The sequence below is a fragment of the Eumetopias jubatus genome, unplaced genomic scaffold (assembly GCF_037043125.1).
Source record: "Eumetopias jubatus isolate StellerSeaLion01/CBP00866 unplaced genomic scaffold, mEumJub1_p1.0 scaffold_2, whole genome shotgun sequence".
Classification (NCBI taxonomy): Eukaryota; Metazoa; Chordata; class Mammalia; order Carnivora; family Otariidae; genus Eumetopias; species Eumetopias jubatus.
This window is the reverse complement of record NW_028274808.1, coordinates 71,855,754-71,927,321: the sequence shown is the minus strand read 5'-3', so window position 1 is coordinate 71,927,321 and position 71,568 is coordinate 71,855,754. Positions and strand designations below refer to the sequence as shown.

General features: G+C 38.1%; 2 protein-coding genes across 3 annotated transcripts; one reads left to right on the top strand and one right to left on the bottom strand.

Annotated features, from left to right (window-relative positions):
* Window positions 1–11,303: 11,303 nt before the first annotated feature.
* Window positions 11,304–28,630, top strand: TDO2 (tryptophan 2,3-dioxygenase). The gene is made up of 12 exons (XM_028104378.2): window positions 11,304–11,338; window positions 11,561–11,666; window positions 12,970–13,060; window positions 15,267–15,337; window positions 16,467–16,594; window positions 17,859–18,045; window positions 19,333–19,440; window positions 22,741–22,852; window positions 24,216–24,273; window positions 25,891–25,970; window positions 26,705–26,795; window positions 28,477–28,630. Exons 1-12 carry the CDS (start codon window positions 11,304–11,306, stop codon window positions 28,628–28,630), a joined length of 1,221 nt encoding a protein of 406 aa, XP_027960179.2.
* A 3,041-nt stretch (window positions 28,631–31,671) lies between these two features.
* CTSO (cathepsin O) lies at window positions 31,672–61,925 on the bottom strand. 2 transcript variants are annotated; one of them, XM_028104439.2, is made up of 8 exons: window positions 61,755–61,925; window positions 45,932–46,040; window positions 45,232–45,371; window positions 43,154–43,321; window positions 41,816–41,937; window positions 36,585–36,748; window positions 35,917–36,009; window positions 31,672–33,501 (listed from the first exon to the last, which is right to left on the bottom strand). In XM_028104439.2, exons 1-8 carry the CDS (start codon window positions 61,887–61,889, stop codon window positions 33,467–33,469), a joined length of 966 nt encoding a protein of 321 aa, XP_027960240.1. In that variant the 5' UTR covers window positions 61,890–61,925; the 3' UTR covers window positions 31,672–33,466. The 2 variants fall into 2 exon arrangements, with proteins under 2 accessions (XP_027960240.1, XP_027960241.1); XM_028104440.2 differs by having other exon boundaries at window positions 43,229–43,321; window positions 61,755–61,910.
* Window positions 61,926–71,568: the final 9,643 nt, after the last annotated feature.

The following is a 71,568-nucleotide window of genomic DNA, read 5'->3' as shown; positions in this document are numbered from 1 at the left end:
TCCTCCTTTTCTGCTTAAAAGCAAGAAATAAATTCTCATTTTACTGGAAATAGCAGCCTGGAGAAGGCACCAGAGTAATCTGCAAACAAATTGTTAAACTGTGTTTTTACTTATTTCACCATAGCCTTTTGTCCAAACCCTTTTGTCTCGTCAATTCTTTCTTTCTCTCTTTTTTTCTTTTTCTCTTTCTCTTTCTTTTCTTTTCTTTTTTCTTTTCTTTTCTTTTCTTTTCTTTCCTTTCCTTTCCCTTTCTTTCTTTCTTCTTTCTTTCTTTCTTTCTTTCTTTCTTTCTTTCTTTCTTTCTTTCTTTCTTTCTTTCTTTCTTTCTTTCTTTCTTTTTCTTTCTTTCTTTCTTTCTTTCTTTCTTTCTTTTCTTTCTTTCTTTTCTTTCTCCTGTCTCCTTTCTTTCCTTTCTTTCTTTCTTTTATTTATTTATTTCTATTTATTTATTTGTCTAAAAGGTATAAAAGCCTCCTGCTCTGGTCAGTTTGGGTCTTCATTCTCTTATGAAGGCTCCCGTTTACATGTACAAGTTCAATAAAATTTGTGCCCTTTCCTCTCATTAATCTGCCTGTCAGTTTAATTTTCAGACACAGCCAGGGACCCTAAGAGGGTCGAGGAAAATTTTTCCTCCCTTACTATGACAATTCTTTTTTTTTTAATATTTATTTATTCATGAGACACAGAGAGAGAGGCGGAGGCAGAGGGAGAAGCAGGCTCCTGGCTGAGCAGGGAGCCCAATGCGGGACTCGATCCCAGGACCCTGGGATCATGACCTGAGCCGAAGGCAGACGCCTAACCATCTGAGCCACCCAGGCGCCCCTTACTATGACAATTCTAAATATTCACTGTATACAAAGCAAACACCAACCTTCCCCAGGACAACGTGATTCCTCAGACTAAAGACCAAGGCAGGTAGCTAAAAGAGAGTTGGAATCTACTGGCACAAGTGTATTTACAGAGTTGCTGAGAAATTGCTATTGATGTGTGAAATGGATTTAACAATCAGTGAAATAGCCCGCATGCCCCCCGCCCAAAAAAACAATCAATAAGAGAGCAATGGTTCTTTTTCTTCTGTAAAATAACATCTACCCCCGGGTGCCTGGATGGCTCCATCGGTTAAGCATCTGACTTTTGTTTTGCCTCAGGTCATGATCTCAGGGTTGGGAGATCAAGCCCAGCATTGAGCCCCACATCGGGCTCCACACTCAGCATGGAGTCTGTTTAAAATTCTCTCTCCCCCCACCCCCTCCATGCTCTCTCTTTCTCAAATAAATAAATAAATATTTAAAAAAATAACATTTAGGGTGCCTGGGTGGCTCAGTCGGTTAAGCGACTGCCTTCAGCTCAGGTCATGATCCTGGAGTCTCGGGATCGAGTCCCTCATTGGGCTCCCTGCTCGGCAGGGAGTCTGTTTCTCCTTCTGACCGTCCCCCCTCTCATGCGCTCTCTCTCTGTCTGTCATTCTCTCTCTCAAATAAATAAATAAAATCTTTTAAAAAAATAACATTTACCCTTGGTTGGTGACAGCAGCTGTGGTTTTCAGAGCCCATAGCTCTTCTACAATAGACTTTTTAGACTGAGGTGACCAAAAACTTTTGCTTGAAATAAGCCACAATTCTTTCAAGTCAGAATGATAATTGGACATAAAAAAAAAAAGTTTAGAGTAGTGCCATTATTTTTCTGTTTGTTTTTTTAGAATTCCTTCTTCTTAACATTTTGTGATTTTCCTACTTGCTTTTATTATAGTTAATTAGGCTGGTTACCCTTTATCAACAAGTTTGGATAAATATCAAGATAACAAATTCATTTAGGTGACAAAGTTACTTTATTACTGGAAGGCAGCATAACAGAATAGAAAGAGCATAGTGTCTGGAATTGAATTGCATCTCCCCTAAATTCATATGTTGAAATCCTAACCTGCAAAGTGATGATATTAGGACTTGCACCTTTAGGTCAAAGGGCACAGCCGCCGGAATGGGATGAGTACTCTATTAAGGAAATCCGCAAAGCTCCCTAGTCTCTTCTGCCATGTGTGGATCAATGAGGAAGCAGGCTTTCACCAGACACTGAATCCACCAACTCAAGAAATAAATGTTTATTGTTTATAAGCTTCCCAGTTTATAGTGTTTTTGTTATAGTAGCCCAAATGGACTGAGACAGTATTTGGGAAATCAGACTTGAGATTTGAATGCAGACTCTACCATTTGCTGACTGCGTAACCATGAGAGGTCACTCAAATTTTCTAAGGTAACTTTTCTGTGTCTGCATAATCAGTACTGTGGCATCTCATAAAGTTGTCACAAGAATTAAATGAGATAATGTGTCTGCTATGTGGTAAACTCAACACATGTTAGTGATTATTTTTATGGATTAGCCCCATATTGTCAATTAAGAATGACTTGTACAATTTTTTTTGGTTAAAAGATTGACAATAATTATAATTACAAGCATATTCCTTTTACATAGAAAAATTTCATACTTATTTTAGTCCTCAAAGTCTTTTGCAGTCTATAGTTTTTTATTTGTCTTTTAGTATCATTAAAAAAACCTTCTATATAATCAAATCAATCATGTAATATCATTAAATCAAATGCACAAAACTTCATAATGTCTGCCATGAGTAAGAAAAGTTATTGTGCTCTCTGGAAGATATAAAGCCTGCTCTTTTTTTTTTTTTTTAGATTTTATTTATTCATTTGAGAGAGAGAGAGAAAGAATGCATGAGAAGGGGGGAGGAGCAGAGGCAGAGGGACAAGAAGACTCCCTGCTGAGCAAGGAGGGGCTGGGGGGCAGGCAGGGTCTCCATCCCAGGATCCGGAGATCACCACCTGAGCCAAAGTCAGATGCTCAACCAACTGAACCACCCAGGTGCCCCATAACGCCTGCTCCTTGGATGCAGAGACAAAGCAAACACTTGTCACATGAGTTTTATAAATAATAGACTTTCTGAAATCATAGGAATTCCATTTCACTATGGGAAGATGGTGTTATGAGAAGACATCAGACTAAAGGAAGGATTTCAACCAAATCTGCAAGAATTACAGAAAGCCTTGGGAGATTATCCATTTTATTTTGCACCCCAAGAAAACATCTTATGAAGTTGTGTTTATTACTTGCTGCAGCAAAGGAGACTGCACACAATGAACTCCATTTCCCTCTTGCTCTAACATGAGGGACTCGTACTTCTCCAGTGAAAACTCCAGCTCCACTTTTTACTCCTGCCTCCTGGATAAAACTTAGCACACCCAGTCACCAATCCCTTGTAAAATCACAGTGCTTCTCCTGGTATTTCATTTATTTGGCCATGTTTGATACAAGACAAGGTAAATTCACTAGTTAACATGTCAAGATTTGGTAAGAGTAATAAAATATTTAGGATTTGCAGAATACGAGGTCTTTGATACATTTCTAGGGATTTTTAAAGCAGAATCACCTAAATTTGTGATTTACCATGCACTTTGGCAATTTTAAAGTTTTTTTTTAATTTTAAAGGTTTTAAGAAGACTTGCAGGGCATACACCCGCTTATGCAAGGCAGCATTTGATGACAGAAACCTTTATTTTTATTATTCCTATGAAATCAATGAGAGAAGTTGATGAGTTAAACCTGCAGTGTGCTACTAAACCTTCTTAGCCATTCAGTCACATCATAATCCTCAATAAAATATCTATTGATTGAGATTAGTGACATCCATCCAAAACTTTCATTCATATTGTAGGTAATCTCCTTATAATAGAATAAACGAAATTTCTTTTTGTTTCATTACTAGGACTGTTTATGGATTTCCTGAATAATAGATTTATCTTTATTTTAATAAGACTGTAAGTCAAGTACTTATATAACTTCCTTCTTCCTATTGGCTGCTAGAAAACGTAGAACCAAATTTTGGCTTTATAATAATCTCATTTCTGTCTTAATCGTATCTTCTTACCTTCATTTCCTTTTGACATGTTCTCTTTATCTGTCGAGTTCTGACTGCGTTTCCCCCCCCCCATGCTCATTGAATGTATATTATAAATTGCCTTGAAGTTTTGTTTTCCTTTTGGAACAAGAAGGTTAGGAACAAATACATAACTGTATTTTACCAACTACCAACTTTTGTTTTCATTTGTTGTTCATTTGTTCAGTGGCAGCAGGGAAGAACACACTTCGATTTCATCAATTCTTTTTAAAAACAGATTCATATGCTAATTTACCTCCAATATCTGAAGTGGAATGGGTCATTTGAACAAAACTTCAACAAAGGGCATCTTCACTATTGTTTTATCTTTTAAATTCTCCTGAAAATAGCATATCAAAAGGTTGAGGATTTATATATTGAAAATAAGTTATTCACTCCCATTAAACAGAATAGTTTTGCATTATTTAGTTTCAGAATTTTAGCTGACACTCTTGCACATACTCATGGCAAGAATGTTCAAGAGCAATAGGTCAGGGCTAATGAGAAGTCTGTCTTCACCCTCCCAGCCTTGAGGATGCTTTCTATGTAGGCAGGGAAAAAACTCTTGTTATAGTTCACCTATGAGAGGACGAACTGTGCATTTATTTTTGTATTCAAGTCATCACCCATTACCCAGTGTGTTTGTAACTGTCCGAAGCAAATAAGATAAGAACACAGGTGAGCTTAATAGGTATCTAACTTTTTCACACTAAGCAAAACTCAGATGTTATCACTGTGTTCTGTTGGAACAGATATTTCACAATTGTATGAATAGAAAAAAGTGCTGGCAGAATTAAGTGTCACATGTCCCTGTCATTGTAGGTAAGCAGAACTCAGAAAGACCTGCATCAAAACAAGTGTAAACAGTCACACTATGGCCAACTCTTGGTTTTGGCTCAGGTCATGATCTCAGGGTCCTGGGATCAAACGCTGTGCCAGGCTCCATGCTCAGTGGGGAGTCTGCTTGAGGATTCTCTCCCTTTCCCTCTGCCCCTCCCCAAGTTCACACTCTCTCTCTCTTTAAAATAAATAAATAAATCTTTAAAAAAATAAAATAAAATACCTAGGACATTATGAAATAAAAAATACTATGTAGAAAATACTAAGCACTTGTTTCTATATCAGAGATGTGAGTCTTTGGGTATGTTATTGATATTTTATTTTATTAACTTCGGATTTGTTTCTTCCAATTTTGGCTGTTTAAATAAACCCAAGCCTTGAAGCTATTTTGGAACTAGTGATACTTATTCTTTCACAAATGCCTTACTTCCTGGAGGAACTAGTAAACTTGTCACACAGGTCAGATTCTGAATATTGCAATTTTGTTACATCATGAAACAAAAGTCTAAAATCAAAGTCAAATGAACAAATCATTACCATAAAAAATGATTTCCTTATTGCATAAGATAATTAAAAGTATTTCTAGATTCTATAGCAGTGCAAAACCTGGGAGTTGATCCTGGATAAAAAGGAGAATGAGTAAAGTATATAAAAAGGAAAAACTCAGTTTTCTAGGAGTTGTGTATCCTTTACTTTTACACAGAACACTTGACTTTTGGTCACCAAATGTATGGAGGTTTTTTTCCCCCTCCAAGCAATTCTCTCTCTCTCTCTTTCTCTCTCTCTCTCTCTGCCCCTAATTATTACAACCAGTGGAGACTTCAAAATCCCACTTAGAGGGGCGCCTGGGTGGCTCAATCGCTTAAGCGACTGCCTTCGGCTCAGGTCATGTTCCCAGGGTCCTGGGATCGAGCCCCGCATAGGGCTCCTTGCTCAGCGAGAAGCCTGCTTCTCCCTCTCCCTCTGCCTGCCGCTCCCCCTGCGTGTGCTCTCTCTCACTTGCTCTCTCTCTTTCTCTGACAAATAAATTAATAAAACCTTAAAAAAAAAACCCTACTTGGACACCAAGTGAGAGCAGGACAAAAGGTGGGCAGCAAATTAAACTGCAGATTAAGCAGACCAGAGGGTGGGGAGCCTGTGGCCACCTCTGTCTCCACCAGACAATGGTACAGGAAAGAGAAGAAGTGGCCCTCACAGGCAGGTTCTCTGCCCCAGACGAACAGGGTACAGAGGCCACCATGAGCTCCCAGCTAAAAACACGGGAGAGCCAAGTACAGAAAGCATTTAAAAGGAAGGAAAAAGAAAGCTGAACACCAGCTGGATCTCCTACAGTGTGACCCAATTCAACACTTTCTAGCTGGAGATGGTGTCAGATCCAATAGGTTAGGGGCTCAGTCCCACAAAACTGCCTTCACCCCACTTCAGGTGCCAATCACAAGTGGTAGGTCCCCAGGTTACCCACAACTTCTGTCCAATTTGGCTCCAAATAAGAGGTTCTCATGATCCCCTCCTCAGGTTCAATTAATTTACTAGAGTGGCTCAAAGAAATCAGGGAATTATTTACTAAGGTTGACTAGTTTATTAAAGGACATGATAAAGGGTACAGATGAGCAGGCAGATGAAAAGGTATATAGGGCAAGATATTTGGGGAAGAGTGCAGAGCTTCTATGCCCTCTCTGAGTGTGTCACTCTCCCCACACCACCACCAGTTCACCAACCTGGAACCTCTCTTAACCTCATACTACTAGAATTTTTATGGAGACTTTATCACACAGGTATGATCGATCATTAACTCCGTTTTCAGCCCTTTTCCCTTCTCAAGAGAATGGGGGGTGGGGTAAAAAATTCCAGGCTTCTAATCATAGCTTGTTCTTTCTGGTGACCATACCTTATCCAGGAACCACTGAGAAGCTCACCCGGAGTGGCCCCGATAGTACAAAAGACTCTCCTCTCACCCAGGAAATTACAAAGATTTCAAGACTTGTATCAGAAACTAGGGTCAAAGACCAAATATTAGAACCAAAATGTTCCTAGTGCTCTTATCACTTAGGAAATGACAAGGGTTTCAGGAACTCTGTGACAGGTACTGGGGGCAGAGACGAATATATATTTTCTATCATGTCACAGTATGTTATTGAAGTCTGACAGTTGGGAATTACAAGACAACGTATGTGGGAGAAAGAGCAAATACTTCAGAGTGAGAGTCCTCTGTTTATATTCTGGCTTTGTCCATTACCAGCATCTGTGGTCTCAATTCTCAGAGGACTGAATCCATGAATCTATGGAAAAACCCTAGCATAATGCCTGGCATATAGTAGATGTTACAAAAACACAGTTATTTTCTCTTTCTCTTTACTGAATTTTCTCCATCCATTTGTGCAAATCATTTCACAAATATTGGCCAATTATTTGAGCATGATCAATTTAATCTCAGACTCATGAGAATTCAAAATGCACAGAAGATCATTAACTGCACCTGAACAACTTTTACTGAGAAGGTGCTTTAGCAAATTGTTGACTTACTGACCTGCCTTTGTACACAGATTAACTATAAAATGCACAGTACCTGAAGCTTCACAATCTTAAAACAAAGCTCATTGACTGCCTTCATTGGCTATCCATGTTTTTCCTTCTCATGTTTCTCAATATTCTCAATAAGCTACTTCTCTGCTTGATACCTGAACTTTTAAATTCATCTTTGACTCTGCTGAAGAGTCACCTGGTTCCCTCCTCCTTTCTGATACTTTTGCTGTGTGAGATACACAGTTTCCTTACCTACACAATGGCTTAAAGCCACCTTACATAAACACATCCCCCAATGTATTTTTCCCCCCTTGGAAACTAGTCACCTTAAATCCACACAGGGTAAAGAAATAATCTCCTAATTGATCCATAATTAGCATCATGAGAATCTCTTCCCTTGAAGTCAATGTCCCAATAGTTTCTTCTCTGCCTTGTCTTGGGTCTGTCATAGTAATAACTAAGCAAATATTACATATGGATGGCCGTACCCAAGTTTATCAGATTGACTCTGAAAAGCTTCTATTGTATAACTAAATTTAAATCCCAGCGAAGGGATTTAATTCTCTTCAGACTGCCATCTTTGAGAATCAAACAAAACATTAACAACAACAACAAAACAACAACAAATAACTACTTTACACAACAAATGGTAATTCACTATATCAACCAAATGAATGGCTTCTTGAATGGCCTCTATGTTCACAGAACCTTCTTTGCTGAGAAATGAAAAATATTTTGAAAAACAAAAAAGTAACTATTCAGTTCCTAAATGTATTAGATCTCATAATGAATAAGAGATGTATATATTAGTTTGGCTTTCTCCAAAGCAGAGCCTGAGACAAGGACTTGAGCAGAGGGAACTTACCAGGGAGACATTCCTGGGAATAATAGTAATAATAGTGAGAGAGCCCGGAGTGTGAGACAGGAGGAGAAAGCCAAAGGATTCATTAGTGAGGTCAATGCTGTGAATAACTGGGATTCCTCCAGGATATTTGGAGAAGGGTACAGAGTGCCTTCAAAACTATCTTCTGAAAAATAAGTTGCTGGAACATTTATCCATGAGACTCCTTGGCTTAGCATTTCTGTGTCTGCCACAACATTTAACTGTTGACTAAGAGAAATGTGAAGAGTTGGGTAGAGGGGGAAGTTGCAGGAATTCTAACCTTTGAGGGTTATGGGAAAGAAGAAAATGTAACATTCTATAACTGGTTACATGTAGCCTTTTTTTTTTGGAAGCCAGTACTGTGATGGTTGAAGGAATAAAGAAAATTCTTATTCACTTTCCGTATTTAGCCCGACACCTGATTCTGCTAATTCTTGTCTTTGTTTCATCTTCCAGGCTCACTTCTCTATATCCTAATCTTAAAAATCACAAGAAAGAACCAGAGAGGTGGGTTTTGGTTTTAGTAGTCTTAATTTATTTTTTATATTCTTTTATGACATATATTAAAAAAGTCTTTTCTTTTTTTTTTTTTAAGAGAGGGAGAGAGAGGTGCAGGGGAGGGTGGGAGGGGAAGAGAGAATCTTAAGCAGGCTATATGCAGCCCGATGCAGGGCTCAATCCCACAACCCTGAGATCACAACCTGAGCCCAAATTAAGAGTCGGACACTTAACCCACTGAGTCACTCAGGGTGCCCCTCAGGTTTTTGTTATTTTTACTTCTAAAACAGATTAGATGGTTCCTAGGCTCAGAACTGGTCATGATGTGTGTCTTCCAAGAAGGCTTATCAGTCAATTTTACCTTTAGCATATTCCTTCTGTAATCAATGTGTATACAGAATTAAATGCATATGGATATACAAGAAGTTTAGAACTTACCACAAATCGTTGCCTTGTACCCATATGTTCTCCTCTATTTACCTGCTATAATGCCTGAGGCTCTTATCCTTATACTTGATTCTTTGAGTGAAAGTGTATTTCTAGGAGGTTTGTGTAAAATATCTATACATAAAATATCTTGGGGGCAGCAAACACTAAATTGGTTACATAGGTTTTTCATCTGATCATGAAGGAATAATTTCTCCATCTGTGGTAAACATCACATTGAGAAATTAGTTTCCAAGTGGCAAGATTTAAGTGTTGGCAAGATGTCGACCATATATTTATATATTTATAACCAGTCATAAATCTTATAATACTTTCAATTGCAAAAATTAAGGAAATATATGTATTTGAGGCATTGCCATTATAGTTACTGTCCTGGTTGAAGGCAACAAGCTTTTCTTAAATTAATTTATAATTTCTCTAATGCACAAATTTAAATCTGAATAATTGGTTCCCGTGTTGCTAAGGTTAACCACTGAATTGACACCACTTAGAAAATCCAAATGGAATCCTATTTCAGAAGAAGAAGAGGAAGAAGGAGGAGGAGGGAAGAATAGAAAACCATGTTCCTTTGAAAATATCTAATTTTTCTAATTTGTAGTGAAAAGAACATTTCCTCATTTCTTTCACTAGTATGCTCACCAATAAGGGAAGAACACTTCTCAGCCCAAAAGGCTTAAAGACTGTAGAATAAATTATTTAGCTGTATTCTTTGTAAACACATACTTAGTTGAACAAGCTGTGGGGAAAGAGGAGCTATTAATCATTTTCTGCTCCCAGACACCATGGGCCAGGACGCTAAGGACAGTGACTCCACCTCTCCAGCACAACCCCCTACCCACTGTGTGAGCCGGGCCAGAGTTACCTGTAAAAACCCCAAGGGAATATGAGGGGTCCAGGGTATGGTTTTGATGATTTCCCAGTCCTCTTACAACACGGCAATTTCATGGAGTCTAACTTTCTGTAAAACTGCAGGAAACGTGGTCATGTATTGAGAATTTCATAAAGGGGCGCCTGGGTGGCTCAGTCGTTAGCCGTCTGCCTTCGGCTCAGGTCATGGTCCCAGGGTCCTGGGATCGAGCTCCGCATCGGGCTCCCTGCTCCGCGGGAAGCCTGCCTCTCCCTCTCCCACTCCCCCTGCTTGTGTTCCCTCTCTCGCTGTCTCTCTGTGTCAAGTTAATAGTTAAATAAATCTTAAAAAAAAAAAGAATTTCATAAAATTAGGATTTTAGGGTGGATCAGGATCTTCAAAATTATGATCAGTTTTGAACACCTTCATTTCTTTTGGTGAGGTAGTTGATGCTTAGAGACGTTAAATCACTTTTCCACATAGCGCATGATTTGTCCGTGGCAGAGCCAAGACTAGAACTTCAGTTTAGAACTGAGACCAATAAATATGTGTTCTAGGAAAAAAATACTTTATCACTGACATTGTTCAGAATTGTGGGCCCTTTATCATTGTTCTTACATTACCTACAAAGTACCCCAGTATGGATGACTCCCATGGTCCTGTAATTGCTATGCTACAGGTAAACGGTAAATGAATAATGTCCATGTAAGTTCCAGTACAATACAGTAGCCCAACTGCTGCTAAGTAGATGAGATTTAGGCCAGAAGAAGAGTAAAAATGAGATGGAAAATGGGATTTGTGCACGTACCCTGCCTCTGTCACACTCCAGGTCAGCTTTTGGCTTAGCAGTTACAAGAATATCCAACTCTGAGACTGAGAGAATAAATATTTGGTTTTTTACAAGCTCATTATGTTATATATCCTAACACTATGCCAAATGTGTCCTCGGAATAGAATAATTAAAGGTCACTTTTTTAATTTGACCTCTATTGATTTATTTAATGTTTGTTATTTTGAATGTAAAAGCAGAATTTAGCTAATCAAATGATTTGGTCTGGCAGAATACTCATGGTTTTTTGTTTTGTTTTGTTTTGTTTTGTTTTATCAAATGGTTCCCAACACAGATCCTCTCCAAAGTTTACATAGTTCAGCTTCTGTACTAATTGAAACGAGAGCCTACCTAAGAGCACACAGAGAGGGCTGATTGGCTGGTGAAGAGAGAGCAGGATATATAAAAGGCAGCTGTAGAACATCTGGGAAGGTCAATGATATCATCCGTCCAGAGTCAAACCTCAGTGCTTATCAGACAGTGCGTTTTCACCATGAGTGGGTGCCCATTTTTAGGAAACAACTTTGGGTGAGTATTTACCTCTCTTTGAAGGATGGTCAGGCTCTTAGAAATGCCAACGAAGAACGCTTCAATTTCTGAATTTCAAAAGAATTCAAAATTGCCATCCTTGTTTTCTTGTTAAAAATCTCCTTTAAAATCCATTAGCGAGAGGATTTTGATCACTCATATTATTAGTTATTATGCTTTCTCAAGATCTTCTGTTTTACTTCTCCCTTATTGAATCTGTAGATGTGCTTTTAAAAAATTATCCATAGACGGCAATGAAGACGACAAATCACAAACCGGTGTGAACAGAGCCAGCAAAGGAGGACTTATCTATGGAAACTACCTGCATGTAAGTCATGGAGTGCTTAGCTTCCATGGTTAGGTGCTAAATTCTGTGAAGTGACATTTTCATGTTTTGGGTTTTTTTTTGTTTTTGTTTTTGTTTGTTTTTGTTTTTGTTTTTGTTCTTGCTTTATTCTCAGTCACCAAAAAGTTTTCTGGACGTAAAGACGCAAATGTATGCTTTTTCAACTTTTGTTAGCACAATTCAGGAGACTCCTCTATGAAAATTCACGTCTCTGACAGAGGTACGGTAGAAGCAGAGTGCAGAATCTTGAGCAGAAGAGCGTAAAAGATAAGATAAAGTGTAGATAACTGGCAGGCAATTGCACAACTTGTGTAAATAGGACATGGGCTCTAATATCCCAGCCTAGATAATTGTAAATGTATTCAGAAAAATGTACTTTTTAAATCCCTTATTGTAAAGTAGAAAAGTTGAAGACACATGTTTCCTTGAAATCATTAGTAAATGAAAGAGGGATACTACAAATGCAGTATTTGGAGATAATAAATATGGCCTGTTTGTCTTCTCTATTTTTTTAAGAAGTGAAATGTTTAGGGCCCTTGATGCTTTCATTGATGGGTGTCTAAGGATGAGCTTATAAAGAATGTTAAGATCTTCTGAGAATAGGCTCTTTGGGGAATAAAAGAGTAGAAGATAAACAGTGAGCCAAGTAAGTTACCAAGCTTTTATCATACCCATTTCAAGAGGTAGAAAGGATGCGATTTCTCACTGAGTGCAATAGTACTTGTTATGATAGAATCCTACCCAATGTAAGTTCTTCTGAAGAGAATAAAAATCATAAATTTAACTCATTCTTTATGATTAAGACTCATAATTGTTTAAAAGACATTAGTTGCTTCTGAAGAATTTGGGAATTTGGGGATTTTTTTTCGATAGTATATTCTACCTCATATTAAAATTGATAAAAAACAAGTTTTATAACTTCAAAATTAATCTTCCTTTTTTAAAATCTTTTTTTAGCTTTATTGAGATATGATTGATGTATAACATTGTGTAAATTTAAGGTATATAACATGGTAATTTGACATACTTATGTATTGCAAAATGATTACCACCATAATATTAGATAACATATGCATTGTATCACATAATTACCATTTCTTTTTTGTGGTGAGGATATTTAACACGTATTCTCTTAGCAACTTTTAAGAATATAATAGTTTATTCGCTATAATCACTATGCTATACATTAGATCCCCATAACTTATCCATCTTATAACTGTAAGTTTATACAAAATTAGTCTTTCTTTTCTTTTCTTTCTTTTCTTTCTTTTTTTTTTGTTTAAAGTTGGAAAAGGTTTTGAATGCACAGGAACTTCAAAGTGAAATAAAAGGAAATAAAATCCATGATGAACATCTATTTATCATAACTCATCAAGGTAAGGTGCACAAAAGGTTGGATAGTAACTATTCCACAGGCATGTGGAATACAGGCACAATAATGAGGAAAGCTACAATACTTTTAATTATAACATGGTGAAAGATCAAGGAATCACCTACCTTAGAAATTCTTGAGAAGATTTTGCTGCCAGATAAATTTCCATAAGGCATCCCTCTAGAATTTGTAACAGTCTTCTTTATGTTACTTCACTGCTAAGTGGATCAGGTAGGACTTTAGCTCTTTCTTAAATCCAAGGGGCCTTTCTATCTCTTGGAATTCACAAAGAATTTACAGGATAAAATGTTACTATTTTTCAACTTGGAACTTTAAAAAACTATTTTCAAGGGATACGTGGGTGGCTCAGTTGGTTGAGCGACTGACTCTTGATTTCAGCTTAGGTCATGATCTCAGGGTTGTGGGATGGAGCCCCACATCAGGCTACTTGCTGAATGGGGAGTCTGCTGGAGATTCTCTCTCTCTCTCCCTTTCTCTGCCCACTCCTGTAAAATAAATAAATAAATAAATAAATAAATGTTTTAAAAAATAAATAAAATAAAAAACTATTTTCAAGAAATAAACACTCAAATTTATTGTGACTTTACCTAATCGTATATAGATCTGCTACTAAACAGAAAAGTAAAATTTGTCTAAAGTGTGCATTTATTCTCTCCAGACTTCTTACCTCTGAGCAGTGGTTTTTAACGTAGGAATTCATGACTTCAAGAGTTTAGAAAGCCCCTGAACTCACTGAAATTGTATGCAAAATTTCACGACTATGTGTCTTAAAGAGGTCCGTGACCCCAGAATATTAATATTTACTCTAAGATTGTTGGTGCCGTAATAGTGTCCTCTGTCTGACCAGGTCCAGTGATTCATACTAGTCAGTGCCCCACTTCTAGACAGGTTTTCTTTCCCTACCAGTTCCTTGTGTCTTTTCCTCAAATGGTTGTTTGCTCCACTGACTGGTTAAAATGATCAACCCCTTAGAGTAAAAAAATAACGATGGAAAATAATTGAGTTGATGTGTTCCTCTCCTGTTTTCATGTTTACATTTTTATTGGTGATTTGGGCCAAGACAAAAATCAATAGAAAAGGAATCATGGCAGGGGAGCACAGATTTGGAATGAGAAAATGGTTTAGAATCCCATCTCCACCACTGTAAATTGTGTGACCTTGGTCAGGTTTCTTGATCAATAATTCTCTCTATTTCTCCATCTGTAAAATGGAGACAATTATTTTATCTTCTCATTCATGGAGTTCTTGTGAAGATGAGATGAGCTAATGTGCATTGAGCACTTAGCCCAAGTATAGCACAAGATAAGTATACAACAAATGGGAGCTATCATGATTTGATAGGGAGACTGTCCTTCCATCCTTCAGTTATGGCATGTGGCCAGCGGGTCATGGAAATAGCCACACAAAGTTAAACCTGAATTAAAAGATACAGAAACTTATTAGTAAACATTTGATTTGCTCTTGGTCCAAATATGAAAATTAGATCCCTAGAAGTCTCCTTAAATATAATTTCAAATTATAACTTGATTCTCTATGTAGTACAGAAACATAGACTTTACCCATACAATAGCTCCAAATAGAATGCACCAGATAGCTCCAAGGTTTTGATGACTACACTGGCTATTTCATTCATTTAGTCATAAAATAATCACCCAATGTTTATCTTATGCCAAGCACTGTGCTAGGTACTGAGGGAAGTAGATGAATATAATGAAGTTTTGGACTATTCACAAGCTTGTCCTCCCCATAATATTCCAAGCCTCCAGAAAACAAAATTTTCTCATATTCATCAGATTAGTGACTATTAATGTCTCAGTTTATAGATGGAGATGAGTATCACTTCTGCTTTCCCATACACCTCCAGCTTCCACACAGGAAGTTAGAATTAGATTATGTGCTATATCTTAAAAGACCTAGATAATTTACTTGTTGAAAGAAATCAAAATAATAATAATGAATATGAAGCATATAGATAACATGGCTGTCAGAGTAAAACATTCAATAAAAGAAGGCTATTATAACATTATCACTAATATTTGTTTATAGCATAAATATAAGGCTATATTGGTATTTATTATTTTAAAATTACATTTTATTTCTTTTTCAATGTGTTAACCATGTCTTTCATGTAATTATGGTCAAAAAGACTCCCATACCTTTTGAATTGACAATGATTTTTCTCATTGCAGCTTATGAACTCTGGTTTAAGCAAATCCTCTGGGAATTAGATTCTGTTCGAGAGATCTTTCAGAATGGCCATGTGAGTTCTTATGTCACAATATTGGATTTATACTTTTTTTGAGAATGTAGAATATTGTTAATTAGAAAAACCACCAAATGATGGAATTATTGCTTAATGGAAACATTTCAAAATCCCTTCCGAGTGGATAAGAGTGTAGTCATACTTTCCCAGGGCCTCTACTACCCTAGAGCTACACATTGCTTCCAGGTTCCTTTCAAATTTCAGTTTCAGATCCCTTGTTGAGAACTCGATTTTCTTTTTGCCCTTAAAGAAAGTTGTTATATATGGTGGTAGATTGCCAAGATAGCTAATATAGACTCTTTAACTAATAGGTACCAGAATTGTATTTCTTTCTTCTGTGTGTGTGTGTGTGTGTGTGTGTGTGTGTGTGTGTGTGTGTGTTTTCTTTAAAGATTTTATTTCTAATGAATATTTGCTATGGAAGATGGGAACAATGATGAGGAAAGTGAAACAAGAAGAGAGAGGAGGTAGGAAGAGAGTAGTAGAAGGAAGAAAAAGAGAATGCCTGGGTGGCACAGTAGGTTAAGGGTCTGCTTTCTGCTCAGGTCATGATCCCAGGGTCCTGGACTGGAGCCCTCCCCCCCAGTCAGGGTTCCCTGCTCAGTGGGGGGTCTGCTTCTCCCTCTGACTCTTCCCTTCCCCCTGCTCATGTTCTCTCTCTCTCTCTTGCTCTCACTCTCTCAAATACATAAATACATCTTTTTTTTTTTAAGATTTTATTCATTTATTTGACAGAGACAGACACAGCAAGAGAGGGAACACAAGCAGGGGGAAAGGGAGAGGGAGAAGCAGGCCTCCCGCCGAGCAGGGAACCCGATGTGGGGCTCGATCCCAGGACCCTGGGATCATGACCTGAGCCTAAGGTAGACGCTTAATGACTGAGCCACCCAGGCGCCCCTATAATTTTCTATTTTTAAAGAAAGAGAGATGATTCTGATTTTGCAGACAACCTTTGCGCACAACTTAGAGTGGCTACTAATTCAATACATACTTATGGCAAATTTTAATGCCCATGTTCCTCTTTAAAATAGAGAAAGTCAATAGGAGTACTTTGTTGTTGATAGGCTATCTTGTATCTTCTAGAAATCAGAATTCATGACTCAATGTTTCATTTCTCAACCATCAGGTCAGGGATGAAAGGAACATGCTGAAGGTTGTCACTCGGATGCACCGGGTGGCAGTGATCCTGAAACTACTGGTGCAGCAGTTTTCCGTTCTGGAAACCATGACAGCCTTGGACTTCAACGACTTCAGGTGTGGACCTGTGGCTTTGTAAGAAGGCAGTGGCGTTCGCCCTTTCTTTCCGGTGGGGTAAAAGGGGAACGTGTGTGCTGTGTAAGGAGCCTGTCCCACTACAAACACGCCAGAGTCTTAATCACAAAACATTTGAGAAGTTCGCAAAAGTATGTCCTCACTCACTTGTACATATGAACATAATGTGATCGATTAATTTCAATTCATTGTCGTGTGCCCTGTTTTTATCTAAAAAGAATTTTACACTTGATCTTAGCCAAAAGGCCAGGAAGCCATTAAAAAGAATTTTAAAGAAAACTTATCAAAATGGCTCACACGACTGACAAGATACCTGTAATTAAATTTTAAAAAATTGCAAGCTAAAAATAGAAAAGAAACAAAAGTTGACGGGAAGCCTGTCAGCAAAAGTGTCAGTTTAAGTTATGGATTGAACTATAAATGTTAGCTCTGCATTTCCAGGCAGCCAAAGCCATATGTATATTTTTTAAAAAGCTTTTTTCATACCAAAATTGGGGAAGAGATTTTCTTAAGAACATCCGGTGCATTTAATGTTGTAATAGGCAGTGTCTCCACCATGCGTGACAGTCAAGGAGAAATGTAGTAAAATTCCTTTGTGGTGGTTTTAAAAAAAAATTGAAGTCTTAAAACCAATCAGATGAAGGAAGCTTAGAAGGATCTAAGAGTTTGGGTGGTTGTGGGGTGGGAGTACTAACATTTTTTGATTGCCTATTTTGTGTGACGCAATATCTCATTTGTTTCACTGCTAATATCTCATTGTGCTCATAATGATACTAGATAGTGAGATCAATGATGATATCCAAGAGTATAAATTTTAGGAGGGATTGAATAATATCTATAAAGAATCTTTTAGCACTATAGAATGAGAAATATCACTCAATGTCCACGTGTCTTTATCTCAGGAAAAAATTAGTACACAAACACATAAACGTATATGTGTATATATGTATGTGTGTGTATGTATATACGTATGCACATGCATATATGACATTTCCCAAACTATATACACATTCCGTTTTTAAGTTGATTAATCGACAGCAACAATGATGTCTAGGGAGCTCAGTTTTCTTTCTTCGGTAAGGTCAAATCACAGATTCATGTCTAGGCAGTTTTGTGTCCCTGTTCTTGGAGATATCTAAGAGAGTAAAACTGATGACCTCTCACGATAGAAGAAACCATTACAGTGATTTACAATGTCAACCCCTCTCTTCTTTCTCTTCTCTTGCCTTCCCCCATTTATTCGCAGAGAGTACTTATCTCCAGCATCAGGCTTCCAGAGTTTGCAATTCCGACTCTTAGAAAACAAGATAGGTGTCCTTCAGAGTTTGAGGGTCCCTTACAACAGAAGACATTATCGTGATAACTTCAAAGGAGAAGATAATGAACTGCTACTTAAGTCGGAGCAGGAGAAAACACTACTGCAGCTAGTGCAGGTACACGCTCAAATATTATCTTTGAAGTCTAACTCCCCTTGTCTTGTTAATTTAGCTTCTGTTAGATTAAAATTCTAAAACTCAAGTGTTTTGTCACATTCATTGTAAATAAGAACATAAAGAATTTACAAAAATACTTAAACTTGACTAATTAAAATATTTAAACTATAAAGAACTCCCTTGAGAATTTCAGAAATATTTATATAATCAGCTATGTTAGTATTAAATAACCTCATCTTATAAAACAATTCTTTTAAACAAGCCTACTAAAAAACATTTAATTAGCTGATTTTTAAGTTGAGTGTAGTTAATTATTCAGTGAGCTTTACTTCTTTAAAATATTCCATTATTGAACAGTTCCATAAGTTGTGTATTTTTCTCAATTGAACTAAATTACTAAGAGTATAGTCCTGAGAATTTGTTCCCTTCATATCTTAATTCACTGCAGGCCTATAAAAGGTCTTGAGGGATTACTGTTTCTTCATAAGTAAATTATTAAATAAAGATTATATGGGCTTGATTTCCTTCACAAGGGTTTTTTTTTTTTTCTTTGCAAATTAAAATTTTCTTTTAGGGACTTATACTCTGCACACTAATCCCCTCGATATTGTAAATGTGGATTTAGGTTAATATATCGTACATAATGCCAAAAACAGCTCATAAAGATAAGGGGAGAAAGAATCACAAAGCTAATTTCAAAACCAAAAAATAGGTTAAATGAGAATCCACAGAGATGCATGAATTTTGTTTCACTTTTACATTAAAATTCTTGTATATGTTCACTATACTGGAATTAAAGTAAATTAAAAAAAAGTCTTGTGGTCTTTGGAAATAATTGAGTAATTAGTCGATTTCAAAGTTACAAAGTATATCATGCTCCAACCTTTAGAAGAGATCATATCTTATGCATGTAGTAATTCCCTCAGCTCCTAAGCCATAAGGTGTTTTGAAAATAAACCAGAAGACTTCATTCAAACAACATTTAGATATGTTCATAGATTTATAGAACAAAATTGGGATTTCTCTAGTAATATATTTCTTAACAAATAAAGATTAAATATTATCAATATGATTGCTTTAAAGATTAAGAAGTGAAATATAATAAATGACTATTCTTTAAATGAAGAAATTGAAGGGAAAGAGAAAATATTTTTACACAAAAAATTTATGCAATATGTTTCTCAAAATTAAGAAAATGTCCTGTTTCAAGTTCGTAGATGTTAGGCATAATGTATTTTACATAATTTAAATGTTACAATTTATTTACTTAAAAAAATAATACTTCAGGCATGGCTGGAAAGAACACCAGGTTTAGAGCCACATGGATTTAACTTCTGGGGAAAGTTTGAAAAGAACACTGTCAAGGGCCTGGAAGAAGAATTCACAAGAATTCAGGTATTTATGATGCCATAAGTAAATATAAGTTATTACCGATGAAGTATTGAGAATTTTATTTAACAAATCTCCAATTTTCTCTTAAACTTTCACTTTTCTTATGTTCTTTTTCTTTCACAAATGAGTCTGCAAGAAATAAATTACATAATTGATTTTATTTTATTTATGTACAATAAAAATTAAATTAAGAAGTTCATTATAGACAAGATTTTGGTTTTGATAAGTATATCAGATTAATAGACCTTTTTATTTCTCTTAAAAATTTCATATCATCACCAATTCTAGACAGAAGTAGGCTCACAAAAGACCAGTCAACCAAATATATTTAACCATATAATTTTCCCTGGGCTCATGTAATATTTGCAGGGCCCTTCCTATATTGGCTCTCAGTTCAAATTTCTTTCATCTTAAGAAAGATATTGTTGAGGGGCCCCTGGGTGGCTCAGTTGGTTAAGTGGCTGCCTTCGGCTCAGGTCATGATCCCAGGGTCCTGGGATCAAGCCCCCCATCAGGCTCCCTGCTCAGCGGGGAGCTTGCTTCTCCTTCTCCCTCTCTGCCTACTTGTGCTCTCTCTCTATCTCTCTTTCAAATAAATAAATACAATCTTATAAAAAAAAGAAAAATATTGTTGATTCTTCGTTTCCCATCCTCTCTTCATGACTACATTTCTTAAAAGAATTATTTCAATTCTGTATCTGGAGAGTCTGTATCAGCTAGTGCTTAAAGCAGGAAATTTGAAGTCACAATGCATGGGTTCAAGTCCCACCTTCACCTCTTAATGACTGACATTGAACTTCTGTTACTTAACCTCCCTTTGCTTCACTTTCACCTATGGTAAAATAGAAAATAAGAGTATCTGCCTTTAGGACTATTATGAACATTAAATTAGATGAATATCTGTAAGGTATTTAGAACGTGGTTAGCATATTTTTTTATCTCTCATCTAATCCCCAACCCAAACCAGTCTGTCTTCTTGTCCCGTCATTCACAGATGGCCTCCAGGTATATAAATCCAATGGCCATTTTCATTTGACTTCATTTCCTAGTGGCATTCAATAATGACTACTTATTCTTTCTTGAGTATTTTTTCCCATTGTTTTGGTACGGCGTTTTCTTCCTTTAATTCTCTGGCCGTTATTGTCTTGATTTGTCCCCTTTACGGGCTCATTTTTCTTCTCAAACAGATAAGTAGTAGGATTTCACAATGCATTGGCTTAGACCCTTTGTGTTCTCTCTCTGTACTCTCACCACATGAACTCATTTATACCCACTGTTTCAATATGTACTTATATTCATACATTGATACATTCATCTCCAGCATAGATAGCTCTTTAAATTTCAAATTAAATATTTCACACCCTACTTTATGATTTCCTCCTGGTCCTCTCAAAAACTTAATGATAAAATCAAACTTAAAAAATTTTCCTCTTCCGGGGTGCCTAGGTGGCTCAGTTGGTTGAGCGACTGCCTTCGGCTCAGGTCATGATCCTGGAGTCCCGGGATCGAGTCCTGCATCGGGCTCCCTGCTCAGCGGGGAGTCTGCTTCTCCCTTGGACCCTCCCCCCTCTCATGCTCTCGCTCTCTCTCATTCTCTCTCTCAAGTAAATAAATAAATAAATTTTTTTAAAAAAAATTTTTCCTCTTCCTTCCATGCTCATATCAACTCAGTCTTCTACAAATTGAAGAAATTTTTCCCTTACAACCATCTAGTTTGTCAAGTCTGAAATGTATAATTGATCCTTGGCACCTCCCTCTTCCTCAGTCACTTCTTCAATTTATCACCAAATCCTACCAATTTTACCTTCTAAATAGCTCTCAGGTACCTCCATTTTATCTACTGCTTTCAATCAAATGCAAACTGCTCTTGTTTTCACTTGGTCTCATAATTTCTCTCAACTATCCTACACTTTTCCCCAATATGACTCTATTCCAATTTATTTTGCATACTGCAGTTTGAGCAATCTTCTCAAAATGCAGATCTGATCACATTTTGCTTTTGCATAAAACATCTTTTTATGTCTCCTTATTGTTTTTAAAATAAAGATAAAAACTTTTAACATAGTCTTCAAGGTGATTCATGATCTCATGTGGCCCAGCCATATTGAATTTCTTTAAGATGAATTTAGTTCTTCGAATTTATCACCACAGAGTCTTTTTTATATGTTATTCTTGGGGCTTGGAATATTCTTCCCCAGGTAACTCCTTCCATTCTTCAGGTCTTGGCTCAAGGAGAACTTCTTCAGAAAGATTTCCCCCTGGGGCTCCTGGGTGGTGCAGTCTGTTGAGAGTCGGACTCTTGATTTAGGTTTGGGTTGTGATCTCAAGATCCTGGGATTGGGCTCCCTGCTCAGCAGGGAATCTGCTTGAGATTCTCTCCCTCTCTCTCTGCCCCTCCAATCGTGCTCTCTCTCTCTCTTTCTTTCTCAAAAATAAATGAATATATGTTTAAAAAAAAAAAAAGATCTCCCCCCACTCCCTGACTAGTGTAAGTTATTATGGCATTATACTGCTCCTGTTTTCTACTGTCCACCCTTGCAATGTAATGTCTAGGTGATTATTTGTTCAATGTCTTATTTCCCACCAGGTGATATACTGCATGAGATCAGGGAACTCAATTTTTGCTCACAATTTTATCTCTATCAGCTTAGTATGACATTTACTAAATAAATGAATAATTAATTGACAATAATGTGCATATAAGTTCTCACCACATGAGTGATTGTTCAGACAAACTGAAAATAATTAACTGATTTTTACTCCAGTTCAACTCAATTAATTGAGTTGTAAGTAAAGCCCATTTGTAGTAGGGCAGAAGTATAAGAATTTCCTTAAATGAGTCCATAGATATCAAATGAATAAATATCTGAGGGTGGTACATGTCTAAGAAATTATACTTACAGAATATAAGTAGAGTTAATAGTTTTTCTGACTGGAAATTCTTAACTTTTCCTTAGTGGAATTACTTTACTTCCTGTCTTAAAAAATTGCTGCCTAAAATTAGATCATTATCAGTCACTTGTAGTTATCCCCAGTTTTGCCCATCCGAGCCCATTTCTCATGATATTTATGAAAATAACATTCAAGACTAACAAATCATGTAAACTTAAAGGGTAAGACCAGTGAGTGTGAGGAAAACCCATCTCATAAGCCATAATTTCCAAGTTGTATTATTAGATGATATGGTAAATATCCAACTACACCCTTTCTGCTCCTGGTGAGTCTGTTTTTTACAAGAGATGTTTTCCAAAATAAGATTCTACGATCTCTCTTGGGGATATTAATGCGATATTTTCCCCCAAGGCTAAGGAAGAGTCAGAGGAAAAAGAGGAACAAATGGCTGAATTTCAGAAACAAAAAGAGGTGTTACTCTCCTTATTTGATGAGAAACGTCATGAACATCTCTATAGTAAAGGTGAGTATTTTATTCTAAGGGTCCATTCCCCGGGAGGTATGACTGTGAGATCAAAATATCAAAACTTACGTGGGGGAAATAAAATGAAAATTTATATTGCACTCATAGAAACAAGAACTGGGTTACTTTTATCTGTTATAGCTTTGTGTGGTACGTTTACATGCCCAATTTATCTCAAAGACATTGTAGTCAGAAGCTTTCATAATATGTGTGCGACGTGCAGGAGACCAGGAGAAACTGAGGATGGTTTTGCAATTTAGTTCACAATGTAATAGGGAGAGAAATGAAGACAAGCAGTGTAATTGGAAACAGCACAGTGATAAGGAGGAGGAGGAATAAGTATTGTGAAGGCAAGGATGGCTTTGCAGAGGAAATCAGTTTCCCAAGCAGACCAGGGAAAGCACGTATGTAGACTTTCTGGCATAATTAATGTTGGGCTATTATTTTCTGAAGTTCATTGACCAATATCATCAATACCTTCCTTATTTAACTTTTCATTTATATGTTTGACATTTTTGTGTTCATTTGTATGTGGAATTTTTATTACAAAGTACTTGTAAGTCTTTAGCAAATGAGCAGAAGTAAAAATTAATTTTTATGACATAGGTACAAGGCATAGCAGTATATGAGATTAATATGAAATGCTACAAACTTAAAGGTTGTTAGGTCTCATTTTCTTTTCTTTTTAAAGACACGTCTTTTATCCTTATTTTATTTTTTTAAAGATTATTTATTTATTTGACAGAGAGCACAAGCAGAGGGAACAGCAGAGGGAGAGGGAGAAGCAGGCCTCCCGCTGAGGCGGGAGGACCCCAGGATCATGACCTGAGCCGAAGGCAGCCGCTTAACCAACTGAGCCACCCAGGGGCCCCTAGTCTCAGTTTTCTATAAAACCTCTGTAAAGATAGCAAAATCTTGTTTTTCTGCAAATAGAGCAAAGCCTTTTAGTAGAACACACATATGAGATTTTATATAATGATTGTACTCCTTGAAGCCAAGTGATTTTAAGTAATTTTAAGTGAATTAGAAAAAATATATTTTAGTCTGAGAAGTTAAGTATTTTCTATATCAAGTTTTCCTAGCATGATACTTAAAGGTTTTGAAAATTTAAAATGCGTATATTTATATTTTAAATGCATATATATTATATAAAGTGTGCAAAATAGTGTGTATATATATTATATATATATTTGAAGTATATATATATATTAGTTTGCTTTTTGAAATCTAAGGAATAAAAAATTTAAACTAAAACATTGTTTTCTAAAAACGTATAAAACTTAATTATTTAAGGTGATGTTGCCAAATTACTATGACTGCCCTAAATTCCTCATTAAATTGAAACTCACTATGTATCTTGCAGGTGAAAGACGACTGTCATACAGAGCACTTCAGGGGGCCTTGATGATATATTTTTACAGGTAAAAGCAAATTGGAAGAGTAGAACAGAAGCTGAGGAGTGGTTACAGATCATATATCAGATATAAAGCTTATAAATTACAGCCATAGTTTTAAAAAGTCATTCGGTTTTGGAGGGAAGCTTAGAAAATAAGTGTGAAGGTTCATTAGTTTTTGTCTTTTGGATAGTAAGAGTATAACTTTATCCCTATAGTGGGTACAAATATACATATACATACCCACTAGTTAATTAAAAATCTTTTTTATTAAATTCTACAGTATATTATATGACATTAAGTGTCTTAAACGGCCAAAGTTTAATCTACCTCAGAAACTGTCAGAAAATGTCTTCTGTCATTAAACAATGTTATAGTTATTTTTGTTTTATGAAATTAAAAAAAGTGGATAAAGTGAAAACGCCTTTATAAACTGTTGTCCTCTTTATTCTGCAATTTCAAGTAAAATTGTCCTCACTGTCTAAAGTGTGCGAGGTGTCCCTTAACTCCCACTCCATGTGTATGAAGGCCTCATCTTCATGTTTCATAAATTAAATGTATCAGGACAATGGAAAGCACACTCGCAAACATTAAAAACAAAACCAAAAACAAAACCTCTGTTTATTGGACCTCTTACTTGTATTTACTTGATTTTTTTAATCTTCCTAAATTCCAGGGCGCCTGGGTGACTGAGACAGTTAAGCGTCTGCCTTCGGTTCAGGTCATGATCCCAGGGTCCTGGGATCGAGCCCTGAGTCAGTAGGGAGCCTGCTTCTCCCTCTACCCCTACCCCCAGCTCATGACCTCTCTCTCTCAACTAAATGAAATCTTCAAAAAAAATCTCAAATTCATTTCTTCAGAAACATCAACAAAATGTTTTGACTTTTTTTCCTAAAATCCTCCTCAAAGTATGCCTCTCAGGTTTATGTATCTGAAGCACAAAATGTACTGAGAGTGTTGAATGAATAGATGAAGAAAGGAAAAAAAATATGTATTAGAGGAAATAAAAAGCAGTTTTTGTTTTTGTTTTAATATCTTTGCCTAGAAGTTTTAATATCTTTTGCCTAAAAGAAGCTGGTGAATCTGAGGTAGAGTATATGTCTACCATTTTTTTTTTTTAATTTTAAAGATTTATTTATTTATTTGAGAGAGAGAGCAAGAGAGCACGTGTGCAGGCATGCATGCAGGAGTTGGGGGGAGAGGCAGGGGGAGGGGCAGAGGGAGAGAGAATCTCAAGCCTACTCCACGCTCAGTGTGGAGCCAGATGCAGGGCCTGATCTCAGGACCCTGAGATCATGACCTGAGCTGAAACCAAGAGTCCGATGCTTAACTGAAGGAGCCACCCAGGAGCCCCCGTGTCTACCTTTTAACGAGAATCGATGTTAGGCGTATTCTGGCTGGTTACTTCACATGTATTTCATGGAATATTCTAGACCCTTTACACAAATGCTATAAACTGAGTGGTAGTATCCTCATTTTTCAGATGAAGAAACTAAGGCTGAGAGAGTAATTCAGGGCTGCCACAACTCTTAAGGGGCCAAGCTGACATTTGTTTCTAGAGCCAACCGATTGTAAAACTCATGCCTTTCTGAACACACTGGATTTGCTTTAGTAGATTTCTTTTTATTATTATTTCTTCTTTAGGGAAGAGCCTAGATTCCAGGTGCCTTTTCAGTTGTTGACTTCTCTCATGGACATAGACACACTCATGACTAAATGGAGATGTAAGTCTCCCCACACCTTCTAGCACCACCACCTCAACCCCAATAATCCTTCTCCCCCATCCTGTTCCTTTACTGCTTTTCTCCATCTGTCTGCTCCCCTTCCCACTATCTTTTCTTTCCTCCTTTGGTGTGAATGAATTGTTTTTTTTTAAATCCACCCAATAATTATTCTCACCCAGAGCTATTTACCAATTATACACAGCAAGCAGAGTGCCTAGGGCCCAGATTACCTTTGGGGGCCCATGAAAATGTCTTATTTAATAATCAGAAGAAAAAATTATCTTTAGATTAAATAGAATGTCTTAATATATAACCATAACTTATTCACCCTTATGCCAATACAATTTTAAAATATAATTATATATATATGTATGTATATGTGTATGAGTATATATATATTTTTTTTTTCTTTAAGTGGAGGAAGAGATCCATGAAGGCAAAGGCGGTGAGGGCTTGTGAAAGTCATAATGAGGCCCTGCTCTTCCCCTACTGTGTTCACAGGCTAGTCCATCATTATGTTGGATGGCGTCATATGCATTTAGCCTGAACCAAGTGGGGTGCCAGGCAACCCACTGGCCTCATCTGGCTCTCACATGCAAACCTTCCATAAGGCTAAGTGATAAGGTGTGAACCTTTTCTCAGAAGCAATAATCATTACCAATCCCTTGCTTTTAGAAAATTGTGGAACTAATGGCAGAAAAATATCCATGGAGTTAATTTGTGTGTTTGCCTAGATAACCATGTGTGCATGGTGCACAGAATGCTGGGCAGCAAAGCTGGCACTGGTGGGTCCTCTGGCTATCAGTACCTGCGCTCAACAGTGAGGTAAGATGAGGGAAAGTCACCTGTTTTTCTTGCTGGAAGTCACTGATTCTTGGTTTCTGTGCATTATCTAGGAAATGTGATTTATACTTGCTCTGCTCTGAACTGCTGAAACTGGTTAGATTAAGGTATTCCTATTAGAGAGGTCATTGTAAAAATCCTTGGTTCTGGAACTTCATCATTTTGCTCCTGAGATGGAAAGGGGCAGGGTACCTGTGGTCACACGACCTGTGAGGATGTGAGGGAGTTCATCCAAGTAGGAACATTTTCAATGCATTCTGGCTCAAGTTTGGACTAGATTCAAACAGTTATTATTCATTCCACTAATGTCCTCTTGCCCGGGTGAATGACAGAGCTGAAACATAGTTTCTTACTTCCTGGTATGACTCTCTTTTATAAAAACTACTTCCATCTACTTCAGAGAGTGCCTAGAGTGTTTACAAGGAAAGGGGTCATTTATTTAGCCCTTAAAACATGCTAGAGAGATTTATAGAACATTTGTGTTCTTATTTAATGTTCCCAACAGGATAGATGGACACAGAGATAGATACATACATATGGAAATGAGGAAACCTACAAGGCCCCTGGAGAAGGGAGAATCAGCTCAAGAACAAATTAGATTTTCACAGTCTCCAAAATTCTTCATATTGTACATGGTTTTCATCCCTACTCTTACTACCAGATTGACAGTCGTAAGACACGCAGTTCATTTTTCATCCTTTTTATAAATTTTCTTTACCCTAGGAACAAACTCTAGACTAAACAGTTTATAAAATTCATTGGCTTAAATTTTCACAGTCATCACATATTTTTTCTTTCCCTGGGGATAAATTCTGTAAGCATGAAACAGTAAATGATTGTAGCACATGGACATACACATCAGTGGATGGTGGGAATAATGAACACACAAAACATTTCTAGTGTGCCATTGCCTCATGAAGTCTTCACAAAGACCTGGTCAGAGGAAAGTGTTGTAGTTTTTATTTTCCAGAGTTAGGAACCAAGACACTGAGGTTTAGAAAACTTGTCCAAGTTCACACGAGTTGCAAGTCACAGAGCAGAATTTGAACTCTCATTCGACCTCAAAGGCAAATGCTCTTCCGCTATAAAACAGCCAACAGTTAAAAACAGTTCACTAACACACATAAGAGTGATTGTAAAGGCTAAAACCACATTTATAGACATTTACTATGAATCTAAGTTGGCATTTCAATTTATTAATCCATTCATGTCAGTTACTTAACAGCTACTTTGTAGGTGGGAAATATTTTCTAATGAACTAAGAATTTTGTATGCTTAATTTTTTTATTTTGCATAACATCCTTTAAAAGTCAGAAACAAGAACACACTCTTATTTTTATGAAGGTAGCATGACAATCATAAGACTCCAGGTTTTAATCTGAACCAGCCTGATCAGGATCAATGAAACATATAATACTGTTTTATGGGCATGATCTTTGGATATGGAGTGAAAAGGAGGGGATCTTAATGCTTATATTCCTTAACTCCTTAATCTTACATATGTAATATGCACAAAATGTAATAGACAATGTATAAGGAAGCTTAATATTAAATACTAATTATGGCAAAAAATCATTATCTGAGAAATGAAATTTTTTGATGAAACATTTTAAATATTTCATATCAATAAATCTACACCATCTGTATATTTGTGTTTTTCCAGTGACAGATACAAGGTATTCGTAGATTTATTTAATCTTTCCACATATCTGGTTCCCCGACACTGGATACCGAAGATGAACCCAATTATTCACAAGTTCCTTTACACGGCTGAATACTGTGACAGCTCTTACTTCAGCAGTGATGAATCAGATTAAAATAATCTGCAAAAATCTATGAAGACATCGATTTCTCAGCCTGCATTTTTTAAATTTTTCTATGAATTTTCATGATACAAAGAGTCCTACTGTAATATATGTATATACATAGGTAAGCACTGTGGTGCTCTGACTCAATCCTGTAAATAATTTTATTGACTCATTTTTGTGATAATAGAAGACTAAACATTAAGATAGGCAATCAACTGAATTGTAACATTGTACATAGAAGATTTTCCTATTAAAAAGTCAGTGTTCCCTGATACTTACCTTAATACAACCATTTAACACAATCATTATCTTGTTTCATACTTTAATGAGCTTGTAAACTTCAGCTACTTCAAATATTTTACGCAATGAAATGTGTCATTCTGTACAAAGACTTACACAATCAAAAAATTTAAGAAATAATAAGAATTAGTCTATTTTCCATATATTGTTTTGGAAACATTGCTCATCTTTTTTGGGACTCTTGATGACCAATGACAGAAATCTACCTGAAGTTTGCCTAGAAGGGACTTGCTGGACAATTCCACCAGCTCAAACAATTGAGTGGAGCCTGGGGATGGATCCAGTTCCTGGAATATTAGATTCCTGGAAGACTTTGAGGATCCTTTGTGTCTCATCTCTTCTTTCTTGTGGGTGTTGGCTTTATTTTTCCCTGCTGTGGGCCAGCTCCTTGCTCAAGCAAGGTCCCAGCTTCCAGCAGCTCTGGACCAGAAAGTCAGAGGTGCTCTTCCCAGCTCTGGGAGGCGGTCAATGCAGGATTGAAGTTGGAAAGAGTGATAGTTCCCTCAACTGAAGAATGTTGTTTCCGAAAGAGAGGAGGAGAAAACACACTAAACAGTGATTTACTTCATTTCTAATAACAAGTATTAGATTCAGAGTTTAGATCAGACAGGAGTTTTATTCTTCTTTTTCTAGATCAGCCAGGATATTGGCAATAGTTCGTTAAATTTCTTTTATGAAGGGAATGCAAAATATTAACAAAAGAATCCAAATGCATATCAACCTTGACCTACGGTGATTATCTATAAGCAAGCAGCAAGTTCTTGATGGAACTGAACTACTCTTTGGTCTCAATTAATTTTTGTCTTACAAGGATCACGTTGTCTAGTTTGTCTCTAGACAAACAATTTCATGTAATTGCTTTTACCTATAAGGCCCTTGCATGTTTGTGTGTGTGTGTGTGTGTGTGTGTGCATGCACGTGCACATGTACAGAGTGCCTGACAGTGGCCAAGCTGAAAAATACACAGACAAGTAACATGGTGGCTAAAGGCAATGGCTTTGAAATCAGCAAACGTGGGAGCAAATTCTGGCCCTGCCATTTATTAACTATCCATTCTGGTACCAAGTCCAGTTTAAGCCCCCGGTTACTATCTGTATGATGGGGATAAAAATACTTACCTCAAAGGGGCACCTGGGTGGCTCAGTCGGTTAAGCATCTGACTTTGGCTTTGGTCATGATCTCGGAGTCCTGGGATGGAGCCCCATGCCCGGGTCTCTGCTCAACAGGGAGTCTGCTTCTCCCTCTCCCTCTGCCTTTGCCTCTGCCCCTTCCCCAGCTCGTGCCTCTCTCTGCCTCTCTTTCAAATAAAGAAATAAAATCTTAAAAAAAAATACTTGTCTCAATCTTTGCTCTTCTCATGAGGTAATGAAAAAATATGCTCATAGATGCCTTGGAATCTTAGAATAAATGCTATTTGTCAAGATTTAGGTTTTTTAACAGACTACTTGATTTGACTTAACTCTTTGTATTTTTATTTCTTGGTGTGACTAATTAGATAGTTGTAAGAGTTTTTTTCAAGGGATATATCAGTAATTCTTAATGTAAAAGTCAAAAACAGTTTGTAATGTCAGTTTCTACGCTTGCCCCCATTCCAACTTGCTTCTAGTGCTGATGATCTACTTTAAGTTATAATTCTTAAGTAAGTCACAAAGTCTGTGTAAGGTTGCCTAATTTAGTATTTGCTTTGAGATCTTTGTGAAATCACACTCAGTAACATCTTGATGATTTTTGTCATGACTCCTAATTATTATGTGAAAATTTCATTGCTTTCCCTTTAGCCTCACTGGATGAACTTCAAGGAGCTCACTATGGCTGGAGCATAGGATACGTCCATATAGAACAGCAGAGATTGAGGCAAAAAAGATAGAAAAGGGGCTTTTTCGTGAAAAGTCATTTAAAATAGTTGGAATATTATCTTTTAGGCATTGGAGAACTCCTGAATGGTTTAAAGCAGGGAAATAACATAATGTTGTCTTACAGAGATGCAAATCCAGGGGAGACATAGTAAATGGATTATAATAACATCCATCAGAATCACCTGGAGCACTTATAAAATAAAAATGTTTCGGGTGCCTGGGTGGCTCAGTCGGTTGAGTGACCGACTCTTGGTTTCAGCTCAGATCATGGTCTCATGAGTCCTGGCATCGCGCTCTGCATCAGGCTCCACACTCAGCAGGGAGTTCTCTCTCTCTCAAAAAAAATTAAAAATAAAGGGTTTCATAAGTTTTCAAGTGGCTTCTGGTCTGGGGACTATACTTTGAGAACCTCTGTATTAGGGGACATAGGGTTTAGTGACTACTGACTAGTAGAGTTGAGATATAACTGAAGAACATGCATCTATGAAAGGGGGGTAGAAACAGAGGAAAGGTAGGTGATCAAGTTATGGGTTACTAAGGTGTAGTTGACCTGATTCAATAACATTTCTTTCACTTTTATTGATTGGGTGATTACATAATGTTGATGCTGTTGATCAAAACAGAGACTCTAGAAGGTGTGAACGTTTTTTGGTTTTGTTTTGTTTTTTTTCCCCTGGAGGGAAGGGGGGACAATTTTGCAGACATTGAGGTTAAGGTGTTTAGGGAGAAAAGCAAAAATTGAATATATGGATTTGGAGCTGAGAAAATGCTTTGTGAATATAAGCACGTTAACACTGTTCACAAAATGTAGGTCATGCACTTATCAAAAGTCTTCTTCACCCAAAGTCAAACATAGGTTGTTTTATTATAAACGTCATCAAAATCCAGAACAGCTGAGAGGTATTAATCATTTTTAATTTAAAAGTCTTTAATATTTGGAAAAGAGTATCAGAAAAGCACTTATATTGTATAGAAATCAGTAGATAAATACAAGCTAGAATGACCAGCACACAGTTCCCTTTCGACATATTTGGATAATTAAAATATTAATCAGAATATCAATATTTTTCTTCCTGGAACACTTCTAAACCTGAGTCAACACGTATTCTTTTGAGATTGCTTCTGGTTGGTGTAAAACAAAGAAATACAGTGTTTTGCTTTTGATTTTCATTTTTCCCTTTCTAATAAAGGGGATGGATAAATAAAAGTCAAAAGTGAGAGGCAATATGGGATGGCCTCAATTTTTTTAGGGGTTGCTGTTACATTTAAAATTTTGGTTTTGTTAAGGTATTCTACATTAGAAAGCAACCATAAGTTTCAGAGAAGAAATGTTTACATATGCAATATTTGATAGGCTTTTCTTATATTAATCCACTGAATACATGTATTTATTGCACTTAAATTTAATGAGAAGATCAGCTCTTCCGCTCTGAGGTTCTTACACTGCTATACACCCACACATAATGACTTTTGCAAGAATAAACATTGGCATCAAGAAGCAGAACCAGGTAGAAGCCAAAGGGATGCACAAAAACGTGGTTAGTATGGGAGTCTGGGAAAAGTAAGCAGAAAAATGGGAAAACAGCCTGGGAAAGTCAGTTTGGTTGATAGCCCAGATTGATAGGAACGGGCTTTGAAAGGGCTGGTGCCTAGGAATGAAGGGAGGAACAGAAAGGTGAGATCCTGATTTGATAAATGCTTAGAGGCAAATGGAACCAAATAAATGGTTATAAAATAGAAATGGAAAGTAAGAACTGAGACTTCTTTAGCCAGGGAAGCCAAACCACCCAGAACATTTAGGAGCTTCACAGTAAAGAACAAGAGAAAGAGAGTGGGAGAATGCGTTGTTCCTCAATACAGGGAGAACAAAGGAAGAAATAAGACCCTACTGGAAGGGCGCCTGGGTGGCTCAGATGGTTAAGCGTCTGCCTTCGGCTCAGGTCATGATCCCGGGGTCCTGGGATCGAGTCCCGCATCGGGCTCCCTGCTCCTTGGGAGCCTGCTTCTCCCTCTGCTTCTCTCTCTCTCTCTGTCTCTCATGAATAAATAAAATCTTTAAAAAAAAAAAAAAAAAGACCCTACTGGAAGCCTATTGACAATGAAAATTCCCAATCAGTAATTTGTCTCTCAAGCAATGCTACTGGAGTTTTTCCTACCACCTAGTTGCCATATTGGTCCTTTAATTTCAACCGATTTCTCTTAAAAAGTGGTTTTGTCCTTTTGTTTCTTTCTATATGACCTTTCTACTGTTTGAAGGGTAAGCATCTTTTATGGAGGTAAAGCAATTGAAATTTCAAAATCCTTAAGAAATTTCATCTCCGAGGGCTGTGAATATAATTGTGAGAAGCACACCTCATTTTAGGCTGACTATTCTTGTACATAAGTGTAAGCTAAGGCCGGTGATTATATTCTACAGAGGAAAAGAAATTCTTATCCCTTCTTTAATCCTACTAGAAGTATACCATTAAAGACAAGCAAACAAAAACAACAGTCAAACCGGATAAAAGCCTCTTCAATTTGAAGAGATTCTTAAAGTGACCTTCATCCCAGAGTTAAGAAACTGTTCCACAGATCTCTCCCTGGCCATGGAGCTGATGGCCTGAAGGCGAACAACGATGAGAATGGAGTTCTTTGCTACATTTCATTATAAACCTTCATTTTTGTCTTGTCCCTTGATCTGCCCAACATATCACACAAATACAGCAGAAACAGAATCTGCAATACCTAGAGAAAAAGAAATTATTAGCGCTAGTCTATTTCTTTCAAAAAAATAATGTAATGCTTATAGCTATCTGTCAGTATAAACATGGCAACTTCAAAAACAAATATTAGAAGAGATGACTAGTATTTTTTTTCAAGAAACTGCAGAGGTACCTGGGTGGCTCAATCAGTTAAGCAACCGACTCTTGGTTTCGGCTCAGGTCATGATCTCAGGGTTGTAAGAATGAGCCCCGTGTAGGGCTCTATGCTCAGTGTGGGGTCTGCTTGTCCTTCTCCCTCCCCTTCAGCCCCTCCCCCACTTGTGCATGTTCTTTCCTTCTCTCTCTCTATAAAATAAATAAATTTTTTAAAGACATTATAGAAACACATTAATGTATCTGAAATATTTATGGCACTCATATACATTGCTTAGAGGAATACAATAATTTATAGGATTGTTTTAAATACAATTTGAAAGTTCAAACTCTAAGATTTGAACTTTAGCAAAATTTAAATAAATCACAAATGTGCTATGCTTTCTTGGCACACAAGATCATAGATCTCAATATCATGGTGAAAGCAATAAATAGTCCATTTGAAGACTGGATTTCATTGTAATTAGCTATGTCTTTAAAATCTCTTGGGGCCATGGGATGCTATCTGTGTTACACCATTGTTCATAAGAGAAATGTGATCATTATCAGGTATGTAACTTTCAGGAAATATTCATTTTCAGGAAGGATTTGGATCCCTGCTTAATTACTAACCAGGCAGGCATGAGGAGGATCCCATTGGAACACAGGTAGAAAGGAGAAATTATTTCAACTCACCCTAGTAGCTGGGGGCTAAGAAGAGGTGGTGGAGGGAGGATAGAGAGTCATAATGGAGGCAAGTATGAAGGAACGTCTGAATGATGTTCTTGCAACTCTCTTGCCAGAGCCTTGAAAAAGCCACCCTTCAGCCCAGATCCAAGTACTACCACTTTGACAGTTAGAGATAATTTAGGTTTAGTAGCAGAGGTTCAGTGAATGGCAGAGGTAATTGATCTGCAAGTTCCAACAATGGAAAAGCCCCCATGATGCTAAAAAGTAGAGGCCTGATTAGTTTGCTAGTGCTCTGGCTAGAAGATTTCTGTGATGTTCACTCTCCTTCATAAATAATTTAAGAAAAATATTTTATAGGGGTGAGAGAACAGACCACTGATTAACGCTCATGGATCCTACTTTGTGAAACCATTGGCCAGTGGTCACTAGATTGAATCAAAATATAAACTCTCAAAACTTTCTTTTTAAGGTTTTATTTATTTATTTGTCAGAGAGAGAGAGAGAGAGCACGAGCAGGGGGAGGGGCAGAAGGAGAGGGAAAGGTGGATTCCTCGCTGAGTAGGGAGTCCAATGCCGGACTCGATCCCAGTACCCTGAGATCATGACCTGAGCCGAAGGAAGATGCTTAACTGACTGAGCCACCCATGCATCCCAATTCTCAAAATTTTCTATAACTCTTTTTTTCTCAGTCTCACTCTCTGGAGAGTTATACAATTTTTAAAAAGTTGTATGTATGTTAGGAATCATTGTAATGAGAAATTAAATGATTGCTTTCAGATGCAATGTAGTTTAGGTCGAACTTGATTCATAAACTGTGCTGATTTCCTAGATCAAAAATTTTAGAATATAGGTTTACATATAGGTTTTAGAATACAATTTGAAATACTCAACCAGCTATTTTAATTTGGTTCGTGGTTAACCAAAAACAAACAGTAAAAAACCATATTTGGCTTTTGCTTCAGTCCCTCAATTCTGGTGTATGTTTTGCTTGAGTCTGTAGGTGACAAGGGGCATATTAAATCAGAAACAATTCGAATGCTCAGATTTTCATACATTTTGATACAAAGAAAACAGTGATTCTTGATATCCTTGAGCAGGTATTGTGGTGCAAATTAGGAAAATTGATTCAGTTATAAAAAATAAATGACGGAGGTGCCTGGCTGGCTCAGTCAGTGGAGCGTGTAACTCTTGATCTTAGGGTCGTGAGTTCCAGCCCCAGGATGGACGTGGAGTGGAGCCTACTTAAAAAAATAAATGAAATAAATAAATTTTGGAGAATCTCAGCCTCCTACGTTGAGTATTTATGTGGTTTTTGAAATTAACTTTGGTAAAATTAGTACTCTATCTTATCATATTTTGCACATTATATTTGTTTTCACTGCAAACCCTCTTCCTTTTCAAAATGTGAACATGTGCAATGTGTCTCTTTAAGGAACACTATTTTATTTTTATCATTTGGCTAAAGAATGAAAATTATTACTGTGAAAATGGTCTGAGTACATTGGAAGCAGACTATGGACTTAAATTATAAGCATACAGGTTTATAATTTTAATATTTTCAAAGTGTCTTCCTAGACATTTAGCCTGAAGTTTTAAACATGAATTCATGACTCACCACAAATATTGCCTCCCATTTTAACATGGGCATAGCCATCTACTCCCCATGAACTTCCCCATGAGTTCCGCACAATCCAATATGGAGTACTTCCTACAAAACATAAGATGGTAACAAACCTTGAAAAATTCGGATTTTGTTGTGAATGCATGTTTATTTCAAATTTAATTCTTGATGAGTATAGCAGCTCTGAGCAAAAGATTGAAAGTGTAATGTGATGCTGACATAAACTGGCTAAGTAAACTTGAGCTGCACTTAGTGTCACACTCCAATTAATGGAAAAATATATATTTGAATTGTGTAGCATGAAATGAAAACATACACAAAATTCCAGGGAATTGGGAAAAGGAAAAAAAAAAAGAATTTTTAGATATGTATGATAAAATAACAAGCACTTCTTTTCCCCCAACAATTATTCTAAACGTTCCAGGTAGAGAACGCACATTATTTAAACCAAGAATTATCATTATTTTAACAAGGCTGTCCTCAAAATTGATTGGGGGGACCATGACAGGGTATTTATACCTGGAAATCTACTGAAAAGTTATAAAGGTCTTAGGAGGACTTAGACATGGAAGGACCAAATTTCAGCATTTTAATGGATGGTGATCATTTGTCAGCCAGAGTTCAAGCTGGAAAGCAACCAATCAAGTCTTATCAGCACTTACCTATTTTATCAAACCCAGTTATGAGAACTGCATGATTTGCTTCTCCACTGGAGCAATGGTGCTGTATTATTCCTCCCAAATAGTCTTGCCAGCTCACTGCATCTACTACCACTACCAAGGGGCCAAAGGTAAGAAGTGCTTTTGCCATTTCATCTTCTTGGTCACTACCGAAAGAGGAAATACATGGTTAAGGAGTTGTTTTTAAGGTAGAGATATTTTACAAAAATAATCTATTTAATCTATGTATGGTTAGGAGAAGGTTTGCTTGCAATTACAGAAGACCTAAAAGATGGAAACTAGAAGTCTGAGAGACTGGGTAGTCTAGGACTGCTATGGGGCTCCAAGATATCAGGAAACCAGAATCTTTCTATATTCTTGCTCTACCACATGAGGTTTCCATTGCCCAGGTCAATTAATGGTCCAAGGTGGCTGCTGGAGCTCTCGCCATTTAACACATATTTCAGACAGCAGAAAGAAGAAAGAAGTGCTATATGCCTGGTTGAAAAGACTTCTCAAAGGTAACACACATGCTCTGCATATGTCTGTATGGATCTCACTGGCTAGCACTCAGTTCCGAGGCTATGTTTAGCTTCAAGGAAGATAGGAAATGGAGTTTCGTAGCTGGCTGGCAAAGTATCCAGCTATAATAGGGGGATTCTTTTAATAAGGGAAGTGAGAAGACTGAATGCATGGAGATATATCTCTGCCATACCATGTGAGAATCAAGAGACTGACAGATTTATGTGAATGAACGCCAAATGCGGAAATCAGAGGGGAGGGTTACACAAAAGTGGCAAATGTCATTATACAACAGAAGCAACGTTAAGATGCCAGGGGAACTAGGAAAAGATTGTGAAGCCTGTGAAAGACCCAGTTATTGCTCTCACAGATGGTCACCTACTGATAAAGTCTAATGTTACACAACATTCGGCCATCATCGATCTTGGAAGTATGTGATTAAACCATTATTTACCCTTTTAAAGGTCAGCCTTACGAGTGAAGGACACTGAAACCAAGTTACTCATATTTCAAGCCATTAAGTTAGCATTTGGTAGTTTATTGCTGCAGCAAACCATGGGTAGATTAGTAGCTCCAAAGAGTAAATAATCTATCATCATAACCTGCTGGGGATCAGTTTCTATCAAGGGGATATTTTGTCTACAGATGGGGAAAAAATTGAGTGCATAAGAGAATTTATTGAGATTGAAACTACATATTCATTCTAAACATTTATTCATATTACCTGTTAATGTGAAGATCTTTTTTGGAGATCTATAAGCAGTCAATTCTAATTTTCCTACTATAATAATAATAACTTGTATTCATTAAGATTATCCCGAGACAGGCAAAATTACAAAATTCCTATAAGGCATCATGGTGGGGTATAGGCTTTGAAGTTCTGCATAGCTGGGTTCCAGTAACAGCTATAGACTGGAGTCATTCCAGTCATACTGGAGTCCAGTGTCTCCAGCAAGTGACTGAAGTCACCTATGTCGCAAAATCAACATATTAGGAGAAAATCACAGGTATAAATTTTATAGCATGCCTAACATAAATTACACTCTGAATTTAAAAGAAAAAGCTTCCTTTCTTCATTTCTAAATTACCTAATAAACCAGTTTTGTCCAGCATAAGTTTTAGTGTATAATGTATATTTTACTGTATTCTAATTTTTGAATATTTTGTTATCCAGATACGACAAATAGGATTATTTCTGTAAAAGAGTGATACAGGTGTCTCTACCTTTGTAAGATGACAAAAGATACACTGTAAATACATGACATCAAAGGTCCAGGGACAGGGACAACATGATGGAAGGAGAAAGATAAAGAAGGAAAAATATTTTTTTAGAATGCAAAGGGTATTTAACACTGTAAGATCAAAGAAACAACTGAGTAGTAGTCTCTGCTTTGAGGCAGGACTAAAGAAAGATATCAAAGATATTGGAAAGTATGAAATAGGAGGATATACCACAGACCAGACCCGCAGGCAAACATTCCATTTAGCCCCAGAACTGACTAGCGTTGTCATCTCTTGTGTTTCAGAAAGATGTTGGCTTTTAGTAAGTTAAAATATACTTTATTTTATTTCCATTATTTCCATTATTAGCCCAAGATAGAATTACAATTGACCACCGAGCTGGGGGTTAGCGGTGCCTAACCCCCACACAGTCGAAAATCCGCAAGTAACTTTTGACTTCCCCAAAACTTACTAGTCTACTGTTGACCAAAAGACTGACTGATAACATAAGCAGTCCATTAACCCATCTTTTGTATGTTATATGTACTTAATACTGTATCCCCACCAAAAATTTAGGGAAAAAGTTATTGTGAAAATCATAAGGAAGAGAAAATATTGCACTGTATTTCTTGGAAAAAAAAAACCCACTTATAAGTGGAATGTACAGTTCAAACTCATGTCATTTGAAGGCCAACTGTACTATCAAAATACATATTGTTGATAATGGATATATTATCAAATCTTTTTCCATATGCTTAATGTGGCCCTACAGTTAGTTTCCTAGCTCTGTGACCCTCCCTGAGTCTCTGGAACCTCAGATGTGTCAGGGGCCTGGTCCAGGGCCTGATGAGAGCAGTTGCTTGTGGAAAATCTTCCCACACCCTCTGGCCCTTACCATGGTGGTGCAATCAGCCAGGCTTCCAAAAAGGAACCCCTGCAGTTCTTTGCCTGAGGCCCTTCTCTCTTAAAGAGCCAGGAAATCAAGCTCACCCCACACCTCCACCTTAGCAGCACCCTCAACCGACACGGAAGGTAGTAAACATCACTTTGGATGAGATAACTCTGAATGCCTATTCTACCTTGGCCCCAAGAGCTCCCCAGTAGGATCAGTATCCTCGGTACTAAGTTGCTTAATAAGAAAACCTTGCTTCTTCTGTTCAGTCTCATTTCCCTATTTCCCTACAGCGTTTCCAGGGATCACTGGTCGATCACGATATTCCTTCCTGAACCTGTTCTTGTCTTGGACTTTCATGTGTCAGGTAAGAGTTCATTCCATTCTTTCAGTTGTTCAGGCCAAAAAGCCTGGACTCATCATCCTTGGCTCTCTTTTCTCTCATTCCCTCCATAAAATCCTTCAATATATTCTGTGGGGCTTTATATTCTAGGAGGGGTATTAACCTATGATGTCTCACGTCTAAGACCATTCTTCCAACACTGCTCCAAGGTTATCACCCGATAACATTTATCACCTCATCTCCTACTAGTCTTGTCCATCTTGGGACTATAGTCCCATTGGCTTCCTCGTCGTTCTTTAAATATGCTACACATTTTTCTATCTCCGAGCCTTGGCACTTATGGCTTCTTCTGCTTGGAACAGTCCTTCCCCAGATGTCTGCGTGGTTACATTCCCTCACTTCTCTAGGTATTTGCTCAAAAGTCATCCTCTCAAGGAGCCCCCACCCCACCACCCTTTTCAAGACTGTATACTCCCCTGATGTTTCCTCTTGCTCCCACTGTTTTACTTAATTCTCTGCAGAAATGATTACATCTAACATGCTGTACATATTTTTATTTGTTTTCTTTATTGCCTGTCTCTATCACTAAAATACAGTCAGCGTTTTTCGTCTGTTTTGTTCACTGCTGAGTCCCCCCAGAACCTGAAACAATGTTCAACACATATTTAAATGAATGAGCAAATCAATGAAAGATCTTCTTGCGGAGTCTAACACAATTAGCATTGTATCGTCAGAATGTTTACGTTCAGTGTAAACATAGAGATTTTTTTTATAGGGACCTCTTTCTTCTTAGCCAAAGGGTTAGAAAAATCGTGCTTCAGGTCAATGCCAGTAACTTTTACATTCTCTTTCTCTCCCTCTCTCTCTCTCTAATTCAGACTCATGCCTAGTCTTCTTTTGTGTCTCATTTTTTTTTTTTTTTTTTGTCATTTTGCTACTCATGATGAGGGATTCCCTGAAGATTTTAAGTGACGTTTTGCGGGAGTTTTTTTTTTTTTAATTTTTTACGTGACATTTTGAAAATCTAGTTCCTTCTTGTTCACATGCTTCACTTATACTCGCAAGGAATTGACAGCTTATAGAGACACACTTCCTCATTTTTGAAAATGTGTTTCCCTCAAAAAAAGTGTGGAAAAATGCACTCAGTGACTCTGCACATTTTATTACAGATTCTGTGTAGGCCTGCCATCTGTGGAATCAAGGCTCTCTGGTGTGTGGTTCCTAGGGTCACTCCCGAGAGCCCTTGTTGTAGACAGAGGCTGTGCTGACAATCTGCCAGGCTTCTGGTACACGTATGCTTATTTAGACGGGTTCCATTTTGTTCAATCATCTAATTTCACCCTTGATTTCCTTCAGATCTCATGGGTTGGCACCATCTGGATCAAGAGATTCTTTTATATTCAGTATCAGTATGTTTTAGGGTGGTCTGTCACCTCAGCTGAATATAATTTGCTTTCTGCTTTCTCTGTTTCAAAAGACTGTGCAAAGATCCTTTTATATTTTTTAAATGACAAAAGGAGTTACTGGAATCTTCTGTTGTCCTATTATGCCTGAACACCTATTTTGCACTATACCAAATGGTCGCAATGGTTTTCTAGCTGGCTTTTAGCTTTCCATGCATTTTTAAAGCATTTTTTTTTAATGACTGTTTGCCCCTGAACCTATCCGAAGTCATCTTGCCCTTCAACTTCCAACACAAGTCCCTTTCCTCAGCCTGTCCTTATCTAACCTTGCATGCCCATCATGCCCATAGTGTGTACCACATAATCCACCTCCATTAATATCCTCTTACTTGCTTCTAACATGAAAGTTTAAGTCTATTCTTTTCTTATAGTTGATGCCTTAAAAAAATGCAAGTGTGTTAAAAAAAAAATACTTCTTGGTAAGTAGGCTGCTTGATATTAACTGGAGAGTCTATACAAAGCAATTTTGGATCAATTCAACAGTGAGACTAAAATATACAAATGACAATTATGACAACTCAGTTAGTTGAAAGGAAGGTGGTAAGTATAAATTATACCTTAAACTGGATTTAAATGTGTTAATTCTATTATAAACACAAATGGAAAAATAAGTAGATCATATTTAAGAAACAACATCCATATATAGCTCTCCATTAGTCTCTCTAGCAAAAAGTAGGTCTTAAGACAATTACAAGTATGCAGTGATGCCTTCAATCCAGTTATGAATTCCGAAGAGTCAACATATCAGAGATTAAGAAATACAGAGAGAGACACAATAGAGTAAGACAATTACCTGAAGTCATATGCAGAATAACCTTTGATGGAGAATCCAGACTGTGAATTAGAAAAGTAATGGCACAGACCATTCTGGGCTTTAAATGGGTACTCTGAATCTCTCACCAGTTTTACTTGCGTCTGAAAGAAAACAGTCATCCAAAGTGTTCTCTATTTAAAATGCAGTTGTTTTAGGAATCAAATAGAACTTACTACAATGTGTCCAAATAAGGTTCAACTTGGCCACATCCTCATCATGTGGATGTTCTTTAGGTTATTAAGATCTTAATTTCAATCTTCAGGTGTTTGTTATGGACACGCTAAGTAAATGCAGTACCTTTCTCTTTTACTCTTGTTTTTCCTCTATCTTCCTTCCTTAGAACCTCCTTCCATTTGATCATAGTCTTATCGTCTTTTCTCCTGAGGTTGCAATAGAGCAACTCATTTTCCTTCCAGAGCTTCTGGTTCTGTCAGCAAGTCTTTGAGACTCAGGCAGCACAGGCGATGGCCAGATCAAGCACTCTTTCCTCCCACGTCTCTCTGTGCCATACATCTAGCATATGTCACATATTTTTTAGTTGTCGATAGACAAGCCTCTTTTTCTGATTCTGGGCTTATAGAGGTCAAAGGACCCACAATTCACTGTTGCCCCTGATGTGCACCGAGAAGCTTCTGGCATGTAGTAACTCAAAATATGGCAAACGAATAAGGAAAGGCTATTCCAGTTTGGGAAATTCCAGCTTGACAATTTTAAACAAAATACAGCAACATCCTCATTGGTTGGCTTCATGCGGTTGGTCCTGGATACAGGACAACCTCAGAGTCTTCTAAGAAACAGAGGACATGGTGGTGTATTGGATAAAGCCCTCCGGTGAGAGGCAAAAGACTTAAGACACAGTCCTGGCTCAGCTCCTGATTGGGCAACACGATCTCACCCCTCAGGTCTCATTTATTCACCTACGTAAGGAGTTACTAAATGTGCTTATTGCTATTGTCCCTTATAACTGCAATATTCAAAAATTCTACGGAAATAAGTAATCACATGCTCTCATCTTTCTGGGACATTATGTGATCGTATCTATGAAAAAAAAAAGCATTTACCTATTAAGAAATGCTAAGAAAGAAACATACATATTTTTCTGAAAACAAATCCATGCAAGATTTTTCACACTTTGATCTTTCAATAGCTGACTTGCCTGAAAGCCATTCATTTTTAAATCTTTTGATTCTTTCAGGCTTTGGCCATCTAAATTTCAAAACATTCCTTGGTATATGAGAGTAAACTGATTAAATTCTGAATGCATGTGAAATAAATGAAAGAGGAAACAAAGAGTTTAAAGGCTGAGAAACTAGTCACCTTATTCAACCAGTTCAAAGCATTGAGAGTGGAACCTCCCTGGCAGCCATAATTGTTATATGAACAGTCAATGACCTGCTGTACACTTAGGTCTTCCAGAGGCTTCCCTTTTATTGCATATGCAGATTCCACAGCACTCACCACGCTGAAGGCCCAGCAGCCTCCACACTGTTTAAAAATAGAAATAGCATTGTATTTAGTATCAAATAATGTTCAAACCAAGTTTGCCCACATCTCTAAATATCACGTTATCAAGTCAAGTAAAGTGAGCAGGATCTGGGGGCCTACAAAATATTAATGCCCATCCTCGAGATTTTCAAATTGACAAAAGAAAGGAAAACCAAAAATTCTCTCTTAAGCACCCAAATATAATTATTAAAGATAAACTGCAATCACCACTGTAAACTAGAAATGCAATATAATTTTAGAGATTTTAGAGATTGAGAGAACACCTGGATGGTCTTTTAAAGACTAATCAGTTCATTGAACATGACTTCTGTTTCTAGGAAGTGTGCCAACTTCCACCCATTCTTCAATTCCTCTTGTTTCTTTCCTGACACTCGACCTCTATGGCATCCGCCATCTCCACCCCAAGGGGCAGAGGCAGTGATGAGGTGATGTGGGGTGAGGATATACATCATCCATGTTGTACTCATTATTTGATGGACACAGGAGTGGAATGAATTACTTTTTAGGCTGTCAAGGGGCCAGTATAGGCATATCACAGATACACATAAAATATCATAATGATCAAAACCCATACTGGTCATTCCTCATTCAAATATTGGCTGACGATCTTCCTGATTCTGAATCTATTAACTTGATTTTATTGGACAAACTGGAATGAAAGAATAAAAGGGTTGGTCCTGAAAAAAAAGGGAGAAGATGGAGGAAATGAAATCAAGGACCATGCACAAGGAAGAAGGATCCATAGAAAAGGCAGAGGTAAGGGTAAGATCTGAAGCTGGGCAGAACTGACTTCATCACAGGACGTGTGCTATAGAGTTAGGCAAAGAAAGGAAGAAAAACAATTGGTTGACTCTGTGGGGTTGTGTTGAGCAACTTTATGGCTTTAAGGGTCTTATTATGTCTCTATCTCCAGTGCCTATGGCATAGGAAAAAAGGCACTAAGGAACTGTATTTCAGGGTCTCCACCCCTTGAGAAAAGTGACTACAGGTTGCCGACACCATACCTCTACCTAGCATTAGTTTACCTTCCCATAGCTGCCCCAGGAAGGCAGTTTCTGCTCAAAGATATCTCTCCCATATATTCCTTTAACTCAAGATTACTAATTAAATTGTATTCCTTTAATACAAAATAGACACTTTTTGGAAAGATTCCGTTTCTGACTAGTTCACTCTTCATTATGAATTTAATAGTAAAGCAAACGATTTGTTGGTAAAACTTAAATCATAACAAAAGATATATTTAAAAAAAATAACAGATGTATAATCTGAGAAGAAGGAAAGGAACATCCTAACTAGACAGTGACTGAGAAATTGCTTGGTCTAAAACACTATACACGGGGAGGCTGACTGACCTGCTGAGGATTCCAATGCAGATAAATTGAGACTATATCCCTGTGATTAGGGGGTCGATTTTCCCTGGTCAGCTGACATTCCCTATGCCAATGGGGGTGCAGAGGGGTAGGTTTATCTTTAAAATAAAGTCGGCCTTGGGGTGCCCGGGTGGTTCAGTGGGTTAAGCGTCTGCCTTCGACTCAGGTCATGATCCCAGGGTCCTGGGATCAAGCCCCACATCGGGCTCCCTGCTCGGCGGGAAGCCTGCTTCTCCCTCCCCCTGCTCATGTGCTCTCACTTGCGCTCTCTCTCCCTCTCCCTCTCAAATAAATAAAATCTTTAAAAAAAAAAAAAAAAGTCGGCCTTGACATCTGCCTCTCATTTCACCAGAGTTTCTCCCTTCATTGTCATTTCTGGATAATCGGAGTGTGAGTTTACCCAGAGAAATGATGGCTTCCATTACAAGTTTGATTGAACTGAACCTCAAAGGTGACTTCCCATGCATGCTAAGATGATTTTAAAAAGAACAACAACAACAAAACAACCCTAAAACTCACAGTCTGCTGGTTCCTCACTTGGGTTACAACACGCTTGTCCCGCCAGTCAAATCTTAACGGTAAAGACACATTGGGTACGGATGTTTTCACCTCTACTGGGTATCTGGGCAATCTGGAAGATTTGCTTCTCAAATAAATTGCTGAATAGAAAAAGGAAATGAAAAGACAGACAACATTATGTTATAGGGGAGGTCCCCTGGGATTCTTTTTGGAGGAATTTTTCAAACACAAACAGTAGCTTTCTAGTAGAGCCTGCCATTTGTGATTTTCCTTTATGCTTTTTCATAACTTGAAATGTACTCACTGAAAGCTAAAGAATTCCTACAAGACTGGAGCTGCCACATAAAATGACTTGTCTGATAGAACTTGGTCAATAATAAAAATGAGTATAATTGACATCATTAGCTTTATCATAACGCATGGAACTGTGGATGTCTAGAATAGAAATAGCACTAAAAAATGCAGAAGGGATGAAACATTGGCCCTTACAGCCACATGGAAACATCTATAAGGATAACATTCAGATCTTAAGCGATAATTAGAAGACAGTAGGCAGGAATTTACATGCTTGACATTCAGTATTTAATAAATGTTAATTATGACTCAATTTACTAGATTCACAATTAAACAGTTCCTCAAAAATTAAGGAAACTGATCAAAATCAGGAAACCAAACAACTAGTAGCACAATCACACTGTACCTTTAAACTCTTCCGGAAACAAATAAGAAAATTGATTTATTCCATAGACGGCACTGGAGTTTTCACGAGGGAATACAGAATTCAAGTATCGGTGTCTATTAAGGCTTTCCTAAAAGAAGAAAAAAGTTAATTTACATCACCTATGTTAAACTTTGCAGAGCAATGTACGTGTAACTGACTTGGGCACATTTTTCAGGTATTAGAAGCAAAGCTTGATTTATTTTTTGCAGATCACAGCGAAAGACTGCATAAGACCTCCAGATCAGAGTTATAGACATTTGTATGAAAACTACCATCTGATTTCAGGTTTTTTTTTTTTTTTTTTGATGTAGTGTTCCATGATTCATTGTTTGTGTATAACACCCAGTGCTCCATGCAGTACATGCCCTCTCTAATACCCGTCACCAGGTTAACCCATTCCCCACCCCCTCCCCTCTAGAACCCTCAGTTTGTTTCTCGGAGTCCATAGTCTCTCATGGTTCATCTCTCCCTCCGATTTCCCCCCCTTTATTCTTCCCCTCCTGCTATCTTCCTCTTCTTTTTTTTTTTTTAACATATAATGTATTATTTGTTTCAGAGGTACAGGTCTGTGATTCAACAGTCTTACACAATTCACAGTGCTCACCATAGCACATACCCTCCCCTATGCCTATCACCCAGCCACCCCATCCCTCCCACCCCACCCCCACTCCAGCAACCCTCAGTTTGTTTCCTGAGATTAAGAATTCCTCATATCAGTGAGGTCATATGATGAGACTGGGAAAGGTATGTCTTATCCATTTATAATTCCTCTTCACCTAAGCATGTTGAAAGCACTAAATATGTGTTTGTTTAACATAGTGGAAAAATAAAATGAATTGCAAATAAACACTAGATACTAGTGGAAACTGTCAACAATTGATGCTCATTAGATTAAAAAATTATGGATTTGGAAAGCGTGTCTGTATCTTTGTATTTCCCAGCACTGTGTAACAAAGCATGAAAAAAGAAATCAGTAAATAATAAATAAACATGATTCTATTCGAGCTTTATAAATCTCTCCACCTCATTAAGGGTAAAAAGGCTTTGTGAGAGCGATGCAGTCCTGGAAATGTTGCAGGAAGATAGATTGACTTGTCTATCTGGAGGGAAAATATGACCATTATTTACAGATTCCTCAGCTCTGAATTTTGTGATAATTTATCTTAAGCTTGTCTTTTGTGACAACACGCCTCAATTTCCTAATGCTAACCAACTGTGTAGGATAAATAAAACTTCAGGGAACTACCATTTGGTAAGGTTCCAAGTCTAGCTCTTATATATTTGTTTATGCATTTATGTGTTTATTGTGTGTCTATCTCATAAACCTCTAAGTAAAATGAGGGCAAGACCTGCCTGTCTTGTTCATCACTGTATTCCCCACACTGAGCACATGCCTGCCACATAATGGATGCTTAATTAACATTTCTTGTTGAATAAATACACAAATGACATTTTACATACCTCGTGCCCTTAAGAACTTTAGCCTGATTATTTTTAAGCAAATTATTACCGGAACTTATCATAATCTTACTATTTCCTTATTGACTATGCCTATTTATTAATGAAATAACAACTGTTAAGTAAATTTTAGGTACTTAAAAATAATCTTGATAAAGCAGAGTTCTGAATATAATTTAGAAAGGAGATGTATAAATATAAAAATAGAAGAGAAATACAAAGCAACTATCTATATTCCATGTGACAAACATGAACCAGAGACTGATAGCTGCTAAGGAATTTAAAATTCATTCATTTTATAAGTATTGGTTGAACATCTTTGTGGGCTAGAGTAACCAGGGAAGGCACTGAGAATGTAGGACACTAAGAATGCATAGGAAAGCATGTGTTAGCCATGAGAATGGGAGCTTGTTTGCTGCATGCTGAATTACAACAACTACACGAAGAGAGGCCACGGTTCCCACAGGCCGCATCTAGCCAATGACTGAGCCCCGACGCTGACCTATTTTAGGGAAACATGGGACTCCCCTGAAAGCTGGCTGATGATTAATGAGTCCCTGATGGTTCTCTGACCCTTCCTTTGGCTGCACGGCAGCCTACAGCACTTCCTCCAATCTTTCTTCCCTCTCTCCTTCACTCAGGGTCAGAGCTGCAGCGCAATCAGATAGCTCTCCCTGACCCTCTCCCCATTTCTCTCAGTCATTGGTCTCGTGATAAAGACATGAAAAAAAAAAAAGGATAAAACACAAATTATCACTATCAAGAATGAGAAAAGGGCCATCACTACGATGCTTCAGTCATTAGAAGAATAGTATTTTGAAACCGGTAAGCCAGTAAGTTTTATGAATGTATGTATGAAATGGACAAACTCTTTGGACATCACCAATTGCAAAAGCTGAATTAAGAGAAATAGAAAACTCTAAGCCCAGATGTCTTGTTTGGTGAATTCTATACAATTAAAAAAGAAATAATACCAATCATACACATTCTTTGAGAAAATAAAAGAGAAGGGAACACTTTGCGACTTATTTTATTTATTTAGTTAATTTATTTATTTGAGATAGAGTCAGTGAACGAGAGAGAGCATGAGCGGGGAGAGGCAGAGGGAGAGGGAGAAGCAGGCTCCCCGCTGAGCAGGTAGCCTGATGTGGGGCTCGATCCCAGAACCCTGGGATCATGACCTGAGCAGAAGGCAGACGCTTAACAGCCTGAGCTACCCAGGCACCCCTGCAACTTATTTTATAAGGACAGTATTACCCTGATTACAAAACCAGACAAAGACATCTCAAGAAAATAGAACACTGCACCAATAGCCCTCAGGGCTATAGATGCAAAATCCTTCAGAAAATATTAGCAAATTAAATCCAACAATATTTAAAAAGGACAATGCCCCATGACCAAGTGACATTCATTAAAAAAATGCAACACTGGTTTAACATTTAAAAGCAATCAGCATAATATACCATATTAATGGAATTTTTAAAAAGGAAGGAAGATCATACATTTTCAGTTGATCCAGAAAATGCCCTTGACATAATTCAAAACCTTTTCGTGATAAAAATCCTCAGCAAACAGTGCATGAGAGCAAATTTCTTGGACGTGATTGAGGGAATCTACGAAACACCTATATCAACCAGAGGCCAACTTCTAAGGGAATCTCAGTTGTGAATTTTGTATGTCATTCCAGTGCAATGATTCTTGTCATTTCATGGCTGTCCACAGCCCACACTAAGGCTATTTGATATTTACAATGTGCTTCTTGCCAAAAGCAAAGACCTCTAAACCTCTAAACCCCAAAGTGCTCATCCTCCCCTTTTTGATTTTGTAAGACCACTAAAAAAAAGTACTTACCATGAGAATTCTGAACAAAACATAATTCTCTTAAACATTTATATACACACACAGTAGATTTCTCTAATCTCTTCTCAGTTTTGCAACAAATGTCTTCACCACACTGCCGTGCAATCTTTGGCTATACAACTCAACCTCTTTGGTCTTTATTTTCTTCATTGACAAGTGGGGTAATTCTGAGCCGGCAGAGTGTAAGGACTAAATAAGATAATGTTCGGAAAACACAAATTACAGCGTCTGACAGAAAAATGTCAAATATTCCCATGCTGTATCCTTTTTTTCCCTTTAAACACAGAATACTTGGATATAGAAAATGTCATTCAAAGAGCATGCTTTCAGGTTTTCTTGGATTAAGGTGGAGCTAATCTTTCCCACGGAATTAGAAATGACCAATTATTGATTGAAAGAAACAGACAGCTTTCATAGTAAGATATTATTATCAGTATACCCAAGAATATTTATTCTCCTATTTGCTATGACAGTAGGACACATATCAAGTCCACCTAAAAGAGTTTCAAATCACTTAAATTTTAAAAAGCCCTATATTTCATTTCCAGAATTGATTACTCTTTCAAGTGACTTTTCTGGTCTACTTCGATTCCTTCGATGAGAGCAGATTTCACAGAAGCATCACAAACTGTGAGTCTATTGAGCCTCTGTGTCTCCTCATGTTAACAGCCTCTGTCATAGAATCAATCCTAGGTAAAGGACCAACTGCCACATGTTCTTAACAGAAGGCAATGGAGTAGATCATAAGGGTGTAATAGTATAGTAGACTATACGTACAGTAGCGTCAATGTGCCTAAAGCCATATAAAATATTAAAATGAAAGACCTGAGCCTTAAGGTCACTTATGAAAGAAGAGAGTAAAGTTCTGAGAGGTATACAGGACCTATCATTAGTAGTTTTGAAAGGTGCCGAAGTGTGAAAAACAGACGGGTCATAGGATGGTGATCTATTTTGCGCTATGTGGTGTGTGCTCCCTTATAATGAATCCATGCTTTGGTGGGATGAGCTGTACACTGAAATTACTACAGAAGCAAAAGGTGCTTTGTAAGACCGCCTTTTGTTTAGCACGCCAAACTCATTCTCACTTCTGTTATTCAGACTTTTCCCTTAACAGCCCTCACTGTAGATTCTGAGGTTTGGTGTAGGACAAATCACACATTCTACATATGGATTTAAAATGTTCTCCTTGCTGGTGCTTTCGTTTCTGGAAGTTGCAGTAAGTCCAGGGATGAGCCAAAAGGTAAAATGTTTGTTGCAGTGCTGGAGCATTGCAGAGAATTTCTCTAAAGACTGCGGGAGTTGTAAATCTTACATTGGTGAATCTCAGCTGAGGCTATCTCTCCCTTCTTCCTCTTCTCTCCCAAGGATTTTTGGCATTGTCTGGAGACATTTTTGATAGTCACTACTGGCACCTAGTGGGTAAAGGCCAAGGACATTGCTAATCACACTGTAAGGCCCAGGACAGCTCCCCACAACAAATAATTATCCGTTCCAAAATGTCAACAGTGCAGCTGTTGAGAAGGCCTCTACTAGAATAATAAAAACATATACTTTTATAAATTACTGTTTTACAAAAGTTACCTACACAAAGGATTTTTTATATGTTGTGCTGACATCTGTGTAAAAATAATGTGTGCATATTTATCATGCAAAGTAAAAAAAAAGAAATATGTAGTCATTTAGTATTTGTGTTTGTGCACGCACATAAAGACTGAATTAAAAAGATACTCTTTTGAGAATTGGTTGAAGCAATTATTTTTCTAGTGTATTAGTCTTTACATTTTTCTGTTTGTTCACTGAAAAATGGATTATAGTACAATGTTTAAATATACAATATCCATTTAATAGGTTACAATTTCCTAGAAGTTGGTACATGTCTTATTCCCCGCTGAATCAGAAAACCCAGACCAGCTCCAATATCAAAATATTGGATGGATGGATGGACAGATGGACAAATGAATGAATAAATTCTGATCCAAGATTTCAAGTTTCTGATATATTTTCATTTTGGCAATGCATGCATTAACCTAGAATCATTGAAAATGGTCACTTGAAGGGGCAGAGCAAGATGGCGGAGGAGTAGGAGACCTGGATTTCGTCTGGTCTCAGGAATTCAGCTGAATAGGGATCAAACCATTCTGAACACCTACGAACTCAACAGGAGATCGAAGAAGAGAGTAGCAACAACTCTCTGAACAGAGAAGCGACCACTTACTAGAAGGTAGGACGTGCGGAGAAGTGAATCCGAGGCGATATTCGGGAGGATAGACGGCAGGGGAGGGGGCCTCCCTCGGCCACTACCGGCAAGTGATAGAGCCACGGAGCACAAAATCGGAACTTTTAGAAGTCGGCTCCGCTGAGGGATGTCATTCCAGTGGCTAAGCGGGAGGTGGAAACCTCGCGGTACTGTGTGGACTCAGGACCCTCCGGGTCACAGAAAGACCAGGGGTGCCTGAGTGCAGCAGAGCTCCCAGGTATCGGAGCGGGGAAGCCGGCTGCAGAGACGGAGCCGAGGCGCAGGCTTGGAGCTCAGGGTGGCCCCACCCAGGCCACTCCACCTCCAGCAGGGACCCAACAAGCAGCAGAGCCGGGGAGACTCCCCTCCCTCCCCTGGGAGGAGCGGCGCGGGAGCGCACCGCAGGGATCTGCTGGGTTTGGAGACTCCACACGGGGTCCGGTGCCAGAGATAGAAAAGCTCGGTCACAGGCCGGGTGAGCGCGGAGTGCGGCCGGAGATCGGGGAGACGGGAGTGATTGACTGCTTTTCTCTGGGGGCGCACTGAGGAGCGGGCCCCGAGTTCTCAGCTCCTCCTGGCAGAGAGTGGGAGGCCATCATTTTCCCCCTAGTCCTCCAAAGCTGTGCTGAGAGCTTGCAGGGAACAAAAGCTCCTGAGAGCAAACCCAAGCAGCTTGCTTAGCCTGGACCGACAAGGGCAGGGAAATTCTGCCTCTGGCAAAGACATTTGGGAACCATGGCAACAGGCCCCACCCCCAGAAGATCAGCACGAACAGCCAGCAAGCCAAGACCAAGTTTACCGATCAAGGAGAACGGGAGAACTCCAGCGCTAGGGGGATACTGCACATAGAATTCATGGCTTTTTTACCATGATTCATTAGTTTTTCAAAGTTAATTTTTTTAACTGTTTCTTGGGGGTTATTTTTTGGAATTTTTCTTTTTCCTTTTTCAACCAACATCTTATCAATCCCTTTTTTAAAAAAAAACATTTTTTATTTTTCATTTTTAGAGTCATATTTTATCCCTTCATAGTAGTTACGCTTATTTTTGGCATATTTATATACGTTCTTCTCTCTTTAAAATTTTGATATACAGTTTCTTATAACAGGTCAAAATATACCCTAAATCACTAGTGTATGGCTTTGTTCTAGTCTCCTGCCTGATCACAGTCTCTCCCATTTTTTTCTTTTTTCTTTTTTTTAAATCTTCTTCTTTCTTCTTTCAAACTTCTTATCAATTCCGTTTATAAAACCTTTTATAGGTTTCATCTTTACAGTCATCTTCCATCCCTTCATTGTATCAACCCTTATTTTGTACATATATAAGTCTTTCTTCCTTTAAAATTTTAGGAGGCACTTTCTTCTAACAGACCAAAAAACGCCCAAAATCTAGTGTGTGGCACTGATCTATGCACTAGCCTGATCATATTTGATCATATTCTGTTTTTTTTTGTTTTGTTCTGTTTTTGTTTCTTTTTATCTTTTTCTTTTTTTTCCTCTTTCTTTTTTCTTTCTTTCCCTTTCTTTTCCCCTGGTTTCAGGTCTTTTCTGATTTGTATAAAGTATATTTGCTGGGGACGTTGTTAACCTGTTAGCATTTAGTTCTCTCATTTATCTGTTCTCCTCTGGACAAAATGACAAGACGAAAAAAATCACCTCAGCAAAAAGAACAAGAGGTAGTACCGTCAGCCAGGGACCTACTCAATACGGACATTAGTACGATGTCGGACCTAGAGTTCAGAATCATGACTTTAAAGATACTAGCTGGGCTTGAAAAAAGCATGGAAGTTATTAGAGAAACGCTTTCTGGAGGAATAAAAGAACTAAAATCTAACCAAGTCGAAATCAAAAAGGCTATTAATGAGGTGCAATCAAAAATGGGAGCACTAACTGCTAGGATACATGAGGCAGAAGAGAGAATCAGCGATATAGAAGACTAAATGATGGAAAATAAAGAGGCTGAGAAAAAGAGACAGAAACAACTACATTATCACAAGGGCAGAATTCAAGAGATAAGCGATACGATAAGACGAAACAACATTAGAATAATTGGGATCCCAGAAGAAGAAGAAAGAGAGAGAGGGGCAGAAGGAATATTGGAGCAAATCATAGCAGAGAACTTCCCTAATGTGGGGAAGGAAACAGGCATCAAAATCCAGGAGGCACAGAGAACCCCTCTCAAAATCAATAAAAATAGGTCAACACCCCGACATCTAATAGTAAAACTTACAAGTCCCAGAGACAAAGAGAAAATCCTGAAAGCAGCTCGGGAGAAGAGATCTGTAACCTACAATGGTAGAAACATTAGACTGGCAACAGACTTATCCACAGAGACCTGGCAGGCCAGAAAGGACTGGCATGATATCTTTAGAGCACTAAACGAGAAAAATATGCAGCCAAGAATACGATATCCAGCAAGGCTATCATTGAAAATAGAAGGAGAGGTAAAAAGCTTCCAGGACAAACAAAAACTAAAGGAATTTGCAAACACAAAACCAGCCCTAAAAGAAATATTGAAAGGGGTCCTCTAAGCAAAGAGAGAGCCTAAAAGCAGCATAGATCAGAAAGGAACACAGACAATACACAGTAACAGTCACCTTACAGGCAATACAATGGCACAAAATTCATATCTTTCAATAGTCACCCTGAATGTAAATGGGCTAAATGCCCCAATCAAAAGACACAGGCTATCAGATTGGATTAAAAAACAAGACCCGTCAATATGCTGTCTGCAAGAGACTCATTTTAGACCCAAAGACACCCCCATATTGAAAGTGAGGGGGTGGAAAACCATTTACCATGCTAATGAACACCAAAAGAAAGCTGGGGTGGCAATTTTTAAAACAAAGACTGTAATAAGAGATGAAGAAGGACACAATATCTTACTTAAAGGGTCTATCCAACAAGAAGATCTAACAATTTTAAGTATCTATGCCCCTAACATGGGCGCAGGCACTTTTATAAGGCAATTAATAACAAAAGCAAAGAAACACATTGACAACAATACAGTAATTAACACCCCCCTGACTGAAATGGACAGATCATCTAAGCAAAAGATCAACAAGGAAATAAAGACTTTAAATGACACACTGGACCAAATGGACTTCACAGACATATTCAGAACATTCCATCCCAAAGCAACGGAACACACATTCTTCTCTAGCGCCCGTGGAATATTCTCCAGAATTGATCACATCCTAGGTCACAAATCAGGTCTCAACCGGTACCAAAAGATTGGGATTATTCCCTGCATATTTTCAGACCACAGTGCTTTGAAACTAGAACTCAATCACAAAAGGCAAGTCGGAAAGAACTCAAATACATGGAGGCTAAAGAGCATCCAACTGAAGAATGAATGGGTCAACCAGGAAATTAAAGAAGAATTAAAAGATTCATGGAAACCAATGAAAATGAAAACACAACTGTTCAAAATCTTTGGAATACAGCAAAGGCAGTCCTGAGAGGAAAGTGTATAGCAATACAAGCCTTTCTCAAGAAACAAGAAAGGTCTCAAATACACAACCTAACCCTACACCTAAAGGAGCTAGAGAAAGAACAGCAAATAAAGCCTAAACCCAGCAGGAGAAGAGAAATCATAATGATCACAGCAGAAATCAATGAAATAGAAACCAAAAGAACAGTAGAACAGATCAACGAAACTAGGAGCTGGTTCTTTGAAAGAATTAACAAGATTGATAAACCGCTGGCCAGACTCATCAAAAAGAAACGAGAAATGACCCAAATCCACAAAATCATGAATGAAAGAGGAGAGATCACAACCAACACCAAAGAAATACAAACAATTATAAGAACATATTATGAGCAACTCTATGCCAGCAAATTAGATAACCTGGAAGAAATGGGTGCATTCCTAGAGATGTATCAACTACCAAAACTGAACCAGGAAGAAATAGAAAACCTGAACAGACCTATAACCACTAAGGAAATTGAAGCAGTCATCAAAAATCTCCCAACAAACAAAAGCCCAGGGCCAGATGGCTTCCCAGGGGAATTCTATCAAACATTTAAAGAAGAATTAATACCTATTCTCCTGAAACTGTTCCAAAAAATAGAAATGGAAGGAAAACTTCCAAACTCATTTTATGAGGCCACCATTACCTTGATCCCAAAACCAGACAAAGACCCCATCCAAAAGGAGAATTACAGACCAATATCCTTGATGAACATGGATGCAAAAATTCTCACCAAAATACTAGCCAATAGGATCCAACAGTACATTAAAAGGATTATTCACCATGACCGAGTGGGATTTATCCCTGGGCTGCAAGGTTGGTTCAATATCCGCAAATCAATCAATGTGATACAATACATTAACAAAAGAAAGAACAAGAGTCATATGATCCTCTCAATAGATGCAGAAAAAGCATTAGACAAAGTACAGCATCCTTTCTTGATCAAAACTCTTCAGAGTATAGGGATAGAGGGTACATACCTCAATATCATAAAAGCCATCTATGAAAAACCTACAGCCAATATCATTCTCAATGGGAAAAAGCTGAGAGCTTTTCCCCTAAGGTCAGGAACGCGGCAGGGATGTCCACTATCACCACTGCTGTTCAACATAGTATTAGAAGTCCTAGCCACAGCAATCAGACAACAAAAAGAAATCAAAGGCATCCAAATCGGCAAAGAGGAAGGCAAACTCTCACTCTTTGCAGTTGATATGATACTGTATGTGGAAAACCCAAAAGACTCCACCCCAAAACTGCTAGAACTCATACAGGAATTCAGTAAAGTAGCAGGATATAAAATCAATGCACAGAAATCAGTGGCATTCCTATACACCAACAAGACAGAAGAGAGACAAATCAAGGAGTCGATCCCATTTACAATTGCACCCAAAACCATAAGATACCTAGGAATAAAGCTAACCAAAGAGGCAAAGGGTCTGTACTCAGAAAGAAATTGAAGAAGACAAAAAGAAATGGAAAAACGTTCCATGCTCATGGATTGGAAGAACAAACATTGTGAAGATGTCAATGCTACCTAGAGCAATCTACACATTCAATGCAATCCCCATCAAAATACCATCCACTTTTTTCAAAGAAATGGAACAAATAATCCTAAAATTTGTATGGAACCAGAAGAGACCCCCGAATAGCCAGAGGAATATTGAAAAAGAAAAGCAAAGCTGGAGGCATCACAATTCCAGACTTCCAGCTATATTACTAAGCTGTCATCATCAAGACAGTATGGTACTGGCACAAAAACAGACACAGAGATCAATGGAACAGAATCGAGAGCCCAGAAATGGACCCTCAACTCTATGGTCAACTCATCTTTGACAAAGCAGGAAAGAATGTCCAATGGAATAAAGACAGTCTCTTCAACAAATGGTGTTGGGAAAATTGGACAGCCACATGCAGAAGAATGAAACTGGACCATTTCCTGACACCACACACAAAAATAGACTCCAAATGGTTGAAAGACCTAAACGTGAGACAGGAGTCCATCAAAATCCTAAAGGAGAACACAGGTAGCAACCTCTTCGACCTCAGCCACAGGAACCTCTTCCTAGAAACATCGCCAAAGGCAAGGGAAGCAAGGGCAAAAGTGAATTATTGGGATTTCATCAAGATAAAAAGCTTTTGCACAGCAAAAGAAACAGTCCACAAAACCAAAAGACAACCGACTGAATGGGAGAAAATATTTGCAAATGACGTATCAGATAAAGGGCTAGTATCCAAAATCTAGAAAGAACTTATCAAACTCAACACCCAAAGAACAAATAATCCAATCAAGAAATGGGCAGAACACATGAACAGACATTTTTCCAAAGAAAACATCCAAATGGCCAACAGACACATGAAAAAGTGCTCAATGTCACTCAGCATCAGGGAAATCCAAATCAAAACCTCCATGAGATACCACCTCACATGAGTCAGAATGGCTAAAATTAATAAGTCAGGAAACGACAGATGTTGGTGGGGATGCAGAGAAAGGGGAACCCTCCTACACTGTTGGTGGGAATGCAAGCTGGTGCAACCACCTTGGAAAACAGTATGGAGGTTCCTCAAACAGTTGAAAATAGAGCTACCATACGATCCAGCAGTTGCACTACTGGGTATTTACCCCAAAGATACAAATGTAGGGATCCGAAGGGGTACGTGCACCCCAATGTTTATAGCAGCAATGTCCACAATAGCCAAACTGTGGAAAGAGCCAAGATGTCCATCGACAGATGAATGGATAAAGAAGATGTGGTATATATACACAATGGAATATTATGCAGCCATAAAAAGGAATGAGATCTTGCCATTTGCAACGACATGGATGGAACTGGAGGGTGTTATGCTGGGTGAAATAAGTCAATCAGAGAAACACATGTATCATATGTATCATATGACCTCGCTGATATGAGGAATTTTTAACCTCGGGAAACTAACTGAGGGTTGTTGGAGTGGTGGGGGGTGGGAGGGATGGGGTGGCTTGGTGACAGACATTGGGGAGGGTATGTGCTATGGTGAGCGCTGTGAATTGTGCAAGACTGTTGAATCATAGATCAGTACTTCTGAAACAAATAATGCAATATATGTTAAGAAAAAAAAGGAAGAAGAAGATAGCAGGAGGGGAAGAATGAAGGGGAGTAAGTCGGAGGGGGAGACGAACCATGAGAGACGATGGACTCTGAAAAACAAACTGAGGTTCCCAGAGGGGAGGGGGTTGGGGGGATGGGTTAGCCTGGTGATGGGTATTAAAGAGGGCACGTTCTGCGTGGAGCACTGGGTGTTATGCACAAACAATGAATCATGGAACACTACATCAAAAACTAATGATGTATGGTGATTAACATAACAATAAAAAAATTAAAAAAAAAGAAAATTGTCACTTGAACAACAGTATCTTACATCAAATTCACCTGTCTATGTTAGGTAGAAAATGTGGTTTAAAGCATTCTTGCATAGAGTTCGTTTGCAGAAGACAATCCAGATTTCAAGGGGCTGATTATGGCAAATATCTGTGACTTATTAGCTAGGATCATTCATTGTAAAATCTTCTATTTATACATAAACTACTATCTTCTATTTATACACAAACAACACGCCTAACAATTATATATAATTTTATTTTAACAATGTAGCATATATCATTTTATGGCAAGAATTTTTAAGGTGAATATCCTGAAATTTTATGCACAAATCACATTTGTACTGGCATATAAACATTATTCTGAAGTAAGTACATACGAGTTTTATTAGTTCCACTATTGGGTCTGTGACTTCTCGAAGGCATAAGAATACGAACTGTCCTGTGGTGAAATAATGAGCATCAGTAAATAACAGTGTATTTAATATTTAAGAAATATTCCTAGGAACTTATGAAAATACATAAGGCAGGGATAACAAGACCCTTTCACCAGTCTCTGAACCTACCACTGTGAAAGACATTACTAATCAATTAGACACTTTCTCCAGCTGTCTCCAACTGCAATCTCCTGAGTACTTTCCAATACCATATTTCAGGCAGCAACTATTAGTCAATCAGTTTGCAAACACATGAGACCTATTTGCTATCCCTAAATAAGAAACAAAGATCCAAAGACTACAGCTCTTGGTCCTCAGGATTTCTTTACTTTTTAAGCCATCTATAGATTCTGGCCCAATACAGAGTGTTTTATGATTCTCTTTTAATTTTCAAGCTTTATTTTTTTAAACTTTTGTTTAAAAGATTTATTTATTCATTTGAGAGAGAGAGAGAGAAAGTGGGGTAAGGGCAGAGGGAGAGGAAAAGAATCTCCAGCAGACTCCCCACTGTACGCAGATTTCCCCATGAGAGGCTGGATCCCACAATCCTGAGATCATGATCTGAGCTGAAACCAAGAGTCGGAAGCTCAACCAACTGAGCCACCCATGAGTGCCCCTATTTTTTTAAAAACTTTAACTTCACTGTGAAGCAAGGACATTTTCTAGATTTTGCACATAATTTACCTAATGTAAATTATGTAAACAGTGGGGCATCTCAGCCAATTCCTAACTTGACGTCATCTTATAGAAGTAAAGCATTATAGAGTTATACTGAGTTTTAGTTACCACATACTTTAATCTATCCTGCTAGGCCAGAAGAACTCTTCCAAATGCTCACGGGGACCAAGGAAGCAAGGCCTTTTCTATCTTTGCCTGTGTCCAGCCCTCTACTCCAGGTCCAGACATCTAGATTCTAACACCAAGAGGTTCTCCCACTTTCCAGCAATGTGTTTTGAAGTCTAAACCTTTCATTTCTGGGCATCCACTTCATGAAGTGGACTCCCACTAGAAGCAATTGCTTTGAAAACTTTTGCGGGCTTTTTCGACTGCAGGTTTTTATTTTTATTTTTTTTAATTTTTTTAAAGATTTTATTTATTTATTTGACACAGAGAGAGACAGCGAGAGAGGGAACACAACAAGCAGGGGGAGTGGGAGAGGGAGAAGCAGGCTTCCCGCCGAGCAGGGAACCGGATGCAGGGCTCGATCCCAGAACCCTGGGATCATGACCTGAGCCAAAGGCAGTCGCTTAACCAACTGAGCCACCCAGGCGCCCTGACGACTGCAGGTTTTTAAATGTACTAAAAATCTTCATAACTGTACTCCTCCACTTAAACTTTCCATCTCCTGTCATGGATCCTTGTACTTTTCCTGAGAAGAGCTGCATTTTGGAGACATTCGTCTCCTGGGTACAGTTTCTTCACAGGACCAATATGAGTAACTATATAAGTAAAAATATATACTTATAAATCATATAAATTGTATGTTAAAAATACATTTATTACTAGAGACTCCTTGTGCCTCCAATCCTCCAACATGATTTTCTTGAGGACAGCAGTGAGTTTATTTATTCAGCCACTGAATATATTATCAGTATAGATGAGATTGACTATTTCTCTCGAAAGGGTTTGGGTCACCACCATTGGCAACCAAGCTCAGGACAGGGGTAGAACCCAGGACAGAAAGTTTGTTCTCAAGCAATGCTTCTGGTTTTAAAAGCTAGAATGTAACTCAAGAGCAATAAAACAGACACAAAAGTACACATCTTGGTGTGGGCAAAAAACAAGGGTGGGCAGAATCAGGTAAGGCTGGGATTTCCTAAACACTGGAATTTTCTGGGGGAGAGAGGAGGAGCAGAAAAGAATACCGCCATAGAACTCCAGGAGAAATCCCAAGACTATACCAGCAAAAAACGAAATATAATTCCAACAAGCAGTATTACTAAATTCTTATTTTTTATTTAGAATGAATCAGTTTTCTTTTATAATCAAATGATTTCTTTCATCATTAAAAAAATTGTTAAATGGTATCAGATATATAGAACAGTGTGAGGCAAACTCTAAATCGTTATCTCTAGGTTACAGGAAAGAGCCTATTTATACTCAGCTAACTAGGTCCATTCCAGAGGTTTAAAGCCGGGTTAAAAATCTAAGGACTATTTTTTTTAAAGGTTTTATTTATTTATTTGGCAGAGAGAGACACAGCAAGAGAGGAAACACAAGCAGGGGGAGTGGGAGAGAAAGAAGCAGGCTCCCTGCTCGGGGCTCGATTCCAGGACGCTGCGATCATGACCGGAGCAGAAGGCAGACGCTTAACGACTAAGCATTATTATGCAGACTTTTGAAAATAATGGGAAAAGGAAATGAAATGCTTCCCTTTTTTCAAAATCCATCTCCACCAAGTCAAGAAAAATTTGAAGGTTCCCGCACTAGTTGAAGGAGGCCCAGTTCAGGAAAATCGCAAAGGGGCAGGGCTCTGAGCTTTCTAAAAGCAAGTTCTTTGTTTAGAACATTCTGATCACAGGGGGGTCACCAGCGCCCCCCTGCGGAAGAGAAAACCCCGACAGGCTTCTTGCGCCTCTCTCAGGTTCCCGTAACTTTGAAAAGGAACCGCTTTGGAAGGCTGTGAGAACCGTCCAGGGCACTGCTAAAAGGGGTGCTTCTTCCAATCGAGAATACTTTGAACAGATCCATTGATTACTCTGAGCTCATCCTATAGATCCACGGCGACAAATCTTCCCTGGAACATCCAATCTCTTGGTTAGCCCAGACAAGGGAGAGCGGCCACGTGGGGAACGGAGGGAGAAGTTGGCATGCGAACTTCTCCGAAAGCCCAAAGCCGTCACCGAACCGTGGGCTGGGTGACCACCAGGAGGGGCGGCTCTCAGTGACCCCCCCCTCAACCACCCCCCCCCCCCGCGGCCCCAGCCCAGACCCGGGACGGGAAGGGGAGACCAGGAAAGACACAGGGCGGCGCGCGCTCGGTACCCGGAAGGCGGCTGCCTGTCGCTCGCGGCTCCGCGGCTCCATCGCTGTGAAGGTGGCGCGGGGGTCCGCGGAGCGGCCGCCGCCGCAGAAACAGCAGCAAAGCAGCCAGAGGAGCCGCAGCGCCCGCAGCTCCATCCCCGCGGCCTTCGGCCGCCAGCTCCCGCCGGGTTTCTCTTTCGATTCCTCGGCTCCTCCCCCTCCCGGGTTTGCGGGTTGGGAGCAGCTGAACTGGGTGCACGGTGCTGGGGGCTCGGCCGCTCCTTTAGGCGACAACGCTCCGTACCTGGGAATCCTATTAGTTGGGAACGGTGGCGGTTTCGCTGGTGTTTTGTGGCAGCTTTAGGCACATGACCATGTGCTTTCTGGTTTCATCTCCCAGCGGTTAGAGGAAAGCCTGAGAGTCATTCCTTATGCAACACGCGAGAATGCAGACTATTATGTCACCTGAGTTTCGAGAATGAAGTCCTTTATTTTTCTTCCTTTTATCTCAAACTGAAAGGTTCAGGCAGTATTTGAATTTTACTTGTCCTTATTTCTGTTGTTCCTGCCGCGATGGTCTCTCACATTTAGGACCTAATTCTAAAATGTTAGCGAATTTACACAAAGGCATTCATTCGTTTAGCAGATGTTTGTAAATACCTAACAGGAATTTACAGTTGTGAAAATAATGCACAATGTCTCTATCTGTTATGTTACGGCCATTTCAAAAACTCTCAAACCTGTTTTTCTATTTGCAAAGAAGGGTAGAAGTAGCAGGTACTTCTGAGTTTGTAGTGAAATTTATTTTTTTTAAAGATTTTATTTATTTATTTGGCAGAGAGAGACACAGCCAGAGAGGGAACACAAGCAGGGGGAGAGGGAGAGGGAGAAGCAGGCTTCCCACTGAGCAGGGAGTGTGATGCGGGGCTCTGTTCCAGGACCCTGGGATCATGACCTGAGCGAAAGCAGACGCTTAAGGACTGAGCCACCCAGGCGCCCCTGTAGTGAAATTTAAATATAATAATCCACCTAAAACACTTTGCAAGATGGCTGGCATATTTTGAGGGTTCAGTTTTAGCTATTATATGTTAAGGTAGCTTCCCCTCCTTTGTTTTATTATTGTAATTGCTTTTCATCTTCTCAGCTTAGTTCATAATAATCCATTCTTCATACTTTCTTCTTGTTTTTAGTTTTTTCAAACCACATCACTTCATATTAACCCAATCCTAGAGAATGGACCGCAGAAGGAACAAAAGTAATGTTCAAATCAGTTAGCATCCCTATCTGGCAACATCTCAGATTAGGGATTTTCCTGTGGAAGGGGGAAAAAAAACATCCCCTTGAAGGATCCTCTTGAAGGAAAAAAAAAAAAATCTCTTTCAGATGTCCATTATTGCGGGTGTCCTGGATTACTCTTGGAACAGCACAGATCTGTCTCTCAAATTTGGAGTGCACAGGAAATGTAAATTCTGGTCCAGCAGGTCTGGAGTGGGGCCTAATTCTGCTTTTCTTACAAGCTCCCCAGGCTGCTGCTGGCCCAGGCCATGCTTTGAGTAGCAAGTTCTATAACACAACTACTGTTTGTCCAGTTCTCAAGGTCGAGGGGGTGGGGGAGAGGGCTGGAGTATGTAGCTCAGAAATTTCTGTATGCTTCCCTTGTCATTCCCCCTCTGTTTATGTCCTTGGACAGGGAGTGGTAGCTGAGTAACATTGTCTTCTTTGGGCCTCAGAACCAGCTACATAATTTGTAGCACCCAGTGTAAAATGAAAATGAAGTGTCCTTATTCATAAATTGCTAAGAATTCCAAGACAGCAACAGCAGAGCATTAAACCAAGTAATGGGCCCTTCTAAGTACAAGGTCCTGTGTGACTGTACAGGCCACACATCCATAAAGGCAGGGCTAATGGGCCTTTATATGAGAATCTTTTCTAAGCAAGGCTTCCAGAAGTCTTCAAAATTGATGTCATAGCCCTTTTAGATTTTTTAGAACCACCATCTGATTTATGTCTTTAGTTTTGTCTAGGTAAAGTGAGTAATACTATTCTTTGATGCAAACTTGGTAATACAAACAATGTACATCTGTTTTGAGTATTGAAAGGAGAGACATGAAAGTCTTTTTGTATGCACATTTGATGAGATACATTGCTCTTAGAATGTGTCATGATAAAGATTTAATTTAGATAATAAGTTCACAGGTCAATGCCCCTCTTAGCCTCTTTAGTTCTTCTGTACCTGGTCCTTTCTGTGAGTCACTCAGGCTAACAATTCTTACTTTTAAATGGAGCTTTGCTTTTAGATCATAGCTACTGTTGATTAACAATTTTTCTGAGTCAGAAAAATTAAGTACAGCAGCAGTTCTTAACCCAGGGTAGTTGGTATTCTAAAAGAGCTATTTCAACTAAATTTACTTCCTAAACTCGTGTCAACAAACATTTATTGAGCATCTATTAAGTGCCAGGCATTGTTCTAGGTAATGACATGTGAGTACAGTACATGACTAAAGAGACAAAACCCCGTCCCATAGAGCAGGCGTCCGGTGAGGAGAGAGACAGTAAATTAGTAAAAGTATTACGGAGCAATAACATGGGATAAGGAGAGTCAGGCGTGCGAAGGAGTGGGGTTGCAGTTTTAAGTAAGGTGCTTGGGATAGACTTCGCGGTGGAGGAGACATTGATCAAAGACAGGAGGTGAAGTGAGATATTCGGGTATTTGGGTGAAGAGAAAGTAAGACAGAAGGGAGAGTCAATGCAAAGGCCTTAAAGTGGAAGTATGCCTGGCATATTCCAGAAACAGAAAAGGGAAGTGAGCGTGGATGGAGTGGAAAGAAAGAGGGGAAGAGTAGAAGATGAAACGAGAAACCGACTCTATAGGTCCTTGCAGGCTAATTGAACGGGAATCAAAAGGACCTATGAAAAAGTTAAAAAAAAAAAAAAGTGATTGGAAAGACTTATCTTGTAAAGTGAAGGTCACAAGTATCTGCCTATTTGTAGAATAAACACTATAAATGGCATCTGTAAGGGAGGTGTAAACTTTTTTTTAATTAAATTTGCAAAATAGCCCATGGGGCTTCCTTCACGGGGTAGTCCTTATCTGTTGCTGCATAACAATAACCCCCAAACTTAGCAGCTCAAAAACACTGATATTTATTATCCGTGGGGCCAGAATCTGGAAACAGCTGAGCGAAGTGTTCTGGTTCAGGCTCTCTCCTGAGGTTGCAGACAAGCAGTGGGAGTGCCTGTAGTCATCTGAAGGAGGATTTGATTTCAAGCTCACATGCCTGTTGGCAGGAGTGCTTAGTTCTCCAAGCTTTTGAACGAAGTCCTCAGATCCTTCCCACCTGGGCTCTTCAGAGAGCTGCTTGTGCCACGACAGCTATCTTCTTCCGAGTGAGTGGTTAGAGAGAGCGAGAACGAGCCAGGGGATGATGATGAGGTTGGAAGCAGCAGGGTCTTCTGTGACATAACCTTGAGAGTGGAACGCCGTCCCTTCCGCTCCTTTTTCACAGACGAAGCCCGGTGCATTGTAGGAGTTGGGGATTGCCTCGGGTGGGAACACCGGAAGGTGGGGCTCCTTGGTGCTATTCTGAAGACCAGCTACCAAAACCTCATCTTGCATTTTAGCAGCCCAGTGACAAACATGGTCATTTTTTTTTTTTTTTTTTGTCTATGAAAACAATCCGGGACTTCATCCATTTTCACAAATGCTTCTCAACTTCTAGGATATTCCAATCGCTATTTATGGTTGTTTCCTGCCTGTCAAGAACCTTCTGGGTTTTCTCCAGGTTTTAATCATTGTACTTCATTTTTAAAGGGCTTTGTTATGGAGTTACTTTGTTTTTATTCTTAATAAACACTCTTGTGTTTATTATGATTTACCTAGCATGTGCTAAGCACTTTACCTATATTTAATCCTCATAACATATACTTTCAGTAGATAGTATGATCATTTCTATTTTATAGATGGGGAAACTGAGGCACAGAAAAGTTAAGGTACTCGCTCAAGGTTATACATTTGGTAACTGGTGTATCTAACATTTGAGTCTGTGCCGTCTAGCACTGGTCTATGCTATGCAGCCTCTCCTGTTCTTCATCATCATATTTATAGACTTCATGAAATCCTACACCTTCTCAGAGATGCATTATAAATTTGTTATCAGTGATCACTATAATTGCATGAGATATTGTAAGTTCAAGTAATCAGCTAAAGATTGTCAGATAATTTGAAACATAAGCTGAGAAAGATGTTAGTATTAAATTGGGGAAAATAATTGATTGAAGGTATATTCACCCGTTATAATTTTATAACGGGTTAGTTCTTTAGTGAATGTTTTCATGATATGGGGAAGTTTGCATCCCTGCAGACCTCATAGCTGCAGGGTTTCAGATAATGAATACACTGATAAGGAAGTTTGTCCCTTGCCTCTGATACTTACAACAACCGTGCAGTGTAGGAATTATTATCCTCAGTGCAATGTAGGAATTATTATCCTCACTTCACAAATGAGGAAACGGACTTGTATAGCAATTAAAGACTTTATTCAAGATCCTAAGTGGTAAGCCGCCACAGTAAGATGTAAGTTGAGCTGTGAGATTTCAGAGCTCATGCATGGTTTTTCAGCTACACCAGGCTGCTCTGTTACTCCAAGGCATATTATGTGGTTGTTTCTTCTTCTTTTTATTTCGTGTTGGCTTTTCCTTATTAATCAGACCTTTCACAGTGCCCCATGAGCTTTCTATGGTCCAATATAAATTATAGAAAAACACGGCATCCAATAATGTCTTTGAGTCATTGTATTACTTCTATGTTGAATGGTCGTTTTTTTTTCTTTTTAATTTTTCTCCCTATGTTGTGGAAAGGGATATCATTCCTCCAGGCAACTAATTAGCTAGTATATGGATTGAAAGATTTGATTATCTTCAGTCTTGGACTTTACAGTGAAAATCTTACTAATGCCACGAAATCTCACAAACACACACCTGCCTCTTTTGTTGTTGTAGTGATTGCGGTTGTCCTTAACCTCTTGGATTGGCAACACGTCAGAGTGACTCTATAAATTCTGCCTAAGAAAAGGTGTTACCTAAATTTCTAGATTCGAGACTTTCAAATTTCCTTTCTGGCCAAAAAAGAAGAAATGCTGTCTGAACAGCCATTGCTAATGGGCAGGATTTGTCAGGCTTTAGAAGTAGCTCATTCTACTTTCTCAGCTGGAGGGGAAAGCCTACCACAGGGGCTGCCAAAAATGTGGTAAAACAAAGGAGAATGTGGGAACTCCACCGATCAGCTTCTAACGAGGAGGGAAAATACCATTAATGAAAAGGCATAATGCGTACCTTCTTTCTCCGAACAGTTAATGGAACAAAATGCCCTGAGAAACACCTGAAACCACAAGGGGTTTCTATAGAAACCTCAATCCATTTCTATTCTGCTGACATTTGAATAAATGTGAACAGAGCAATGCTTTAGCTCTGCTGCATTCTGCACTGTGGAGACAGAGCTAATGGGTTATCTTAGAACCATGATTAACTACCCAGAGCCAAATAGTGTCTGTTCTCTCTTTGCATCGGGTGACTATTCCATAGTCTTAAGTATTTAAAAAAAAAATCTGGGATTCACAGGTAAAAACGATGCATTTTGCATGACAATACTATTTTGCCCAGGAGCCTAAAACTCCCTTTCTTTCTCATGTAATAATTTTAAATAGCAGAAATTTGTCATTTTCAGGATCTAAGAAAATAATTCTGGTATCCTTTATTGTATGTCATTAATACTAACGTACATTCTGTTTTATTGGCTCTCCATTCCCCTTAAGCAAGACGGATCCTGTGAGAAATACATACATTTTGGCTGCTAGTGCCTTGGCAATAATCACATTGTTCCAAAGATGAGACGTAAGAAAAAAGGAGGACTCACAGGGAGGGGACAAGCATATAGAAAACCGGGCTTTAGGTGAAAATTGTAAAGTTGAGGGTGACTCATCCTGACTGGAAATTTAGCCTTAACGCTTAGCAATTCTAGAAAACTGTCACTCAGGCAGCATATGAAAAAGACAGCTACTTGCTCTAACTACAGACACAGCGACAGAATGATTTAGTTTTGTTGCTTTGAAGGTTTCAATAATTTGTAATTGATCACATTTTTTACGAATTAATAAACTGTTTTTTAGAGCAGTTTTAGGTTTGGAGCAAAATTGAGCAAAAAGTATAGAGAGTTCCCATATACTACTTGTCCCCACACATGAGCAACCTTCCCCTTTATCAGCATCCCCCAACATAGGGGTACATTTGTTACAATCAATGACTTACACTGATACATCATTATTCCCCACTGGGGTTCACTCTTATATCCTGTGGGTTTTGACAAAGGTGTAATAATATCTATTTATTTATATATCTACCATTATAGAATCATACAGGAGAGTATTACTGCCCAAAAAATCTTCTGTGCTACTATTCATCCCTCCTTCCCCTGACCCTTAGCAACCAACAATCTTTTTACTGTCCACAGTTTTACCTTTTCCAGAATGTCATATAATTGGAATCATACAGTATGTAGCCTTTTCAAATAGGCTTAAATTTCCCTTAGTAATATGCATTTAAGTTCCCTCCATATCTTTTCATGGTTTGATAACTCATTTTTTTTTTTTTAGTGCTGAATAATATTCCATTGTTCAGCTATACCACAATTTATTTATTCACTTACCTGCTGAAGGATATCTTGGTTGCTTCCAAGTTTTGTTAATTTATAAAGCTATAAACATCCATGTGCAAGTTTTGTGTGCACGTAAGTTTCTAATTCCATTTGAGTAAATACTAAGGAGTACAACTGCTGTATGTATATATATAATAAGAGTATATTTAGTTTTGTAAGAATTGTCGACTGTATTTCAAAGTAGCTTTACCATTTTGCATTCCTACCATTAGTGAATGAAAGTTCGTCTTGCTCCACATTCTTAGACATCATATCACATCACATCACATGTAATGATGTCAGTATTTTGGATTTTAGCTGTTTTACTGTGTATAATGGTACTTCATTGTTTTAATTTGCAATTCATAAATGACATATGATATTGAATAGTTTTTTGAATACTTACTTGATGTTTATATATCTTCTTTGGTAAAGTGCCTTTGGCCCATTTTTTAGTGGGGTTGCCCATTTTCTTATTGCTGAGTTTTAAGAGTTTGTTTATATGTTTTGAATAATAGCCCTTTATCAGATGTGTCCTTTGCAAATATTTTCTCCCAGTCTGTGTCTTGTCTCTCATTCTCCTGACATTGTTTTTCACAGAGAAGAACTTTTTAATTTTAATAAAATTTACCTTCTGATTTATTTCTTTCATAGATTGTGCCTTTGGTGTTGTATTTAAAAAATCTCATCACCATACCCAAGGTCATCTAGGATTTCTCGTGTTACCTTCTAGGAGTTTTATAATTTTGCTTTTTACATTCAGGTCTATGATCTATTTGAAGTTAATTTTTGTGAAAGGTATAACATCTATGTCTAGGTTCACTTTCTTATATGTGGATATTTAGTTGTTCTAGCACCACTGTTTGTTGATATCCACAAAATACCTTTCTGGGATTTTGATTGAGATTGTATTGAATTCACAGATTAAATTAGAAAGAATTAACATCTTGACTATACTGAGTTTTCCTATCCATAAACATGGAATATCTTTACTTTTATTTAGTTTTTTGATATCTTTCATTACAGTTTTGTAGCTTTCCTCATATAGATTTTGTATGTATTTTGTTAGGTTTATTCCTAAGTGTTTTATTTTTAGAGGTGCTAATACAAATGATACTATGTTTTTAATTTCAAATTTCACTTGTTCATTGCTAGTATATAGGAAGGAAGTTGGCTTTAGTATATTAACATTATATTTTGCAACCTTGACAGGATCACTCATTAGTTCTAGGGTTTTTTTGGTTGATTCTTTCAGGTTTTCTACATTGACAAATCTGTCATCTGTGAGCAAAGACAGTTTATTTCCTCCCTCCCGATCTGTATAGCTTTTATTTCCTTTTCTTATCTTATTGTATTAGCTAGGATTTTAAGTATGATGTTGAAAAGCAGTGCTGAGAGGGAACCTCTTTGCTTTGTTCCTGATTATCACCATTTTTTATACCATATATGTACATCACAAAGTCTTTAAAGTAATCGTTAGGTGAAGACCTTGGTGGGTGACATAATATGGTGGATAAACCATAGTCTTGAATTTGGGTAAACATGGGTTCTTATATTTGTTTGTAAGTTGTCTGTGTGAACTTAAAAAATTATTGAGCCTTGATTACATTATATATACATTGGAGCCTTGATTACATTATATATACATTGGAAATAATTTCTAGTTCTGGTGTTGTTATGAGAATTAGAGGTAATAGATAAAAAGTGCTTGGGTCAGAGAACCTGATTCATAATAGCTGTAATTATTTGGCTGTAATGTTTTCTTTTGGACAAGATTTAGAACCAACTTGTAGACTTGCAGACTTTACTCTCTCCACTGTTAAGTCCTTAGACAAAAATAATTTCACCCCCATATTTGAAGATCGTAGCCCTTCCTTGTCTTTTCTGCATCTTAATGATCTTCTTTACTGATGTCAACACTGTATTCATATTCATATAGTTTAATAGCTAGCTATTGTCATTATCAGGGAAATAAGGTAATCTCCCAATGGCTCTAACTTGTTTAGGTTTTCTAAAGATAGCCATAATCTCCTCTTAGATGTCCTCCTTGACCCAGCAAACTTGGGGAATTTTTGTTTAAGTTTGTATTTCTTTATTTAGAGATATTCAAGGAAATAGGGTTCTTAGAGTTTGGAATAAAAAATAGAGGTAACATGATAGCAGAGCATGCTTTTTGCATGGAATTTGGGGAGAAAGAATGTTATACGAAACTGAATCGCTAGCTCTCCATGTCTGGGTGATGCATTAAAAAGATCTGATGGCACGCACTATCTTTAAGTTATTAGAGGCAGAGATAAGACCATTAACTTCAAGTCTCACAGAGGTGGTTGAGAAATAGCTGAGTAAGTTAAATAAAGCTTAACCAAATACAAGCCCTCCTCTATTGGACTTTCCAAAACTTAATCTATAGAGCCAAGAAGTGATTGTTGACATTGTTAACGGAAGTGGGCCAAAGGTGAATGTGGCCTAAGCCTTTTTAGAATCGCTAGGACAATGGAACGTAGAAGTTGGCAGAGCATATAAAAATCCTAGAGCCTGGTTCCTTTAATTTGCAGAGGAGACAGTTCCTAATGAGATGAAGAACACCTAAAGTCACACAGCCAGCCTTCAGAGAGCCAGAGATTAGCAAGGTATCCCGGCTCCTGCTATCACACTTACAACGTCTTATGCTGACCCTTTGAGTGGATACACCCTCCCACTTCTAAAATTGAAAATGCTTCTTTTTTCTTTTCTGCAACTCGAAACACAGCCACTACTGATCTGCCTTATGAAGTCATCCAATACAGCTGTAAATCTGAAAAAAAATCCCCTTCCATTGCAAAATTTTTAACAGATCTTTTTGCATTCACCCTGGTCTAACATTTGAACAACTGAGAAAATGAGTACTCATTGGTTGGTATAAGATTTAATCTCCTTATTGATTCACATCACAGTCGAGAGTGAATATTAATTATTTAATAAAGAAGCATTATACTATCAGCAATAGGATGTATAATTAAAATAAATTAACATTCTTTGAGCTCTTGTTTTCATATCAGGCATTGCATTTTGTAGTTTTCATATGCATTATCTCATCACATTTCCAAGAACTCTTTGTCCAATTCCTTAGGAATGTCTCCTGGAACAAAGGAATGTTGGGGAATGAGC

Excerpts from the sequence above, each read along its gene's own strand:
- TDO2 (XM_028104378.2), top strand. The coding sequence starts at position 11,304 with ATGAGTGGGTGCCCATTTTTAGGAAACAACTTTGG. Across the intron at positions 22,853-24,215 it reads TGAACATCTCTATAGTAAAG|GTGAAAGACGACTGTCATAC; the intron begins GTGAGTATTTTA and ends TGTATCTTGCAG. Across the intron at positions 26,796-28,476 it reads TACCTGCGCTCAACAGTGAG|TGACAGATACAAGGTATTCG; the intron begins GTAAGATGAGGG and ends GTGTTTTTCCAG.
- CTSO (XM_028104439.2), bottom strand. The coding sequence starts at position 61,889 with ATGGAGCTGCGGGCGCTGCGGCTCCTCTGGCTGCTTTGCTGCTGTTTC. Across the intron at positions 43,322-45,231 it reads AAGTGAGGAACCAGCAGACT|TGTGGAGGCTGCTGGGCCTT; the intron begins GTGAGTTTTAGG and ends ATTTTTAAACAG. Across the intron at positions 33,502-35,916 it reads AATGGGAGGCAATATTTGTG|GTATTGCAGATTCTGTTTCT; the intron begins GTGAGTCATGAA and ends CTTTTTCTCTAG.